General features: G+C 43.0%; 3 protein-coding genes and 1 long non-coding RNA gene across 6 annotated transcripts; 1 reads left to right on the forward strand and 3 right to left on the reverse strand.

Moving 5' to 3' along the window:
* Positions 1-1,281: 1,281 nt before the first annotated feature.
* Positions 1,282-5,152, forward strand: SFRP2 (secreted frizzled related protein 2). The gene is made up of 3 exons (XM_065837904.2): positions 1,282-1,954; positions 2,621-2,701; positions 4,093-5,152. Exons 1-3 carry the CDS (start codon positions 1,462-1,464, stop codon positions 4,395-4,397), a joined length of 879 nt encoding a protein of 292 aa, XP_065693976.1. The 5' UTR covers positions 1,282-1,461; the 3' UTR covers positions 4,398-5,152.
* Positions 5,153-38,814: 33,662 nt separating this feature from the next.
* On the reverse strand, positions 38,815-41,905 carry LOC139825425 (toll-like receptor 2 type-2). Its single transcript, XM_071807776.1, has one exon. It carries the CDS (start codon positions 41,902-41,904, stop codon positions 39,553-39,555), a length of 2,352 nt encoding a protein of 783 aa, XP_071663877.1. The 5' UTR covers position 41,905; the 3' UTR covers positions 38,815-39,552.
* Positions 41,906-43,924: 2,019 nt separating this feature from the next.
* Positions 43,925-46,139, reverse strand: LOC136101155 (uncharacterized). Its single transcript, XR_011738820.1, has 2 exons — positions 46,043-46,139; positions 43,925-43,992 (listed from the first exon to the last, which is right to left on the reverse strand). It is a non-coding gene; the product is annotated as an uncharacterized lncRNA (long non-coding RNA).
* Positions 46,140-47,834: 1,695 nt separating this feature from the next.
* LOC136101024 (toll-like receptor 2 type-1) lies at positions 47,835-60,552 on the reverse strand. Of its 3 annotated transcripts, XM_065836751.2 has the most exons (4): positions 60,440-60,552; positions 56,860-57,119; positions 52,377-52,453; positions 47,835-50,592 (listed from the first exon to the last, which is right to left on the reverse strand). In XM_065836751.2, exon 4 carries the CDS (start codon positions 50,586-50,588, stop codon positions 48,207-48,209), a length of 2,382 nt encoding a protein of 793 aa, XP_065692823.2. In that variant the 5' UTR covers positions 50,589-50,592; positions 52,377-52,453; positions 56,860-57,119; positions 60,440-60,552; the 3' UTR covers positions 47,835-48,206. The 3 variants fall into 3 exon arrangements, with proteins under 3 accessions (XP_065692823.2, XP_071663876.1, XP_065692825.2); XM_071807775.1 differs by lacking the exon at positions 60,440-60,552 and having other exon boundaries at positions 56,860-57,343; XM_065836753.2 differs by lacking the exons at positions 56,860-57,119; positions 60,440-60,552 and adding an exon at positions 52,605-52,776.
* Positions 60,553-71,218: the final 10,666 nt, after the last annotated feature.

Here is a 71,218-nt window from a genome sequence, read left to right on the forward strand (position 1 = left end):
AGGACATTTATTTTCCAGGTATGAAACAAAGTAACAGATAAACTGGCCTACAGGGAGATAACATCCATCAGCATGGCTGCTGGAAAGGATCTTGAAACCTCCTCTGAAGGAGCTGGCACTGGCTTCAGTGCATGACGGCAGCCCGCCTGGGGCACCACCACAGCCACTCCAGCACAGCAGTCCCCTGACTTCCCTGGGGAGATGCTGCAGGTCCCGTCTCTTTCCTATGCCACAAGCAGCGATCTGGACCTCTGGACATAACAGGGATCCTGTGATTTATAGAAGTCATCATGGCTAAGGCTAGCTTCTCATAAAAAAATCTCTATAAGGAGATACACTCAGTAGCTGATTAATGAATGTGGTTTACCACAAAATTACACTACACAGGCCTACTCTTTTCAATACTAATCCCATAAATAATATTACTAAAAATCCAAGAAATATCCAGCTTGCACTGAAGCTGCATTGTGATCCCAGTGCCTTGCCTGTTGTCTTCTCCTTTGTGGTAAATCAACACAAACATAATTCTTTAAGGGAGTTTCTAGGTGAAAACAGGAGTGAAGGGAAAGGGATGCGCCTGTGCTGCACCGAGCCAGACTCGCGCTTTTAGCCTCAGAATAAACGTGCCAGGGGAAGGTACTTCAAAAGCACTTGGATGCTTCCACCTGGGGAAAATCCCCTTTGGCAGTCGGGGATAATCCAGGGGCTGCAGCCCCGGGGTGCACTGTAGCCCCTCACTACTCCCGGGGCTGCAGCCCCCGACGCCTGGGTGCTGCCGAGCTGGAGGGGGGCAGGAGAACCGGCAGCCCCTAGCCGCTGCCTCCGGCTCCAGCGCCAGGCCGAGCTGTGCCAGCATCGCATGGAAGGGGCGGAGGTGCCAGACACCCCCCGGGGGTTGAGGGAGCAGACAGCCTCGCCCCCTGCTTGGAGAACGGGCCCTTTAAGCTGGCAGCGAAAGCACCAAACGTGGGCAGGGGGATCCGGGGGCAGAGAGGCGTCCCGCCGCCTGGCAGTAGCTGTGTTGGCGGCAAAGCTCACCTCCAGCTACCCCCGGCCCCAGAGCTGCCCCTCGAGCTTTCGTGGCTCTTTGTTCGCGGGGATCTTTTCCCCCTTTCCCATGCTCGCACGGTAACGTTTCTTGCAAGCATTTCCTGCCAAAAGACAATCCCCCTTAGCAAAAGCAGACCGAGAAAGTAGTGACCAATCCTTTCTGGATGGCTGTCACCAGGCTCCTCCCAGCCCCCGCTCCCCCTGCCATTTGCATACAAAAAAATCCAGAAAACTCCCGTTTGCCCCCGCATCTTGCTCAGACCTTCCGTCCCCGACTGGCAGGCAGGAGCCCGGGCTGGGGGACGCTGCCTGCGGCTGAGGGCAGCGGCGCGCCACCCGCTCCGCGCCCCGCCACCCCGGCCCCCCAAGCTTTTCGCCAACCCCCCACCACCACTTCCTCCGCGCCCCAAAATGCAGCGCTGCCTCTGCGCCCTGCTCCTGCTGGCGTCCCAGTGCATGGCCTCGGCCGCCGGGCTCTTCCCCTTCGGGGAGCCCGACTTCTCCTACAAGCGCTCCAACTGCAAGCCCATCCCCGCCCCGATGCTGCTGTGCCGGGGCATCGAGTACCAGAGCATGCGGCTGCCCAACCTGCTGGGGCATGAGACGGTGCAGGAGGTGCTGGAGCAGGCCTCCACCTGGATCCCGCTGGTGCAGAAGCAGTGCCACCCGGACACCAGGAAGTTTCTCTGCTCCCTCTTCGCCCCCGTCTGCATCGACGACCTGGACGAGATCATCCAGCCCTGCCACTCGCTCTGCGAGGAGGTGAAGGAGAGCTGCGCCCCGGTGATGTCCGCCTTCGGCTTCCCCTGGCCCGACATGCTGGACTGCAGCCGCTTCCCCAAGGACAACGACCTCTGCATCCCGCTGGCCAGTAGCGACCACATCCTCCCGGTCACCAGGGAAGGTAAGAGGGAGCTCGCCAGGCTGGCCCCGGGCCGGCAGCATCTACCCCCCGATGAATTGCCCCGACACAGGGGTCCCTCCCCAGCCTTCTCCAGGGGAGCGGAGGCCTCTCCCGCCCGTTAGAACACGCCTCGATGCTCCGAAAGGGGGATCGCAGATGAAACTCAAAGAGTCTTTCCCGAGGGGACCGGGGAAACCGCAGGCACCGTCGGGGAATTGGTACCGGCTCGCAGCCCCCGGCCTTTGCCCGTCCCCCAGGAAAAGGTCCGGAAGCCCGGACTCGAGCCGCGGGGCTCCGAGAGGGACATCCTCCCTCTGCAGAGATCATCGCTGAAGCGCGGGGTTGGGGTGTTTTGTGTCATGTCCCCTCACTTTACTCTTTCCATCGTAAAAAAAAAAAAAAAAAAACACACAAAAAAACCCCACCCAAACCAAACTTTTGGTTTAGGTGTGACTTCACATCACATCGTGCCCCCCTGCAGCGGGTCCGCAGCAAGGTAAGGCACGTCAAAGTGCTCGAATAGCGCCGGGGCTGGGAGGGGAAGCAAGGCGCAGGGGCAGCCCCTCCATCGAGGGTTGGGAAACCGGTGTCTTCCGAAGGGGTCCCAACGCCACCTGCTGTTCCTTTCTCCCCGAGCCTGACGGGGACTGTTCCTTGCATTTCCAGCACCCAAGGTCTGCGATGCCTGCAAAAACAAAAATGAAGACGATAATGACATCGTGGAAAACCTCTGCAAAAATGACTTTGGTAAGTGGAAGAAGAGCCCTCTTGGTTGCAACTTGAGGGCTTGGGGTCAGGTAAAACTCCCAGTGGAATGAGGCATGTGCCTAAATAAAGGCAGGGCTTTGTCTTGCCTGCAGATGGACTCATCTGAGCACTGGGTCATGAAAAACAGAATTCCACCCTGGAATAAAAAGTAGCCCTTTTTATAGTCCTTTTCTGTTTACTGTTTCAAAATAGTGCTTTTCTATGTGTATGTTGCTGGCAAGCCAAACAGAAATGAAGAAAAAAAAAATTCTTTCATCCAGACTATTGCCTGGGGAGAGGTAGAGCAAAGCTTCATTTAGACATATGAGAAAGCTGCATAACCAATCTCACAATAAGAAAAACTCTCTCTGCAGATTAAGAACGAAGCTCAATATATCATTTGACAGAGAAGGTAATACACAGACAATTGGGGATATAAACTTAATGGGAAGATCTGGGGTTAGAAAAGGACGAGAAAGCCCCTTTGACACAGACAACTGAACAGCACATTATCCACACATTTGCATTTCAAGAGAAGAAGGGAATAAGGAGGGGAATCCTTTTATAATAGGTCAATGTTTATACCTTGAAACATATTTGTAGTATAAATATCCACAGCAATTCAAAAGTCTTTCTTTAAAAAAGAATCTACCACCTAAAAACTGAAACCATGACTTTGGGACGTAATTGCTAAAACAACCAATAGCTTTGGCCTGGCAAATTGCACTCAGATAAATCCTCCTAAAGCTAAACATGCCCCACAGATTCTTACAGAGCCTTGTATCCCCCTCCTAGTTATTTTACCAAATCAAATGCAGCTGTTGGACCAATTTGCCCTCCACAGGATCTATTCTTTCAAAAAAACAATGCATGTGAAATATCATTTCCTTACAGGTTTGCCTAAAATCCTCTCCAACCTAATAAATTAAGTTTAGAAGTTTTCAGCCACAGCAGAGATCAGGTTTCAGATTAAGTCTAGGTACTCACCTCCCCACCTCCCCTTCAAACTCTAGTTTCAGGAAGACTGTCTTCTCCCAGACAAAAAACCCGAGGTGCTGTTTAATGCAACAAACCTGCCCTCTCTCTGTTTGCAAACAGGAGAAAAGGCAGAGAAAATATTAATTTAGAAAGGAAAGAAAAAGAGGGGGAGGGGAAAGAGGAGAAAAAAAACCAAAAAACCCCTCCACTCTAAGGTTGATTCAAACTGAAATGACTTGCATGCCCTTTGTGGCTTTAGAAATGGAGCCACCTGCTGCCTCTTCTGTCAGCCCTGACAGTTTAATTAGCAATAGGGCACCTCCCTCCCCAGGTCCTCTTTATGTGCACTAATGGGAAAAAAACCTCTCAATCTCTCTCCCTCTCTCCACTTCCCCCTCCCCTTGCTCTATTAGCCTTGAAGATAAAAGTGAAGGAGATTGCCTACATCAATGGGGATACCAAGATCACCCCTGAAACAAAGAGCAAAACCATCTACAAGCTGAATGGGCTGACAGAAAGGGATCTGAGGAAGATCGTGCTTTGGCTCAAAGGTGGCCTCCAGTGTACCTGTGATGAGATGAACGACATCAACGTCCCCTACTTGGTGATGGGGCAAAAGCAAGCTGGGGAACTGGTCATCACCTCGCTGAAGCGGTGGCAGAAGGGGCAGCGGGCTTTCAAGCGGTTCTCTCGCAGCATCCGCAAACTGCAGTGTTAGTGGCTTCGGCTCCAGCCACCTCCAGCAGCCGCCTCTGTCCCGAGCTCTCGGGGCTTCCCGCACCTTCTTACTTCGGCCCTTCTAAGCCTTGAGATGCACCGGGCATGAAACATGGTGACCGCTCTCCGAGAGGGGAGGGAGCCCTCCGTTCTTGTACATAGGTTAAAATGTAATAAAAAAATCATGACTATTTTTGGGAAGTATTAAAATATCTCGCTTAAAGCTTTTTTTTTATGGTTGCAAACATGATTTTGGTCTGAGGTTTTTCCCTCTTCATTTGGGTAATGCTGGTTCATTTATATTGCTGCTTCTCTGTATACATGCATGTTGTGCAAAAATAGGAGATGCAGAGAAAGACAACCACATATGCCACTGGCCTATCACAGGGGGTATGACTCTTTCACTGAGGTGAAATGGCTTGCCATCTATATTAATGCTATAAAGGTCATGTTATGACTCTTGCATGTGATACATAGGCATCAGTAAGAGTATATTAACCATTCTCACATTTTATTTTCCACAAGTCTGAGCCCTTCTCTCTCAGAAAAAAAAAAAAAAAAAATGAACAAGGTTTGGAGCTGGTTGATCTGAATGCAATTTTTTAAAAAATATTTTGCAAATGAAACCATCTGTAGCCTAACTGTAATATACCTAGTGGTTAACCTGAAAGAGTTGTAAAATATTGCTTTAATTAACCTTGTAAATACTCCAGATAAATGTTATATTCTTGTATATAAACTTTACATCATAGTTTACCCGTTGTCTCAGTCTGTGTTCACTGCTTTGGGAGAAATGGGAGAAAGCTGTCCAACTGAGCTTTGTCATGGCAAAGCAGAATTTGCCCTTCCCGCCCAAGTGGCCAGTAGAGAAGCATGAGGAAGAATCTAGTTCTGTAATCAGAAAAAGCATAGTGGACCTCATTTCCCCAAAGATGAACCCATGAGACACAGGACTGAGGTTCAGTCAACTCATTTTAACATGTGTCTGTTGAGCTCTTCAAGATGAAGAGTTTTCTGTGGCTCCTTCGTTCGACCGCTTGCATCACCACACAGAAGACTCTGCTCTTTGCTGATGGGGAATCACAGTGAGACCATTTGCTTAAAAATCAAATCCATTTATCCATTTCTTACACTTGAAAAAGACATATTAAGGAGTGCTAGAGTAGACTGAAGAATCTCATTTGCAGCTAGCAGTTCAGAATAATGGTGGAGCAAGGCATGTTCTCTGTGTATGTATGCTCACTATTCTTACTGAGAAAGAAAATAAAACCTACCTAATAGTGTAACTAGAGGAATGTTTTTCAGCATTTTTCTTACGAATGTCTTCTGATGAAGAACATTACCTGCTAGAATTTCATTGTACTCATCCTGAAAAATAGTATTGCTTCCCAGTGCTGTCACACATAAAAATTTTTTCTTAACTTCACTGAGAGAATGAGCAGTCCAGTATTCACAAGGACAGTGTTTTATGTTAACCATTCACAGAAAGAATACAAAGCCAACACTAGATTTTTCTTTGAAGTAAAAAAAATCATATTAATTTTATACATTTAGTGTTAATTTTTTCACCATCAGGACAAAAAGATAAAATCTAAAGATCCAACATGTTACATTTGTTCTAGAAAAATGCTTTTCCCCCCTCTCAAAGTCTTCATGCACTCACTACACTTGGTGCAAAACGTTAGGATTCTGACCAAGCGAGAGAAGAGCAGTCCTCACAAATGTCCTTAGAAGTGTAACAACAACAACAAAAACCAAAACCAAACAAACAAAAACACAAAACAAAACAAAACACCAACCAAGAGCAACAAACAAAAAGCCCAGTTCCAAACTGACTCTTTATTATTCTGCGAAACAGTATCTTTATTTAAAGGCCATCACTAAAATGTCATTCAACCTTGTCTTCTGAATGGATCTGGCTTCCCAGGAACCAGATTTGGGTCTTTGTGCTACAGTGTATTTATCCAGTACTTTGTCCATCATCTTAGAGAGCCATCAGCATCCAGATGTCGCATCGCTCTAGCCATCTCAGTGTATACTGTAATACCTGCCACTGAACAGCCTTAGTTTTAGAGGGAAGGAACTCGCAGATGCAGAAGAGCCAGCCAAAGACGAGCCTTCAGAGAACGGGCTTGTGCTGCCTGGTGTAGGAAAGTGCTTTGGAGAGGCCGTGATTGCAATGCAGTCTCTGGGGACTGACAGCGAACAGCCAGGACTGCTCCACTCAGCCTGCCTTACAGATACTAAGTTCTCTTACAGCAACCATAAAATTATCTTAATTGGGCTGTCCTAGAAAGCAGCAGTACTGACGCTGATGAGGACAGACAGGTCGCAAGTTACTCACTCTGGGGTCATGTTAAGGCCAAGACTACATAACAGATTTCTGCCAAATCCCTTGGATGTATGATGACACATTACCTATGACTAACATCGTTCTGTCTTAAGAGAGCCCCAAACATTCCCATTCCTCCACCACAAAATAAACACCATTACACCAGCAAAATCCTGTTCCTGTCAGGGCAAATTCAGGAGAAAAAGAATAAAATAGACTGGCAAACATTCAATTTTACAATCAGCACCCTAGACTAAGAAAATCCTGCCATACAGTGAGTGTATGCTTGTTGATAAAACCTTATGCCTGTGGCCCTGGGCTGAATCGTGGGGACTGTCCACCCTCAGGGTGAACTGGCAGAGGCAGGATTGCCTTTCAGGGTTTAAGCAGGATGTAGATAAATGTGAAGAGTAATAGGACTGGTGTTCTCCCAGTTCCATTCCACTACCTTGTTCTAACAGCACTGTGTTAAAAAATGAGTTATATTCACCTCCCCAAGGAGAGAGAGTGCTGATGTTGGTTATGCTGTTTCCAAAGGTGTATAAGCCAGACAGTGCAAACTATTCAACTGAAAATTAGGATTTTAAAGTCACAGCCTGAGGAAATTTCATCTTCCAGATGCTGGCAAAGAAGTAAACACATAATTTTTTTTTGCATTTTTAACCTAAATCTTCCTCGCTCAACAATAACTGAAAATCCTTGACTGTGCCAGGCAAATAGTGAACCAAACATGTAATAAAAAAAAAAAAATATCTCTGCCTGTTACTTCTGATCAGTGTGTCACACATACTTCAGAGGAACTTTATTACCTGGCATAGTATGGTTTAGTTCTGGAAGAGTTGTGTTGTTTTGCGTTTTTTTTTTTTTTTTGGTAATTGATGAAAAAAGGCAACCCACTGTTGCATTTTTCAGACACTTTTTGTCTTTTCCTAATTAAAATAACATTGTTAGGCAGCCAATTATTTAGCTCCCATTGTATTTGCTTTCATAAAAACTACAAAAGCAGTTGACTACAATGGATTAGTTTAAGAACAATAATAATGATACTTGACATTTATACAGAAGTTTCCAGTTAAGTTTCTCAGACTGCCTTCACAAAAATAGGCATTAATATCCCTATTTTGCAGATCAGGAAAATGAGGCACAGTGAAGCAAAATAACTCACTCAAAACCACCCAGCAAGTCCTTTGCAGTCATGAAAAGCAGCATATTTTTTGTCTTCAAGTTTTATGCTCTAATCACTAGACCACAGCAATCAGAATGGTGTATAATCAAGGCAGCACTTAGATTATAATTTGAAAGCATAACAGCAACCAAGGCTGCCTCCAACTTCTTCCCTGACTGTGTAAAAAAAAAAAGACGACTGCGCAAAGTCAAATTTAAAACCCATCAGCAATATTCTTTGCAGTCTTTTCCTCTCTTCCTCATTTACCATTCTCTCTACCCTTTAATTACTTCTTAATCCCTTCCTTTCTCTCTCCCTTCTCATTTATATCAGACACCCACAGAGAAGCCACTCAGCCCCTCTCTTGCCCCTCTCGTACAGACACTTTCACCCTCAGTGTGGTTTATTAAAGAACTCCTGCAGTATAACTACACACAAGCCACAAAAATCCTAATGACCAGCTTAAGACATAAAGAGACCCATGCAGGAAATTCAGCGACGGGCATTTAAATGTAATTAATGACTTTCTGTGAGGACAGGAGGGTGGCTAGTTGCCACAAGGAGCACCACAGACACATGCTGGTCGCCTTAGGCAAAGCCACTATTCCTGTTATGCAGCAGGAGAATGTAAGGATATGTAACCAATATAGGGAGCATGAAGAATGCACACATAAAGTACACCTTCCCCTGCACGGCCAGGTCTCCTGCACATCTCAGCCCTGTTGTTATAACCCTGTGTTCCCTGGCTGGGGCCACAGTGCACTGCTCTCAACCTTCTTCCAGATGCCTCACTTCCTCTCTTCAGCCATGGAAGGCATCAGCCAAGAGCAGAGGCACCGTGACTCAAGAACGGGTCACCTCATTGTCCCCCAGGTGCCTTCTGAGTAAACAAGGGACCTATGTGAAGCTGTCAAGGCAGCTCCTTTTTTGCTGCTTCTCCGGCATGCTACCATCCTGGCAAAACCCACCAGCCAGAGGAAGGGCAATGGATTGATTGCAACCAGAGCAGTAGGCGGCCTTCCTTAGGTCAGGCAGCACAGGCTTTTGTTATTGGAGCCAGAAGTTCTTATTTCTAGGCTTCAGAGACATGCCTGTATGATTTATCTAGAAGTTGCCTTCTTATCAGCAGATGTGGATTCAGTACAGCGTGACTGTCCAATGAAACAGCCACAGGAATGGATCTTGTTTGCCTCTGTACCAAAAGGAGAGTGCAAAATATTCACATCACAGGAATCCAAGACCCCAAGCTGTCTTACAAACATAAATTAGCTTACGCTATATCCCTTTGGGGTAAATTTAATAGGGCAACATTTTCCAAATGCATCGACCCCCTTAAGGGTGAGCTGTGGGCTCCTAAATCACCTAGATGCCTTGGAAAATATTAGCCGCTATCCCCCACCGGAGTTAAAACCAGTTGGCCGAGGTCAACCAGCAAGGCTGTCATGCAGCCAGGAAGAACACCTCAGCAATCAGCCAGCCAGCCCATCACTCTCATGACCCATCAAAATAACCAACCAACACAGAAAGCTGCACCGCGAAGCAGCTGATGGAGCAAACTTCAAAACCAATTACTGCACACACAAAGAAGCTGTCCTGCGAGAAAGACCAGCACAAGTTAGGAGGTATGTTCAGTGTCTTACAGAACAGACTCAAGAAAAAAATGTGGATGCCCTATGTCTTACAGAACAGACTCAAGAGCACATATACCTTCTAAGACTGACAATAAGGCAACACTGCCAATGCAAGTCTTTCAAAACCCAAACTCCTTTTGGAGGAATTTTGAATCTGCCTTTACGGATGCTAAAATCACAGAGAGTTTTCTGTTTGGACAGAAGGGTTGCCATTAGAGTCACAGTTAAACCTAGCAGAACTCGCAAATTTAGGAGTGATCTGAAAGGGCAGTAGAAATGCTAATTTAAGCACACTTTCAACTTTCCAGGTCTTTGTTTTCAGAGTTTAACCCTGGCAGTTTTCATTAGACACTAAGCCTCCCATATGGAGCCACTATGGAGGGACAATTTAGAGTTTTCCATTGATACCTGCTTTTATCGAGCAAGAGATAACTAATCCTTCCCTGGCAATTTCCCTGCATTGTTAGTTCCCTTCAAATCCCTTACATTGTCTAATTGTCTTTTTTGTTATGTGAATCTACAGCCATGCACAATAGTGAACCCTGGCTGGTTACACACTGAGACAGGTGCTTTAGTGGCTGCAGGGCTCACATCATTAGGCACACACAGAGCTATTAATCATTTCGGTTTACTCTAAGGCACAAAACTGAATTAAATCAGGCCACTTTTCTAAGCAAAACAATAGCTTAATTGTAATAGGTGAGGCAAAAGCGTTTTGAGAGGTAGAGTTTCAGAAACTAAAGCAGCCAAAAAACCAACCAACCAACCAACCAACCAAACCAAAAAAGTCAGACAAACCAAGAAAACACACTGTAATTTAAGAATTAGGGGGTTTAATACTTTGTTTTAAACCAGGGAAGAAAAAGATTTTGAAGATAGTCTTACAGCTTCACTCAGACTCTTCATTTCCTTTGGACGCTGGCGTCTTAAATATGGGAAAAATTTTCAGTACTCTCATTTACATTCTGTGAACTTTAACACTGTGATCATCACAGTGATATGAATGGTGTGGTGTTTCGTTTTTTTTTTTTCCACACAATGTGGATTTTATAATACAGCATGGATTTTCAAAAGAGTCTAAAAAACTAAAGCAGAAGCTCAATTTCCAAAGTATGCTTAGGTTTTGATTTAAGTAACTTACACAACAAAAGAAGGAAAAATTAATTTTGCTTGAAGCAACATAAGAAAGATTAAAATCCTATTAGATGCTTGCAGATGCTTATCTGATGCCTGAGATATCCATATATATTTAAAAATCTGGCTGCAAGACATAACCTTCGAGGTGTTAATGTACGGAACATCCAGGGATTTTGGAGATGGGATCTAGACCATTGAAAATATTAGGAAGTGGTAGTATCATAATCTGTCCCACACATGCAAAATGTTAACATTTTCTTAACCCTTTTGTTCCATTATTTGACTCAAATATACAGCTTACTGGGAGAGCTCTGGAATTTTAAAGCTAGCTCTACCTTCATGAGAAAACACTGCATGGAAATCAGTCCCTCAGTCCTGAACTGGGTTTTAGAAATCTTGTGGGAACTTGCCTGGCAACTGCTGCAACTCACTACCACATAGCAAGAAGGAGTAATACAAAAGTCAGCAATATAGTTACATATATTGTTAATAAAGAGTCTGTTATTTAATGAGATTTCTCAAAATGGAAGATGGAAGACACACTGCATTTTCTCCTATATGAAACTCAAAAGGGTCACTGGAGACATCTAGAACACGAATTACAATATAGCACATCTCCTGTGCTGGTAGAGAGCTCCAGCCTCAGATAGGGTGAAGTTCACCAAGCAATGTGTGCGTGTTGTATCTAAATGTCAGCTGCTCCATAGAGGCTCCATTTTGTTCATCACCCAGCTGCATGCTCCCACCATCTTCCTCAACGCAGAGGTATCAATCACACAAGGCAGAGAGTGTGTCAGCTCAGCTCTTTTACTCAACCCCAAGTCAGCCCTGGATAAGAACAGCAAAACGTAATGAGTGGTTTGCGGTGAGTTCAGCTGCTGAGCAGAAGACACTTGTAGTCCCATGGCCACACCATCTGATGCATGGGAAAGAGGTGATGCAGGTGGCAGGTAGTGCATCCTAAAACTGGGGCCTCAGCCCAGACATTTGCAAAGAAGCAAGAATGTTACAGCAGGCTCAGTCTCAATTTACTGCTATGGCTTGCCTAGCACCAAGGGAAGTTGCTGGGATGGTGAGAGTTGGCGGTAATAATTTTGTCTCTGTATAGCCTGTCCCTGCAGTGGGTTCCCTGGGGATCTGCCCTCATACCAGGCAAGGAGCAAGGGCTGGTGTGCTGCTCCAGCTCTGTGAGCTCCCACAGGGCAAGGAAAGCAGCATGCTGGGTCCCTTCAGAGGACACCCTGATGTTCGTCTGCAGGGCAAGGCTCAGAGTGCTTGTATCTCAGACTTGAAAAATATATCTTTTCAGCCTTATGGTAATTTTGATAAGGCTGAGCACCCAAGGCCCAGGCTTGCTGTATTTGCTATCTGGGCTCTCCTCCTGCTTGCCTGTCTCCCACACTCATTCTGTCTTTGATCCTCTCAAGGAGAAAAAGCATCTAGAAGAGCTTGTGGAAAACTACGCACAGCAGCACTCGAAAAAGAGATAAGAAGGCGGTGCTGGTGAATTTTGTAATGGCACAATCTACTTCAGTGGAAGATTCTCATCTGGCTGATGTATTCCATTTCTGACACACTACTGAAAGGCTGGTGCAGAAACAGGGCTTTAGAAAAAAAAATAAATAAAAGAAAAAGGACAGTATTTGCCAGGGAATTTGGTACCAACACGCAATTTAGGTAGACTTTATGAAGTGTGAAATGATGGCCTAAAGCTGGTCCTGCGGAAATCAGCGGTAAAATTCCATATACATTAATAGAAACAGAGTAAATCCAGTATTGACTACTTTTGAAGAGTCTGATTCTTTAAAATTATTGTCTAAATGTCATGCTGAACATAAATTTAAGACATCAACAATTCAGAAGAGGCACTCCTGCTTGAACTCCAATTAGAAGAGAAGCACTTTAAATACACTTAATGTAGCTCTACTGAAGCCACTGCTCTAAAATAGTATTAATGCAATGGCTGACTAATTCTGAACAAAGCATGCACTGGTATATAAATGCAATAGCGGAAGCTATCTGGAAGCTATCAGCCACCCTGATTGTCACTGGTTAGCATATAAAGAGGTGGACAAGTGACTGTGATCAGGATGAAGTCACTCTCACCATATAGCATCAGGCAACTGGCTGAGTGCAAAACTGCCTGAGGTTCAGCAAAGTCAGCCTGGTGACATGTGGAGCAGATGCTGAAAGTCTGACAGCTGGAAATGTTGGAAGCACTTGTCATCAGGAGGTGGCAGGAAGCTTATGTCAGCTGGAAAAAAAAGCCTGGATGCATGTTGCTAGGGCGGCAGAGAGGGGTTTGACAGATTACAGTGTTGGTGAGCGACTACTAGAGATAAGAGAGCAGATCCCTGGGAAGGCAGAGGTGGGCTGGTTCTTCAAGTTTATCTTTAAAGATAGGGATACAACAGGTCACAGCAAACCCCCGATTTTGGACAGGGGCTTGCGTAGTCCTCAAGCCATCTGCCACTAGCTTAACCCCAGAAGGGAACTGTTAGTTTGACATTTCAGTGCTCTTTCTCATTGTTATGGTATAAACACTACAGCTAGATGGGAGGTTGCAGATGAGGAGGAAAGCAAGTGGGAGAACAGAAAAGCGTTAGATTATCTAGACTTGACCTTGAGAACCTGAATGACCAAAGATTGCCTATACTTAGGTCTGCACCTGGAAAAGTGCATTCTCTTTGTATCTTACTTTCCTCTGGAGGTATTCAGAGTAAAGCAACAGAGACACAGCAGATATGTCAATCTTATTTGATCCTGGGAAAAACAATGGGGAGATAAAAAACAAAGGTTCTTAACTGAGATTGCTAAAATTTAAGTATATTAAAGAGCAGGAAGAAAACCCAAGGACTACAAAAATGCATAGTCTCCAGAAAGACTGAAAAAAAAAAAAAAAAGACCTAGTAGCTGGTTTTATTCCAGAGCCAGTAAAAGTACCAGAAAAATAATAAAAAATAGAAAGTCTTTTTCAAGTTTTGTGGTTTTTTAAACAGGTTTGTCCAAGTGTACAAGATTTTCCAGAGCAAAAGCATCTTCAAAAAGTATTATAAAAGTTACAGTTTTGATAGCAATTTCAGATAAATGGAAAATCCAAGGTCTTTGTCAATTTTCACACTATGAGAAGTTCCTTTAACCAAGTACAGTTGGCTGAACTTTTTTTCATTAAATGGTTTATTGGTTTGGATGGCTCAAATAAGCTGGGGAAACTCACCCAGTGCTGTTTCTTTTTCATTTCCAAGGTTAAGAGTGGACATTTCTGAAATTAAATATTTCAGTTTTGCTAGCAGACTGGCACAGTCACTGGTGTTATCTATACTCACTAATTCAAGCTCACATAGATCCATGGGACAAGATGCCAAACAGTTATCTAGGCTGTGGGAGATCCAGATTTAAATCTGTTTTCTCTTCCCTTCTGTGATCCTTGTCCTAGTTCGGATCAAGAGCTCAACCAGTAACCAGAGAATTTTGTAGCTACATGCTTGAATGGGGAGGATGCTGAGTGTTACACTCTCAACTTTTGCTACTGAAGCTTTTCCAGTTTATATAAAACTACAGAATAAATTGGATGGTAGAGAAAGAGCAAGCCTATGGCCTGATGACAAGGTTACTCACTTTGCACAGAAGTTGGAGAACATGAAGCAGAGAGGTCATAGCCCATCTCTGATCCTCAGCCTCTCTCTTGCCCCTGTAGACATGTGCTGTGGCCCCATGTCAGACTTGTAAACAGAGAAGATCCAGCACAAGAAACTTGACCCACAAGTTCTGATTTTGCTTGCTTGATCCATTGGGGTTATTTTTTAACCTAGGCATCCTAGGTAAGAAACAGAGCTCCCTCCCAGAATACTTCATTTCCAGTGTTAAGATTTTCATCTGAGCACTAGTAAAACCTTACTAAAAGCTTGAAGCAGTTTGGAAACTTGAATTTAAGTTGTTAACATCCCAGGTAAATCGCCCAACTCAACCAGTGGATAAAACGGCAGGGCTGGGGCTATTTCCCTCTCATGTTTATGATCCAGTCCTTGGCTTTTATTAAATGTACCTGAAAACCAAATGAAACAGTTTGCCAGGTGTTAAAAAATGTTTCTATGACCTCAAATCAATTCTCGTTGCTGTGCTGACAATTCTGAAGAAATGAAGTTTCCATTCAGTCCATAACTTTCAGTTCAGCTGCCAAAATACTTTAAATCCAGCAACTATTTGCACAGCCCTATAAATTAGGTTTACTGAAGGAAACAATTAGCAAGCCTGTAGCCTACAGGAATTTCAGTTGGTGCTGCTACAACGCATTGTTTAAGTAATTAGAAAATGATTCCAACTATTGTAGCTATTTGCAACACATAGATGTTGTCCTATTAATAACAGGAGCTATAAAAATATCGAAAAGCTAGTCTGCAGAGGAGGTTACATGTTTATTAGTCTAACCAATATATGCTTTTATTGTCACTGAACAGTAGTATTAAAATAAAATAGGACTGTACAGGGAAACGTACTCCTGCACTGCTAAATTTGTGAGAAATCAAAAGATACAAATGTGTCACTCCATTCCAGCTTAAACAGATGAAAATCTGAATAAAGAAACAAATATAGAAATCAGTTAAGTACCACCGGACTAGAATTTTATATGAAATACTGAGTAGAGCTAAAAAATCAGCAGCCAGATGTCATGAAATGAAAATGAGTTTCCAAATCAGTGTCTAGTTCCAAATGGAAATGATGTCAATCATAAATGTTGATTTTGTGAAAATTAATTTAATGGGACAACTCAGCAGAGATGCTCAAACCACAATTTAGTACACTCTACAATCCTCAAATACAGTTAATCTGCTTAAGATGGTAATACTTCCAAGTAATAAGTTCAATTGCAGCCTCAAAAAATTCTGCACCTCAGATTTAGCTATTAAGCTTTAGAGATGGGCTAGCAGCCAGATGTTTATAAACTCTTTTCAGATTCCAATTTAGTTACGGTTACGGAGTTAGACAATGTCCTCTCATTTAGCCCTTCAGCTGACTAGCGGAACCATTATTTGCCACCACACTAGGAGTATGCACCCTGCTGCCTGCTACTGCCCAATGCCAAGTCATCTATTTCCCCGCTACGGCCAGGCTGAGGCTGTTCCATTCATCCCCTCGACAGCCTCCTTTCAGGGGAGCATTACAGGCTCAACAGACCTCTTTGTTGGAGTTCTATTTACACCACCATTTTTTTGTTACTCAGATTGTGAAAGGAAACAACAGGAGATGGAGAGGAGACGGACTGCTAACACAGTGGACTAGAAGTCATCAACTTCGGTTCTTTGAAGTGATATGCACAGTAAATAACGGAAACTATAGCATCATGCGAAGTAATCTGGTGCTCTGAGTGCAGTTCGCAACAGAAGTGTGGATCTATATCTACGAAAAAGTCAGCATCATAATCAGCAATAACTGGCAACCTTCCCCATTATTTACAAAGAAGCACAGTGTAATTATTCACCCAGGTCCCATTGACTATAATGGGATTTGGCTGGATAAATCCCCATGTAACTCTTTGAAAATTTGGAAGTTTGGGACAGTCGCTGCTCAGAGGGGCAAAACCGAACACACATTCAGATGGAATGTGCTCCCTTCCAACTACAGCTAAAATGCAGCAGCAATACTGTGAACCTTTAACGTGCTGCCCTCTCAAAGCTGTTTTGAGACAGAAATGCACCTCCCTGCAGCAAGACAGCATAATGGCCTTGCATCTCCTGGACACAGGAATGCCGGAGCACATGACGGACTTTGAAGACACATTTAATTCCCTTTGACTTCAGCAAGACTAAAGCATGCACACGACTGCTTCGTGGCACAGATTTCAGCATGTGACCCAGCATGCGAGGCATGTGGCAGGGGTCTGAAGGCCTTGCAGGGGCATCAGGTATCAGTTTTGAGCCAGGGAAGCTGTGTTGCACACACACCGTGCTGCTCAGCAGCTGCCTCCCCCATAGCCACGGGCTGGCCTGCTCCTCGCGCACACCACAAAGGCTTTTGCAGCCACATCTCTTTGCCCCTGTGATTCACTCTGCTAACTTCAGTGGGAGCAACATTCCGCATTTCAGCGAGCATTAGCAAGACCAAGGCTTCAGATGCCGAGGTGAAAGGCACAGTATGTTGAACCACATGCTAAGCAGGTGTAAAGGGCTCAGGTTCAGCAACTTTTGGGACTGATTTCCTATGCTAGGGCACATGTGTATCGCTCATTTCTTTGCTGTACTCCTGCTGGAATGTACCAGTGATCCCCAAGTCACGTTATCTTCTCTGCTGAGTGCAGCCCCGCAACGCCCAGCTCCAGCCCTCAGCTGTCCCACTGCTCCACACTGAGCGCCATGCGACTCTGCTTGCCAGATTTACGTTTACAGGCAGGCAGCACCCTGTGCCCACCAGCCGTGCTGTCCATCGGCCTTCCCAGCGCTCTCCCACTCTCTGCTACTCTCTTTCGAAGCAGTGATGCCTTAGACAACATAAACACCACCGGAGGCAAAACCATTGTTGCTTCTCTGTGACAATAGTTTCCCATTTCTACAGCGGAACAGATGCCAGATAGTGCTGTTGTGTAAGACAGGCCTCCACATGATGCCTTTACCATGAGGTTTTCAAAACATTTTATCAGTGCCCAGAATCTAGGGTCCTGGGCTGATGGAGGTCACACTGTTTTCTTTTTATGAAATGCACATTTTTAGATTTCCCTTTTCAGGGAAGAAAAAAAAAAAGCAAACTCTAATAACTAAAATATTAGACATGACTAAGATTTGTAATGTTATTGAGGAAAATTTTCTATTCCTGAACCAGTCACATCACTGGGCGACCAAGGGAATTGGCTCTTGCATTTTCATTATTTGAAGTAAAGAGGTTTGCTTCCCTAACTTCTGCGAATATGAGGAGAAACAGATTTTCATGTCCCGCTTTACAGCAGATAACCTTATTATTTCTGCTTTGTCTGGTGTGCTTTGCTGCTTTTTAAGAGCACCTCCTTCACAAAATAAAAATGTTCCTCTTTTATCTGACAATATCCAGAGGCTGTACATAAAATAGACAATGCACAGAGTGTGCATGCATATTTCAGTGCACAGAAATTTGCACTTTTAATTTTAACCAGTGCGAATGACAATTAAAAGCAATAGCCTTTCAACTTTTGCAAGAAGAGGTCTCATTTGTGCATTTTACAGGGTAGTTAGAAAAACAATATTTCATTGCCTTTATAGGGGAAAATATTTCAGCGATTTCAACTTACAGTGAAACCAGCTGATGTCCATTTTGCTTTATCCATACTGCTCTATTCTTTGAATATAAATGTATCCAATTAAATTTTTTTATGTTATTTTCCTTTCTTGGTAAATTGTGTTCCCCATAAGATATAAAAAAATATACTAGTAACTATTATTTTCCTAATGGGTTTTCCTTTCCAGTACAGTATTGTATTGTAGTTATCACATTGAGAATTTGCCAAAATTATCTGACAGACTTGCTCCAAAGCTTCAGCAGTTCTGACAAAATATATATATTTGCTTCCCAGATGTCCAAGAATCCAGCTTAGTCAGCCAGAAAAACTTGTTCCCTTCTAAGGCCAAAGCAAGCCTTTTAAGCATATCAAGTTTGTGAAATCATAGACAAATCCAGTAAAGCAGACTTTAGGGGGTGAGCTCAAAGAATAAAATTTAAAGTGTTGTGTTCTGTTGTATGGTGGGGTAAAGCCAACAACTGACAGGGCTGCGTGGTCATCAAGAGATTGAGATGGAAAAACAAGGCCCCAGATGTTAATTGCACATGTCATTTAAATTGCTACAATCTGGCTTACACTATCTTACACAGCTCCTTGGCTTTGATTAAATTTTTGCCAAGTGCTCTGAGGCTCTTATTTGATAAGTGTTATAAAGCCACAGTGTGTGCATGCTGAACGTGGGCACTATTTATGCAGAAACATTTCTCTGTCATCTAGTTTCATTTCGGTTTCTTAGCTGTTTTTATTAAAACACTGAAGAAAGAAAGGGAAAAAATAGGATATCATATACAAATTTTCTCTTGAATATTTCTGCCTTGTCAGAGATTATTGCTCTGTAGCCTTCCGGCTTTCCAAAAGAGAGATCCTGCTGTTGCATTTTGAAGAGCACTTAAAAGTATAAAGCTACTACTTTTATAACAGAAAAATATTTAGTCATTCAAGCTTATTGTGAAGGTTTAGATGCATATTCTGGGTTAAATGGCCAGTATGGAAACTATATAACAAAACCGCAGAAACTGCATAAAATTATGACATGCACCCTACTGTATTAATATATACACGTTTTAAACATATATATGTGCTCATAGGGAAATATCTAGGAAATGTACCACTACCTTTCCTAGAGAAGGCACTTCCTTCCCACCAGTTGCTGATATTAATTAATTATATTACTGCAGCATTTGTTCGTGCACATACTAGGGGCTGCACACAGTCCTGCCACATAGGAAGAACTTTGTGGCAAAGACTGCAAAGGTCTTGCTGGCAGGGGACTCTAGCTGGGGAGTCAGCCAGCTAGCAGGGAGCAATTTGTGAAGCGACCATACCTGCACAGCACTCAGTTGCAAAAAAAAAAGCACCCAAACAAAAAAAAAAAACAAAAGTCCATGGGCCTTCCCCAACAACTTTGCCATCTACTTTAAAACAAGGCAATAAACACTTGAAAATTAGTACAACACTGTAATAAAGGTGAGATCAATGATAATGAGAAAAGTATTTAGATAAATTACCTTTTTTCCAAGATAAAAAAAAAAAGGAAACAAAAACAAGAAAACCAAACAAACAAACAAAAAACCCCAAGAAAACAACACCTCTCAGTCATCCAACTGAGGAAATTAGAGGGCACATCAGGGCATCTGGTCGTCTGCTCTGAAGCTTGTATTTCACCTCAGTGTAAATAAACTGGGATTTACCTTAACTTTGACAAGAAAATAGTGCTTCTACTCACATAAAAGCCATTCTGCCCATCTTTTTAAGCCAATATTATTTTCTTGTCCTTTTCTTTACAGTTTTTGGTGGACAACATTAATTTACACCCCATTAACAAGTACTTTTTGCCCAGCAGTCAGAAGAGAGACCCTGCCTGGACAAATGGCATCTAGTCTTTATCCCTATCTGCTGATGATGGACACTGTGTTTAGACAGGAGTTTTGCATTTATAGCAAATATGTTCTTGCCAGGTCACAGTTTGCCACTACTGAGGGGACAATGGCAAGGGAAAGGTCATGCCCATGGCCATATGTTCACTGGTCCTCCATTACACACTGGTGTTACAATCTTTAGCTGGATCTGAAACCTTTATTCGTTGTTTTCCTGGGCATCAAATAAAACTTTCCGATACCTTTGTCTGCACGTTAAAACAGGGCTTCATTGTCCTCTCCACATTCCCAGCACCCAAAAATACTCTGCTTTGCTCCCATGCCACACAGCAGCCCCCAATGCTCTCCCTTGAGTTGTGTGCCCAGCCTTCATGGCCAGGGTTGCTCAGGATTACTATATCCACTGTTGCACACACAACACTGTGCTACAGCATAGTATTTGCTTCTACACATCGTATTTCTCCATGGCCACCAACAACATACTCCATCGTGCTTCCATGCATATACTGCTTTTGTTCTTCTTTCTCGTGAACCCTGCGCCACGAACTGCAGCAGTTAGCAACATCTCATGGTGCTTTCCTTAACCTCTCCTGTGCAGTACTTTGCCCTACAGACAAAGCTCTTCCCAGCTGCCTTGTTGTGACAAGCCTTCACCTACTGCCCTGGTCTTTCCCTCATGGGACAGAGTCACCTCATACGGGACAGCCCTCATTGCCACACCATTGACACCACCATAGGGGAGCAGGAGAGCAATTGAAGTTGAAAAGGGAAGTCTGGAGATGCAAGGATTAATTTGGCTCTGCAGTGTCCAAAAGAACCTACAAACAGTGCATGGACTGTAATTTTGTTTCAATTTTTTCAACCACTGCCATATCAATGATGCAAATTCTGCCACAAATGGGCTGATACTTTTTTTTAAACTGTCAGTATCAGTACATGTTGGGGGGAAAAAATAAAAACAAAAAAATACATGAGTACTTTGTACAAGTTGTTCAATAAGTTGGAAGGAAGTACATAATAGAATATGATTAAATACTAGCAAATAGTGTGCTGTCTTTGAAGTAAAACTCATCTTATTCTCACGGCCCAATAACCTTCCTCTTAACCGGTCCTTTGCTTGCTACAGAGTCAAAATATTACTGTGTACTATATTCAGAAAAGTGGGATGTAAACTAACCTGAGCATATGTCCAGTTTTATTGCATAGCAACAACAGAAATCAGGTTTGATTAGCAAGATATGAATGCATTTTCAGAATCTGCAAGTTCTCAGTTATTTGCTAGCTGGTAAACAAATAAATAACCATACATGGACAATTCAACTGAAAAACAGCAAACATTCATAAAAATTGGAAACATTTATCCCCTTGGGTTTTAGAATTTTTATTAAAAAAATGAAAGACTTATTTACAGAAATGGAAGACTTTGAAGGAAAAACAAGAACTAAGCACCGTCTTTGATAATGACCTTTTCTGACAGAACCCACTTTGGAACCAGAAGTACTATCTCTAGACTTCACTGAATACTCTCAAATTCCCCTTTTCAGCCTTTTTTATGTGTGACCTATAACACTGGTTTTATTGTGTACCTGTACAGCTGCCTAGAGCAGCTGAAAGATCAGACCTACACCTTTTTAAATAAGTCTAGAAGATACCTCATTTAAATTTTGTTGCAGTGATTTTGGCTCCATGTTTTGAAGAATGAAAAGAGAATTCACTGCCACAGGAGGCCCAGAGGGGCAGTGAAATATCTATCTGTGGCGATATTAATAATTCAGCTGGACTCAGCTATGAGCAACCTGATGTCCTTTACTTTGTTTTGCTCTGGAGTCTGGCATAAGATAACTGACAAGGTACCCATTGTACATCACAGCCATTGAAATTGCATGACCACCATTCCTCAGCATAGCTGCAGGTTTCTGAGCAGCTTCCAGGAGAGAGAGGCAGAGGGAACTTATCAACCCATCCAGCAGCTCACAGGATGGGAGGGATGGTGAGGATTAAGAGAAGAAAACCCATCTGGCTGTTGTTCACTGTGAAGTTATAATATTTGTTTTGAGTGCGTTTCAGGAGGATGATTTATTATCAACAGTGGAAAAATGGAAGTAAGTTAATTTACATATTGCTTGCAAATGTCTTGTTAAATGAATTGTACATTTATAGCAATACCAGAAACCTTAAATATTTTGTTCTGAGAAGTATAGCTAGTGAAGAATTTTCTTTTCCTGAAAAGTTTTACTGCAACTGTTTATTCTGTCAGTTTAATCAGTTTCTCAGCAAAACAAAATAGGGAAAAGCTTTACAGCAATCACTACGGAGATTACCGTTGTAGTACAATGTTTTTCTTCAGGCATAATAGATATAACGCTTCCTGTCCTTGCAAGTCTAGTATAAAGAAGTGGTCCTTTAACCATCATTTTAATGCCTGCTTGTGGGGGTGGTGGACAGGAAAAGTTTGTTATCTCCCTGTTGCTGCCCTCCCTTTGTTAGGATGCACATTAATTACACAATTTCCAGCTATAGGCTTGGCCCGCGGTACACACAGTGCCAGTGCGCTGCCCATGAAGGGGCACCCCTGGTTGCAGCCTGAGGGACACTGAGCGCATCAGAGCGATGAGCTGCTTCCAGATACTTAAGGCAAGCAATCTATCAGCAAACAAGATGTGGTACTCTGTAAAGTTTTACTTGTGTAAAGCTATCAGTACCCACTTTGGTGCCAAGGCATCTGGGCACAGCATCTATCACATAGCCATTTCTTTTTAAATGGAAAAAAAAAAAAAAAAAGCATGGTTACTGCTGTGCTTTTGCTTCTGAAGAAGGGATGGGAAAGCTTTAGCCACATATTTCAAACCTACATCCAGATTTCTGCAATGTCAAAATTTTAGCTGGATTAAAAGTTTGGTTAACATGGAATAGCAAGTAAGAGTAGCAAAGAATGGCTTCAACTTCCACATGATTCCATGCTCAAATTTGGATCCCAGCTGGTTTAACACTGGCTGTGCCTGAACAGTGTAGCTGCTGCCCATCAGCCACCCACCGTGACACAAGGTCTTTATCCACAAATCATCCAGGGCAGGTATCAACCGGAACATGCTGCGGTTTCCTTCCATCTCATATGCACAGCGTTTCTCCCCACAGGGACCAGCGCACGGAAAGGGAAGGGAGATGGTGCACGTCTGTCTTTAGCTTCATTTCAGGGTGCAGTTGGGGTGCACTCTAGTGCGTACACAGATCTAGAAGCCAGGAGGTACTGTTGAGTCCTGAAATGTAAGCCCAGGAAGCTCCAGGTCAGAGGAAAACTATTAACATCCAGGTTAATTTGAGTCAAGCTCAGATGAAGATCAAGATTCTTACTACAGGGCCACAAGGCTCCAATCTAATGCAGAAGATCACTCAGCTTTAGTTAGGAAGGAGTATGATTTATAGCTCCAAACATTCCTCTCCTTTCTTAGGGGCTCAAGGAAACTCTCATTAAATCTAGCAGAAAGGTAAATACCAGCTACAATTCTCATTTTACAGGGAAGGAAGCTGAAACAGGAATTTAAGCCATTTTCTGAGTGTGCATTTACCTTTGGCTAAAAGATTATGCAGGGCCCAGCTCTGTGATTATAAAATGTCTCCTTAAAATTCATAGGCACTATGTATTCGTGGCTGTATTTATGTTCAGGACTGAGTTCCTAGAAAAAGAAAAGTTAAAAAGACAACTAACTCTCTGCCCGTTACTTCACTCTACACTTCCTTTTTTCAGGATAATAGTTCCAGTTACAGAGACCAAATATTCTTATCTAGTTTGCTACCTTGCACCTTCATGCATCAAAACACTAACCTATGTCTTCATAGAGTATCTCTCATACATAGGCTTACTGTCACCTCTAGGTATAACAAATCAAAATAGATTATTTTTTTTTTCCCCAACGTTTTCTTTTCAGGTTGTGACATCTGAAGATGCATGCAAAGCACCATAGCTGTGAATCAATGCAATGAAGATGGTTCTTGTTTTCATTATAGCCTAGGTTGCTGACCAGATTTTGCTTGTTCAGTGGAAGCAAAGACACTATCAGCCATACAATGTGAAAAGCTTGTCAGAAAGACAGTAATTTTGGTGCTGTAGTGGGTAAGACATCATATTTCCCAGGTAACAGTGGGAGTCATAACATACTTTTAAGGGTTTGCATCTAGCAAGAGAGCTGAGCCTCTGTGGAAAGCAGCAATCTATGGCTTTTGGTCAGGTGAAGAATAGTTTTTATGTAGGAAATAAAACCATCTTGTTCTTAGTATTCTCTGTATGTATACTGATGCTGTGGTCAGTCTTGAGTAAGTCAAAGCTCCTGAGGAAAAGGCTTTGAGTTTTCAAACAACCATCTAAAAATGGACTAGGTAGGTGAACAAAGTCACTCCCATTATCTAGCTGAAGTAATGCTACAGGAGGTTTACTGAGAGAATCCAAGGCCCCCATTTGTCAATTTATGCAGGCACATGCCTAATTAGAGAGAAATCTTGTCTTGTAGTTAAGGTGTTAAAACGGGGGCTTATGGTGCTTCAGCTCGCTGCCTTTCCCCTACCACACACTTCTGCAAACCTGAAAAAAATAGAGCGACATGATTTCCACCCCTGACCTCCTTATTCAATAGTTTTTTTAAAGTTAGGCATCTCAGAAAGTGCTCATCCTTAAAAGCAATGTGAATTTTAAGTAAATGTTAAAAAATAATGGGGATTACACAGAAATTTCAGACAGGCAGAATTTTAAGCACACAAGCAGTTTCTCAGCTTTTCCCTCTTCATCAGCTGATGAGTGCCCTAAGCCATCTGTAGACTGAAATACATTTTTGTAACTAACCATCTTAACAGCAGTGACATCAATAACTGTCATATCCCTTGGCAATTGCTTCTCAGAGTCTGAAGCATCATACCCCTGATTGACAGATCTGGTAAACACTAAAGAATGAAATCTTGATACAAGTTACAGAAAGTTTTTTAATGAAGTATATAAACCCAGCCTGATTTATGACAGCTTTACTGTCAGTGGAGTTTCATAGTGGCATAAAATTGCAATACAGAGTTTGTGAAACAGGATCTTCAGCTACACTTTACAGAGTTAGCAATAGTGATGAAGTGTTTCTAATGGCAACATACATACAGGTGAAGTGTCTAATGAAGTCACAGGTAGTGCAGCTCACTAACTCTCTACCTTTATAAACACACACTCCCAACCTGAGCACACACAGTAGCTGAGCAAATACAGTATAATCATATAAAACATTACTTTACCATTATGTTCTCTTTAACTTCTAGGATGGTTCTGATGTATGATTCAATAATTGTACTTTCATGTTAGCATCTCAGTTCAGAGGTTTTCAAGTATTTCCTTTCTATCAATTTTTGACTTACTGATTTCAACAGACATTTAGAATACAGAACACAACACGGAAGTGACTGAAGTCACTCAGACTGTCCATATTTTTGTTTTCCCTTGAAAACACTTTGCATGAGACAGGTGCCGAATCAGTGCTGAAACACATTTGAACTCTAAGTACGCATACAATGATGAGCAGCTGAGGAAGGTCCCTTTTCTGCCTGGGAAAGCCTGTGGGAGTCTAATCAGCTTGTACTTCACATTACTTTGGCATTATCCGCCTTAGCAGTACTTAATGTTAGTTAATGTGTTCTACATTGATTTAACTTCTATCAGAAATGCCAGTAGCCTACACTTGTTACAGTCCAATTACTTGTGTATCTTAGTCTTCAGCAACTGAAGCTTCATTTCCAACTATTAGTTTACAGGAGCCAGTCACACCTACAAAGTGACACAGCCAATGTGGAAAAAACATACCTTTAAATGCATTTAGTCTAATTTAGGGAGGATCCAGTATAACTACAACCATCTGAACACTTTAATAATGCATTTTGACAGTTTTTGTGGTTTTGCAGTGCATTTTAAAGTAAAACATCTGCACCAGAAACACATTGGGGCTTCAATTTTCAGTGCAGAGCTGCGTGGCAGCAGCGAGACCTCTTTCTCCAGTAAAAGAGGAACTGAAGCAGAGTCTCTTTCAGCAAAAATAGCAGCACCAGAAGCTGAAGTTCTGCTTCATGCTCTGTTTAGTTGGGAGAGTAATATATTCTCACACCTATCGTTTATCTGTGTATGAAGTTACTTTATAATAGTGTACACTACTGTGGCAGGATGCAAACCCCCCCTCTCTCCCCCTCCCTCCTTCAGTAAGGAAGGAGTAGGCACATCTCCCTCTCTCTCTGCTACTTGAGGCTAACAGCTTCTTTTGTTTGGCCCCAGAGCACCCTGGCCAGGGCCATCAGGAGAAGGGAGTGCTGAGGTGCCAGTGAGCCGCTGGGCACCTGCAGCCAGTGTGGGGGATGTTTGGAGGCTTCAGGGGCACCCCACAGCCAGTGTGGGGGTGTAGAGAAGTTTCTAGAATGCCTACAGTCAGATCTGATCAGCCTATGAAAAACAGGACTCTCGTCGAGACTCCGCCCATTGTCGCCGGTCTCTCGGAGCACGAGGAAGATGCTGCCGCCGAGAGCACCCCCTCCCCGGGATGGAGACTCCGCTTGCCTTGCTGCCATGGGTGTGAGTAAAACTTCTCGCAGGATTGCGAGTGTATTTATCCTTTCTGTGCACATATGCACATGTAACTTTCCATGCCAAATATGAGCACGTGTAAAATTGATCCTCGCATAATTGTGGGTGTACTTTCCTCCTGTGCTTCCACATAAGCACGTGTAACTTTCTGTGCACATTTGCATGCATACTTTCCGTGCTTAGTACAAGCATGTGTAACTTTCCGTGCACATTTGCACGCGTACTTTCCGTGCTTAATACAAGCACGTGTACCTTCTGTGCACATTTGCACGTGTGACTTTCCATGCTCAATAAGAGCACGTGTATAAATTATTTCCTCGCACAGTCACGAGTGTATTTTCCTCCCATGCTTCCACATAAGCACGTGTAATATTCCGTGCACATTTGCATGTGTAAGTAAATTAACCCTCGCAGGACTGCAAGTGTATTATAAATCTACCCTCACAGAATCGCGAGTGTACTAACTTTCCGTACTCACTACGAGTATGTGTATCTCTTTAAAATAATCCCACACCGTGTTCAGGCAAGTGCATATTCCTCCTGGACCCAGAGATGGCTCTGGCATTGTTTTGGGTGAAGCCATGTGCATGCACTCTGTGGACCGCCTGTTGTATTAGTTGTTGCCCCTTAATAATTTTCCTCAACTGATATCCGAACCTGTATTTAAGTCAGCTTTGGAGTGCTAAAACCTGTTTCTCACTGATTTAATAAAAGTTGGTTTGGACCTTGTTGTCCCTCAAACTAACCTCGGGGTGCCTCCGTGACAACTACTCACAGTGGGTCTCTGCCAGTTGTTGGCCTATTGCATTTATTCCATGTTAGGTAACTCAGAGTGTCACCAAAACAATTTACAAATTTGTGTATTAAGTTATAATTGCTGTCATGTACTTTTGCCTAGTTTTTGAACGTGTTTGATTATATTGCATTAGCTTGCTTTCTTTAAAAGCATGTCATGCATCAAGGTTGAAGTTACAAACATCTACCAGTGCAGTAACTGCCAAAATCTGATCCACTGTACTTTTAAGACTAACAAACGGGACAAACTTTAAGATCCAAAGGTGAACAGTTAATGAGATCCTTACACGAGATAGATGCAAAATAACTAGTATACATTGTTATATCAGATAAAGAATTCTGACTTAGGAGAAGAAAATGTAAAGAAGGTCACATTTAGGATTCAAACAACTTAGTTAATGCATACAGGAAATTGACAAAAAAATAAACAAACAGACAAACAAACAACAAAATCTACTGCTCCCCTAAGTAGAGGTAGGTCTAGACTTCTGCATTACAGTTCTTCCAGGTGGCAGTTTTTATGCTTGAGTTCATATGCCTATCATTTTTGTTTGATTTGGTAGGAAACATTTAAATAAGTCAAAATTTGAAAAACAACCACATGCTCAGTAAAGAGAAAACAGCCTTCTAGTTTTGCTTGCTTATGCATTTCTCGTACTTGCCATCCAGCTTTTGACTGCTCAGTTTATGCCTGTACAGTTCACATATAGGTTATGCACAGCGGTGTCTTAATACTGAAGAGAAGAACCCAAACACTTTCCCCTGCTTGGAACAACACTCTTGCACCTTTAGGAGCGAAGAGGATGAAAATCAGACAAAGAGGTAAACATTTTCAATGAGGGGGTAAACCTAAGGCTCCTTTTCTCAGATCAACCACTGCTTTATTTTCTATTTTCCATCCCAAGACATCAATGAAACAGCCCTCTGTTGCATGTTATGGCTTGGAAGGCAGCATCAGGTGACAAACCTTTCTGTCTGATTCTTCAAGGTCTGGATGGGTGCTCACATGTATATATCCCTGCTCTGGATACTCACACTATTCTCATAGTATGAGCACAGAAAGAATTGCACAGTCCTGTTAGTAGAAGTAAAGCAAAGGATTGCAGTGATTGACTCCCTCCCTCCTCTTCAAAGTGCTTTGCAAACACATAAAAAAAGAAGAGTTTGGTTTCTTTTCGAAAGAAAAAGGAAATGAAGGTCAAAGGGAGCATAAAATCAGCCCTAAATGGAAAGGGCATTCATTAACTTGCTCAAAAAGAACAAAAAATAAAAAGCAGTGACTACTTACTAGATGCAAGAGAAACAGCAATGGCCTGTAGCTTCCAAAAGAGCCGTATTCAGGCTTATCGAGAATGTAAAATGACTCCTGGGGGGAAAGAAAGAAAAAAAAAGTATGCTGGGGAAGGCTCCTATTTCAAAGAGGCAAGAGCAAAAAAGCTGAAGCAAAGCAACCAAGGCTCAGCTGTGGATAATTTTGGCAAGAAGGAAGAGGTTGCCCTTCACCAGATGGCTACATATGAAGTAATATGTGTGTGATACCAGCACAGAGGAGGAGGAAGAAAAAAAAAATAAAGATGAGGCTTTCATAGTGAGTCTTGGTCTGAAATAAAATGTAGGCCGCTCTGACAATTGTTGTTTTTCTTCTAGATGGTAGCTGGCAGTTTGGGGTTAACTTCCATATGATGAGGAAGGAGAATAAATAAAATTGTTTCGCATTTATTTTTGAGAATTTTGATGTTGTTATTTGAGATTTTTGAAAAATAAATATGGAGCCTGTGTTCTGATAATTCACACTGTAAAACTCTGATTTTCCATAGGTTGCATCTGTGTTCAGATAACACTCTCATTTCTCCTCTACACTCACAAATTTTGTACTCCTCTGATTTAGAGAGGTGGAGGCAATTATGTGCTTGCAACTGTGTTAAGTGCTCTGGGACCGAAGGGAGCAATGAAGAATGTTAGTCAGAGATTTACCATCCTTGAAAAACATTCCTATCCTGTTCTAGCCTCTCCTATCAGTTTTTCTCAGCATAAAGGCCAGAGTCTAGCATATGAAATGGGGGAAGAAGGAAAAAGCTTATTAGTGTTCATAGAATCATAGAATGGTTCTGGTTGGAAAAGACCTCTGACATCGAGTCCAACCATTAACATAGCACTGCGAAGTCCACCTCCAAATCATGTTCCTAAGAACCTTATCTACGTGTCTTTCAAACACCTCTGGGGATGGTGACTCAATTCCACTAATATCAGCAGTAGGTTAAACCACAATAGTAAACAAAGAATTGAAAGTATGTCTGGCTATGTTTCACTGTCCATCAGATGAGTTCTTTCATTATTACCAGGAGGATTTTGCAGGCTGGAACTAGAACTTCTCCTTGTTGCCTCAGTGATACAGAATATTCCAGTTGCAAGACCAGTCAACAATGCCCATCCTCCTTGGATGGCTGAGGCCCATTCAAAATCCTGCTTTTCATTTAGAAATCCTCCCAGAGCAGGACCTGCAAATGCCTCAAGGGACCACATGGCATCGAAGAGCCCAGACGCAGTTCCCAGCCAACTCAGACCTTCTTCAAATCCTTTCTCATACACACAGTGGTGTATCTCTGGAAACACTGGGATAGCACTCATGCCAATGGAAAACCCAAGCAAAACCAGCATTAGCACAAACATCCACAGCTGACTTTCAATGTGCAGTACAGGAGCAAGTCCTTACACAAGAAAGGACCATCATCATCTCGTCTCCCAGTCTGTATGTACAGCAGGGACAAAGTACCTCTCTGAACTGGGGTGAGAGGTCCAGGCTAGAGGGATTAGTCCATGATGATTAGGGCAGATTTGATGGGGTGTCCAGTGCAGATGGACACAGCCCAGATCCTGCTCTGCTGGTCCTGCAGGTCTCTGGCAGGAGACCTGGCTGTGAGACGACACTGCTGTGTGCCAGCCCTGCATACACACACTATTTAGCTGTGCCCTTGTGTTTGCATCTGTGACCACTTTTGTGGGCATGTTCTTGAGAGAATCTTTGTAAGAAGACCTAAACCTTCAGGTCCTGCCGTGAGGAGATCACCTTTCTTCATGGAAAGGCTGTTCTGAGGCCAGCTCTGTCACACAAAAAGCACAGCGCTGTCATTAAGCCTCCAATTACTGCCTGAAGTATGACAGTTCTGACTCTGTTTTCCAAAGGAAATTCTGACTATCCAGTACTCAGCTGATTATTATAATGCCCTTTTTTTTTTCTTTTTTTTTCCATTGGGAGCTGTTCATTGATGGAATTTAAATAAATATTATATATGTGGACAAAATTGTTCTCCCCTGGCATAATAGAAATTTTATAATATTTGAGATAGAAAGGCAGATCTGTCATGGTCTCAGAACAATCTCAAACACAAAAGCCTTACTTCTGGGCCCATAAGTGGCTGTGCATTTTACTGTTTATATGTCTTGTATCGTGTGGCAGCCACGTAATGAGAACTTACCCTGGAATCCAGTTGAAAAATGAAGCAGCGTACTTATGACAGCATTGATTTCTATACATAAGTAATAAGGCAAATCTTGAAAATAAGGTTGTTTGATTTACTTAATACAGAAATCCCTGCCAATTTCCAATGTTCTATCAAGTATAAGCATACTAGTTTGAACTTTAAAAAACACCTCACACAGCTGATTTATTATTTCTTTCATGCATATATTTTTTAGTATTTGAATATGTCTGCATCAAAAGAAACCAGATTTTTAGAGATCCAGTTGGCTTGCGTTGCCAAGTTAACAAGTTCTGGTAAGGTCAGCCTGTCACAATAAATCTAATTATTACACAGTTACTTTCTTTATGTATGCAGTTTTCACCATATTCTATAAGATGGATAAGATAGGCGATCTCACTCGCTCGGAGCGGGGTGAATGTTGTGAGGGAAGCAGAGGACAGATGGACATTTTTTAGTTGATGCTTCTTTGACCTATTTAATCTGCATAATTAGGAAATGGGAAAGTTGTCTATGACGCTGATGCTGACTTCACTTCTAGGTCTTTTTGAGCTCATTTAAAGTATGGTAATGAGAAAAACATTTTACCTTTGGGCAGCAATCTGATTTGTCAGGAAATTCCTCTTGCTATGATGGGTGGATGAGGAAAATTTGGAATAATATGATCCAGATGTTAAAGCTCCTATTTAGCAGCAATGCAGATGTATTATTTTATGGAATTATCCAGATGATGACCTTCCAGTATTAATAATAAATCAGTACTGGGGTTTTCATCTGTGTGACTCAATTCCTAACTTCATCCTCATTTACATTACAAAATACTCATGTATTTCATGCAGAGACTAACAGCATTAAAATTAACAATCTGGAAGATGTAAAAATCCGTAAGGAAATTTGAAACAATTACTGCAAATAATATATACCAATTGATCTGAAAACAGCATCACCTGAGAGAAGGTTGTGATACAATTTTTAGTTTAGTTAATTATAATTTCATTTTGCAGCTAACATGAAAACGAAGTTCTGTTATAGATTTGTATTAGAAAGTGGCTACTTACTGGAGACGTGTGCCCATTCAGTTTTGGCTTTGTCACTTAAATTCAGACTTTCAGTCTACTGAGAAAAAAGCAACCCACATTGGATGGAGATCACATAGGATGGTACCAAGGCAAGCAGGCAACAGGGCCTTTAGTGGCCTCTAGTGAAGTCCAAGAGACCTCACGCTCCATGATCAGGCATGGAAGGAGCTCTGTCACTTTTATGGTCACCAGCAGCAGCCTGTGGTCCTGCAAAGCCATCTTTTACAGGTGTTTCTATCTGTTAATTCATTTAAACTTATATTATGAAATATCAGTTTGCTCAATAGTTGCATGCTTTCTGGGGTTTTGGTTTTGTTTGTTTGTTTTTAAGAGTATCTCCTTTATTTTATGAGAATAAGAAGAATCTAGTCCTGATTCAGCTGAAATCTGTGGCAAAACTCTGTTAGGTTTCACAGGGGGTGTCACAAATTCCTTTAGAATTTTACTTCTTGGATTAAGGAAAAAGATTCACATTCCATGGAAACGGTTTTTTACTCTAGGTGAATTGTCCTTTTTGTTTGCTTTCAAGGAATCCCACTGCCCAAAATCCAACAAAAATTTGGAAACCATCTCCGTTCCTTTTTTTTTTTTTTTTTTAATTTATTTTTAGTAGCCTTTCTGTAAAGATACATGAGCTAACTCTACAAACACATATTAGAGTCTGTCTTGCTTTGTCTGTCTTGTCATCAGGCTTCCACAATCCCAAATCCATGGTTTATGAACATGATCATGGAGAGAACTGACATTACAGGGCTTTTGACACTTAGTGGGTTTCAAATATTTGCATATTGGAAAAGACATAAAATCTTTCATCGCTGTGGGCAATTTAAGCAAATATACATATTAAGCTTGGTATAATTTCATTTAGAAAAAAGGCTTCGAGCTTTAAACCACACTATTTTGTTGTGCTGTAGAAAGAGTTTTTAAGAAAAACCTTTGGTATTGTGGTCATGTAACTGAGCAGCATCCCAAGTCAATGCAGCCAAATGTGCCTTTTTGAAGGTTTATAAGAGCAGCTCTAAGGCTTAAAGGCCAACCCCCTCCACTGATTTCAAAAAAACTTGCTCTCAAAGCAAGTGCCCTGCGGACACCATATATAACTTAAGTTAGAAAACCAACTGTAATTTTCTTTCAGTAACATTAATTCTATCAGTAGATAGTTTAGTTTTTTGAGGATAGGATGTGGGGTCTGATGAGTTGTATCTTAGTATTATAGCCATTTACTACACTGGGATTACTAATTATTTACAGGTTGCAAGGCAGGCTAACATTGTTATTTCAGGGCAAAGGCTCTCCGGTGTCAGATGCTGTACAAGTCACATTTTTTCAGGAGTTTTACAAATTGGCAATCTGTTAATCAAACCTTACCACGCAAAAAGGAAACGTAGGATGTCATTACTTCAAAATGACTGTCATAGTTTTGCCAACAGTTGGTCAGGCTGCTGCAGATGTATCAATCACCATTTCACCATTAGACTTCACTGGTAGAGATCCATGTCCATATGGGGTTATTACCTGTTACATCACTTTCACCTACAAGCCTCTCTCAGGAAGAACACCACCATATGTCCTTTTTTGTCGGTTTTGCCTTGGTTTGGTGGTTTGTTTGTGTAGAGGATTTTGGTTTGGTTTGGGTTGGGTTTTTTTGTGGGGTTTTTTTGTTGGTGGTGGTTTTGTTTGGTTGGTTGGTTTTTGGTATTGCTTCTTGAAGGAAACCTGTAGAAGGAGAAGAACAAATAAGAATTTCCCAGAACAAATCTTCACAGATTACAAAAAGGGCCATTCGCAGTTGAATTTGAAGGAATCTTCCAACTGCATTAGGAACAAGTTTCTGCAAAGCAGTGTTTATCAAACATGATATGCAAACGAAAAACAATTAAACAAAAGTTAAATTAATTCCATCAGCTCCATCTTAGTTTTTCACTCTGCAGACTCTTACCATCAGCAAACATCCTGGATGTTATTGAACCTGAATTATTAATGGTTCTGAGATTTCTTCTGCTAACTTTTAAGTATTTTGGATAAATTTAATTGTGGTATAACTGATTTGACTGTACTATCTCACCTCAGTTGTTTTTTACCTGTTTCTTCCTGTTCTGGCATATGTCTCCTCCCTTCACAATTCCCAGCTCTTAGTTTTAATTATGTTAGCAGTCTAATCACAATTACCATTTCTTGTGAAGACTCAAGCAAAACAAAAAGTTTTCTGAGGTTTTTTCTGATTGGTTGGTTGGGGGCTTTTTGCTTTGTTTTGGTTTATTGGTTTGATTTGTTTGGTTGTGTTTTTTTTCCCCAGTACTTTTTCCTGTATTATACATTTTTATTCACCTTTAAGTAAGGAGAAATATAGACCTGTAAAACTTCTATTGGATTTATATTAATTTTTCAGTAGAAGCTACGTATGTGGCATTTTGTACCACTCTGCAAAATATGCAGTCTTGACCAGGCTTTCTTTTCTCTTATCCTTAGGGTGGTGTACAAATGGTTCCTCCTGATCTATAAAGTTAATTATGTAATTGGAATTGTGGGTTATCTAGCCATAATTTTTACCATGTTTGGATTCAATTTGTTCTTTACAGAGGTATCTTCAGGTAAAATTGGGATTGGCAACTCTTATGATTTCCTATTTGATAGATTTTATTTTGTTTGCAACTAAATTGCTCCAGGCTCATGTCTTCATCACCCACCTCAACATAGGTTGTGTACATGTAGGTTCTCTTACTTCTTGATTTTTATTATTGCATAGTTGGTCTGAAGTTTGACATTCAATCATTTTACAACTTGTGTTTCTGGTGTGAAGAGAGGAGGGGAAAAACCTTAAACTTCATACAATCAGTGTTCACTCACTTAATCCCCTAATTTAACTGTTGAGTTAATCCTCAGTCCTTCATTTATGTAGCTGAAAGAGATGAGACATAAAACAGCTTGATGTAAAGGATAAAAACAGATAAACAGATTCATATCAAAACCCACATTATAATCGTTTCTGATAATTACGATTTCACGCTCTACCAGGCTAGGGGCTTCTCCTCTTCTTATTTTGGCTATTGCCAAAGACAATACTGTATGTTCAGATGATTGTCAAACTAACCTCTTAATCCAGCCAGAATTTCTGTCTGGGTAGAATCTGAATTTTCTTCATGTTTGTCCAGGATTTCTGTCTGACTAGAAGCCTAGTCAGAGCTACTGTGTTGGACTCTGTTTGAGACATCGTCTGACCACAAATTCCAGGGATTCCTCAAGAGCATGTAGATCAACTACATAATGCATCTGCTCTAAGTCCAACACTTCTTGGAGGCATTGGAGGTATCACACATACATAAATCAGCTGTTCCTGTAAGTGTCAGATTTTTTGCCCGTACATTGTATAGTTGATTAACCCGAAAGTACGTAGCTCTGACGGAAAGTTCTTGGCATAAACTTAACAATCTTGTGTTACCAATAATGCTAAGCTTTATTCTGTTGAGGTATTTTATTTAACCAGCTAAATTCCCCCCACCAGTGTATTTTAAAGATATAACTACAAAATTTGTTAGCTCTATTTTAAAGGTTCTTACCTTGTGCCCTGTTGCAGCAGAAATGAGAAGTCCTTTTTAATGTTGAGAAGGTCCAGTTTTCTGAGTATTTGGTAGCCATGTTTCAGTCTCGCAGGACCTGTAACACATACAATCTCAGAGAGATGAGAAGAGATGTTAATATTTTTGCAGACTCAAGTAGTCTGGTATTTGGGGGGGAGGGGTAGGGGGTTAGATACCACTTGCTGCAATTTAGCCAATATTTTATTCTGAGGAATTTGTATTCAGGAGGACAGTGGGCTCTTTCAGCTATAGAAACTTAACATTTCTTTGACTGGCATGTTACACAGTATTGAGATTTGGCTGGTCTTGCTGCTTCTGCAAAACAATCATAGAATCATGGAATCATTTTGGTTGGAAAAGACCTTTAAGATCATCGAGTCCAACTGTTAACAACCCTGTCAAGTCCACCTCTAAACCACATCCTAAGAACCTCGTTGTTCTGTATAATAAGACTCTAAGCAAAGCCTCTTTCTATAAGAAAATGTGTCAGCTTGGCCTTCCTATAACAGAGCTGAGTAGCTGTGGCAGGACATTGGATTCAGCTTTAAAATAATCCTAAATATTTCTAAATATTTCAAGTCCTTTGAAACTGATCAGTTATAAATCAAGGGGCTATCCACAATCAGTCATTAAAATTATCTGTTGATGGTCCGACTAGGTTTTCAGATGTATGAACTGGACCTTGTTTATATTTGAAAGATGCCCTAACAACACACCTGATACGAGGTTTCATGAATTCTGCATCTATGGTTAGTGCATTGTTAGCAAGACACAGCCTTGCTCATACTACCTTGAGTAAGTTGATTTGAAGAGGATGTTAAGCCCCTATCCTTACACCCATACCCTTTCCCTAACAAGTGTGCTTTTAATTTGAATTTTCTAAACCATAGCCTGATTGCTCACTAATTCTTGTTTTGATCTGCAATAGAGGGATAAGATGGACACATTAAAGAAATTGGAGGTCAATTATTATTAAGAAACAATTATATTTAGGGATGATTATAGTTCTGTTTGGCTTTATCTTATCTAAGACCTCAAGCAAGCTAGGAAAAGAGTGCATGTATTTTCTGTCTTGATTTTAAGACATCCGGAAATCATTTTTGTAATGAGAGGAACATTTTAAAGAATGTAAATTGCAGTTTTAGAAAGACCTTGCAGTGGATTTTGCTCTTTAATGAAATAACAAAATTGATATAATCCACTTTCAGAACAAGTCCTGTTCTTTTTCCCTTCTCTTAGTAGTTAGTAAACAACATTTTTCCTTTAGCAAATGAAATAATAGTTGAAGATCTACTGCATGTGTAGAAACGTGCTTGAGTGGCATAAATGTTCGGTTTACTTTTTGAAGCCTATTTTAACCATGTGTGAGGAGGATATTTGAATTTAACTTACCACAGCAAAAAAGGAAGTAAAATAGAAGAGCTGAAAATGAAGTATTTCAAAATTTTAACCCAATAATTTTTCTTTGATTCTGGCTGAAAAAAACACCCAGATTTACCTCTTCTTGTATTTTCTCTCCAGTTTCCGTAACAACAGATTAGGTGGTAACACACACATATTGTACAGACAACTTTTGGACTGACTCTGCTATCTGGTGTTTTGACAACTGGTTACTATAGGCATCGTCCAAAGCATTAATTACTCACTGGGTCTAGAACAGGACTCAGATTATTAGTGAGAATGTGAAATGTTGGCTATTTACATGTCTACAATGATGTGCATATTCTGCACCCGGTTTTAAAAGACTAGAGAAAATAGCATTTGGTTGAACTGTGGTGTACTATATACCCTTTTGCAAGATAGTGCCGCTTTTTGTATTACAGTAGGACTGTACAGCATGCTATTGAAGCATTTTTTTATTTTCTCACAGTAAGAATTGAAAGAAATTGCTGTCTTTAATGGGAAGATTGAAGATTGTGCTAGAAAAAAGAGGACATATTTTCTTATTCTGAACATCCTTAAAAAAAAAAAAAAAGGAAAAGAAAGTGCCAATATTTAAATTTAATTATTATATACATTAGTAGTGGCTTCTAGCTGCAATTCTGACTAGAGAAAGTTGTACAGCAGATAAGGAGAATTCTAAGTCAGATAATGGCTTCGTATACAGCAAATTCTGAAAAAAATAGTACCCACATAGTTTGTTTATAAAATAACAAAATAATACTAATATACCACTACTACTACTGCTAATGGAAAACATAAAATAAAAGATACTCAAGGCAATTCTTCAAAAACTCCATCTGCACCAAGTAGTCAGTCCCAGGAAGAGAGCACTCTGGTCCTGAACAGGCACATTTAAAAATAAAACAAAAACAAACAAACCCCCACACAAACAAAAAATGGATCAAAATGAATGCAGAAGTCTTGCTGCTTAGTGGTCAAATGTCTGACATCTATAGTACCCTGACCACATTGTGAGGAATCGAAATGCAGAGTGTTTATGCATGAATGGGCCGTTCTACTTAGGAGGCAGAAAAGCTGGTTGAAAAAGGTAATTAGCCTAGCTGAAGTAGCTTTTGAAAGCAGATGAAATACAGTCAGTATTTTAAGAATATTTACCTTGTTATTGGAAAACAGAAACACAGATTAGCTTAATTTGTACTTTATGGGAATATACGGGTGTGAAGCCACCTACAGATTAAAGTGAGGTTTAAATGCTAAGAATAGGAAATGATGCAATTAAAAAAAGTTTAAGTAAATGAAAAAGTACATGGAAAGAAGGTGGCTTTGTTTGCTTAGATGAAGTAGAAAAGTTAATAATTCTTATAATGTGTTATGCCTCTATTCATTCAATAATGCATGTAAGTAAGACTTTCCCTTGCATTACGCTGTCAGAGTTGCCTAATTGTTGGTGTAACGGAAGAATGTTTGTCCTCAGCCTCCTCGATGGCTAGCAAAGGACAGGGAGGCTTCCGCTCTGACTGATACATTGGCTGTGCAGAAAACTTCCTAAAGCAGTAATGTGACAGGTAGCTAGCTGTGAGATGCAAATTCCAATACACAAACTCAATTACAAATATTGAGGTGTTTGAACAGATTTTGTACATGTTAGATGCCCAAGACCAAAACACAACAATAAAAACACTAACTTGGGCATGATCTCATCACAGATGCAGCAAAATGCCGTAGGTGTTTCCATGTGAAGTCTTTTAAGGTCTGCTTCTGTCCATGTCTGGAGATGTCCCACACTGTGCCTAAACCCTGAACTGATCCAGTAGTTAGTTGCCCATTTGTCCTACCAGATTCAACCTGCTAGGAATCAGTCTTTTGGTCCACTGACCAGGCGAGCTAGGACAAAAATCCCTGCAGCATAAACTGAGTTTTATTGCATTTTATTAGAAGTGATTTATACAAAGAATAAGGAAAAACCTGTGGCTAGGCAGGGTCTCTCCTATCTTTTGCAAAGATAAAGAAAGATAAACTATATAGTTGTATATCTAAACAACTTTTCACCATTATATATTTAAAGGAAACAGCTTCTGCTAACACTGCTGATTATCCTGTACAGACAATTGTTGTGGTTTAACCCCAGAAGGCAGCTCAGCACTACACAACCACTCACTCCCTGCACAGTGGGATGGGGAAGAGGTTCAGAAGGGTGAAAGTGAGAAAACTTGTGGCTTGACCTAAAGACAGTTTAATATGTGAAGCAAAAGCTGGACGCGCAAGCAAAGCAAAATGAGGAATTAATTCTCTACTTTCTGTCAGAAGGCTGATGCTCAGCGATCTCCAGGAAAGCAGGGCTGTGTTATTCGTAACAGTTACTAGGGAAGACAAACACCATCACTCCAAACATTCTCCCATCCTCCTTCTTTTGCACAATTTTTACTACCAAGCATGCTGTTATATGGTATAGGACATCCTTTTGGTCACCTGAGATCAGCTGTCCTAGCTGCGTCTCACCCCAGCCTACTCACTGGCAGGACAGCAAGAGAAACAGAAGAGGCCTTGCTTCTGTGCAAGCACTGCTCAGCAATAACTAAGACATCCCTGTGTTATCAACACTGTTCTGCTCACAAATCCAAACCACAGCACCATATAAGCAATAATGAAGAAAATTAACTTTGTTCCTACCCAAACCAGTACAACAATTCCTGACCACTGCTACAAAAAGAAAAACATTTCACAGTAAGTAATAGAATTTACAGTAGCTGTTCTCGAGATACAGATAGATGATGAGAAGAACATGCAAGGCAAACAAATCCAATGTACATTTCCTGCATATTCAGTCTTTACTGTCCTTGCCTAGGATTTTAGAGCTATTTTCAAATTAAACCAAAACATTTCCTGCTGCTTTTCTTCAAGAGGCCACTCCAGGTAGGTCTTTGTGTTCATGATCTTCCGCAGCTTGCAGAACCTCTTGGGAATCGCTTCACTCTGGATGGGCTCCAGGAGGACGAGAATCGCTGCATCATTGTTCTCGTCGAAGAGGCGGAAGTGTGAGAAGTCCAGCTCGTATTTGCACCACTCGCTCTGCACAAAGTGCTCGGACAGCACAAAGAGTGTTTTGTGGCTCTTCTCTATGGAGTCAATGATGTTGTCCACGATCCACTTCCCGGGCACAAAGTCCCGCTTGTGGAGGCAGAGCCGAAAGGGGGGGCAGGCCTGCTCCAGCTCCCGCACCATTATGTTTTCCACCCAGTCGGAGTCATTCTCACTGTAGGAGACAAAAGCGTCGTAGCAGATGTCCTTTGGGGGAGCTCGCTTGGGCTTCCGCTTAGCTTGCAGCCATGCCCAGGTCATCCTCAGGTACCAGACCGCGTGGAACTTGTAGCCGACAGCCACAAGGATGAGGACGACCAGGAACATCAGCACACAGATCAGTGACACCATGAGGGACCTGTGGCACTCCATCAGGGAGCGGTGCACGTCTCCAACCTGCACCCCTCTCACTGCCAGGGGAGAGTCACAGACATACTGGTCTGGCCATCCCACCAGCACCTGGGCTATCCTGGCCTCGTAGTGGATGAAGGAGAGGAATTCACAGGAGCAAATGAAGTTGTTGCCACTGGCATCCAGCAGCTCCATTTTCTTGAACGACTCAAACTCTTCCCTGGAGAAACTGTTGAGTTTGTTCCTTCTGACTGACAAGGCCACTAAGTTAGGAACGGGTGCAGCACCAGGCAAAGTCTTCAGCTGGTTTTTTGTGAGGTACAGCTCTTTGAGGAATGGCAGTTGCAGTCCAAACCCCTCCAGGTTGTTAGCACTAACATCCAAAACCTCCAGTGTTGGGGGAACGCAAGTAGTTAATTTAGGAATTTGAGTGCTGGAAAGATTCAAATATCTCAGGCTTTTTGGCCATTCACACACATTCGGAATCTCACCAAAATTATTTTGGCTAATGTCTAAAAGAATTAGTTTTCTTAGATGAGTCAAGCTTTTACTTGTCATTTCTAAGTCACTCAGTGAATTCTGACTTAAATTTAGAGTTTGTAGTGAGGGCCAACCACCCGGGCAGGCTGAATGCTCCAAACTCTGGTCTCCAAGCAAATTTGCACTGAGGTCAAGATACTCTAATGACTGAAGATGTTTCGAAAGGCTGCATGGTACCAAAAAGACCTTGGTGTTTTGAACTGTGATTTTGGTAAGAAGAGATAGTAGACTTTCTACATCCCGAAGATCTGTAAACAAATAAAATTCTTCTATAGATAATTTCTCTATTGTCAGAACCCTGAGAGTCTGTGATTGGTTTGCTTGAATTTGCATTTCCCATCTTCCAGTTCCTAAGAACCTACAGTCTGTCAGCTCCACCTCCACTAATTTTGGCATGTCTTCTAAAATGCTGGCAATCTCAGGCATAGTAGCATCTGTTAATAAGGCCTGTTTAAAAGAAATTTTATTTGCAAAAGAAGATGACATGACTCTCAATAGTTGCATTTCAGCAGGAACACTGAATGCTATTTTTCTCACTTCTAACCAAGTGACAGAGTACAGAAGGTCCCTCACAATAGCTGAGAATACATTAATACTTCTTATGTTTATGATCATGTGATTTATCTTCTTAATCGATTTTAAACTTCCTGGCTCATACTGACTGAGATTACCACTATCAACCCACAACTCGTCAAGAAGCTCAATGCCCTCAAAGTTCCCTTGCTTTATCGTGGAGAACCATGGGTTGCCCAGGTGGAGAGAGCTCAGGTTCCTCAGGCTAGAAAAGGGAGGGATTTCCCCCAGGTCTCTGTAGGAACTGCCTTGAAGGTGGAGGTGCTGGAGTGAAAAAAGGTGCCCAAACCACGCAGGGGACAAGTGAACCAAGCTGTTATTCGATAAGTCCAAGAGCTCCAGCTTCCCAAGGGAGTGAAATGAGTCCTCATCTATAGAGCTGATTTTGTTGGACTGCAGCAGCAGGGTTCTCAGGTTCACAGCCTGCTGCAAATCCTGGGATCGGATGTGCTTTATCTTGTTGTAGGCCAGGTTTAACATTGTGATTTTGCCTGTGAGCCCTGGGGGGATGAAGTCCAAGCCCATGGAAGAGCAGTTGCAAAGCTGAGTGGCATCACATGAAGGACAAGCCTGCTTCAGCACTTGCTCTTCGGAGAGGTTTCCAGCTAAGACCATGTAGATGGCCCATACTTGCCAGGTGCATGTAGTCATTTTTTTGTCTAAAATACCAAATACAATCAGATTAAATATAAGATGAATAGTTTTGAAGAAGCTACACTTTAGATATAGCTGAAACGTAACCCTTACTGTTCTGCCCTGTTGAAGGCACTCCACCTATGTTTTTAACACTCTTAAGAGATGAAAAAAATCAGTCAAAACAAGGTGCATTAAACATAAATATTCCAGAATAATTTTCTAAATGCTAAGTACACTGTATTTACTCTTATTTTTCCTGTGGTTTCTAATTTTGTAATGAGAACTATCAAATCAATTAACAGCTGCAAAAATCTTTTGCAGGTTCAGCAAAACATCTGATTAATCACAACATTATTATTAATCTGATCCTTGTTTAGAAAATAGTCCCCATACATCCCCTTTAGCCCCACCCTACGTCTTTTTCTCCTGGATCTGTGACTATTATTTTGTTTATTCATATTTCACTATAAGGAGCCTCCTGTATGTGTTTCAAATCATGGTTACATCAACAAAAGTCAGCACCCTGTGGGAGACAGTGATGTTTACATTTAGTACTCATTTCAAGTATATGTCTAATCTCAGTTCTGACCATAGAGAGAAGAGAGTTGAGTAAATTTCAGCCCCTTTCCTCATTTTGTCTACCTTTGGCTATTCTGATTCCAAATGTGCTAGTGGCAGGGAAATACATACTGGCCTGAGTGTCTGTGTAGGCCATTGCTATCACATTGCTACCAGTGTGATACTAGCTAATGGAACTCAAGCTGGCAAAACCAACCATTGTAACCTACCCGCTCTTAGCTCTTCCTTTTTACAGCCACATCCTTCTCCTCTGCCAGTGGCTTTTTCTGCTTTGCGCCTCTGCAGCAGAGGGAAGTTCAGGCCCAGCCACGAGGAAGAGCCAGGTGATTTTGGAGCCTCCTGCTGATCAGCTGGCTGGACTAGATCAGCTTTTTCCAGCCCCACTGCCTGTTCCTCATCTTCTGGACTGAAATGATTCAAGACAAGCCACACAGCTGTGTCACTTCTCTTTCTTCTCACAGCCGCGTCTTTCACAGTACTGATTTGACATGGCTTTTTGTGTTACAGAGCTTGCTGCAATACCCAGCCTGTTCTTACTCCCAACAAAGTGACTTCAGCTCTTCTGCACCTCTGAGAAGTTGGAGAAACAATTCTTGAAGCCTGAGAGGGCTGTGTTCCCTTCAAAACCCTTGTTACATATTGAATCATAACTCCTTTTTTATTGATGCATTCTTGACAAGGATGAAAGAGCACTTAAAGTGTAACTTTCCCCAGTGTGTCACAAATGCTCCTACTTCAGTAGGTATCTTACTGAGGGTGAAAAGTGTGAACCAGCCCCAAAGAGGCTAATGAACAGGTTTCCAAAGATCATCGTGGTCTCTGTATAAGGTTAAATGGGTTAGATTGCCTCACTGAGGAGTACTTTCTCCTTCAGTTATCCCACTGAAGCTCTGTGCAGAAAATCTCCAGTAGTTAGAATTAATACTCTTATTTGTTTTAAAATAGCTGACCCACACAGACAAGTTCATTCAGACAAGTCCTGTTCTCCTAGTTGTATTTATTTTAGCCAGAGCTGCTTGAAATTATTCAAAAGGGACAGAAATAGCTGAAATTGTTTGAGCATATGGGGAGAGGAATAAAAGTTGTAGATTATTTTTTTAATAATTCCATCTCTTCCTACCTGAAGGATTATAAACATTTTGACCTTTTGTGTTATTTTGCTGTAATCTCTATCTCTCTCTGATGTAGAGCTTTGGGTCTTGAACGACACAGTTCTCTCCTTTCTTTAGAGGCCCACAGCTGAGCTGGTCACCCACCATGTCTTCCAACATCAATGGAGAAAAATAATAACTCTTACAGACAGTTTACATCATGTCCCTTAGACACTCAAATTAAGATACGATGATTCCAAGAGAAGCGATCCCATCAACTTAAAATGGAGCACCATAGTTTAGGTACCTAGAGATTTATGTATGTGAATCCCACCCAAAGAACTGTGATTTGTAGTCACACTCACCTGCTGTCCAGCTGAGGTTCTTCTATGGGGCTTTTTTGGTCTTGCAAGTCTGGCTGGAAAACATAGTGCTGTAGCCCATAGGAACAAGCGACACATGTAAGTGGGATTTTTAAAGTTGCCATCAAAATGCTTACTGTTAGAAAAAGAAGCAAGCAGATAACCTGGCCAATCAAAATCTATCTATAGGTAGGTTATTCACAAATGGGAAATTAGCAGCACATAAGGGAACTGGACAGGTACTCCACTGGAAATATTGGATGAACCTAATGACTCTCCACCTTTCCAGCCTGAAACCAACCAGGGACTGCAGGACTGAACCCCATTTGGTGGTACAGGCTGATTTTCTTTATTGTCACTTCCTTGAGCATCTTTTCTAGATTTTTTCTCATCTTTAATGTGAACAGACACTCAGGGAAATCCCGTTCCCACCCTCATTCATTTTCAGCCATTCTCTTCCCCCTCCCATTCTTGTATAATAATTCAACTTAAGACCCTGACTTACAGGGTGATTTCAGGCCTCTCTGCACCCACTCATTAATACAGCCCCACTCCACATCATCACCACTCTGCCAAGGAATCACGTTTCCCTGTTGTGCTGGGAATTAAAAAAAAAGCCACGCAGAATTTGAAATGCAGCTAATAATATGGAATATTGCACAGATGCCATTATGCCATAGACCACTTTGGTAAACTGGACATTCAAAGTGTTTCTGAGTTACGGACGAAGGGTCCGAGCCATCAGCACTCTCAGGATTATCTTCCCTGGTCCAGGCCAGTAGAACTATTTGAAGAAATACAGAATCCTTGAATCGTTTTGCTTGGCAAAGACCTTTAAGATCATTGAGTCAATCATCAGCCTAGCACTGCTAAGTCCACTTCCAAACCATGTCCTGAAGAATCTCATCTACATGTCTTTTAAACACCTCCAGGGACAGTGACTGAACCACTTCCCTGGTCAGCCTGTTCCTGTGAAGGAATCTTTCCTAATATCCAATCTAAACCTCCCCTGGTGCAACTTGAGATGATTTACTCTGGTCCTACCACTTGTTACTTGGCAGAAGAGATGAACACTCTCCACTCTACAACCTCCTTTCATGTAGTTGTAGAAAGCGATAAGGTTTCATCTCAGCCTTCTGTTCTCCAGGCTATGCGCATATTTTTAGACAAAACCATGAGTGCCAACAGAATGAGGTTCTATAAATGCTAACATATGCTAAAGGCTAATATAACTGCTAAAATAAAGTGTGCAAATTGATTCTAGCTTGGGGAATGCTATCAAGCTAAATGAAGGTTGGTAAGTTTGAGCAGTGCCATGGAGTCTGCAGCGAGAGGGTCAGTGGTTGGTGAAGCGATCAATCCACAAGCGGGCTGGGGAAAGCTGCTGCTTTCCACTTGCTTGTGTGTGGGTTACACATCCCTGGATATTATCCACCAGTTTTGCCTTACTAGTATATATGTGTGTACACACACACACACATGTGCAGGCATGCCCCTTTCTAGTTTCCAACACAGAAGATGTGCGACTGGGCAGAGTTAGGTGAGGAGACAGCTGATCCCACTGCCCCAAGACCATTGCTGAATGAGTTCTTTTCCTGGTTGAATTCCTAAACCAAACACAGCCCACCTTCACGTCCAACCTTTCCTGGGCAGCCAGTATCAACACACAGGTGGGAAAACATATGAACAGGACAAAGCACATACAAGGCTCCCACCCACATGGAAACTGAGCAGAAATGGCAGTCTGACCCAACTTGTCTCCTTCTCATTTGCTGTTTTCCTCTTTCCTGACAGCCACTGCTCTCATCAATGTGTCCCAGCTCTCTCAGGGAGCCTTCCTCCTGCTGCTTGCCCACCATACAGCCCTGCCCACTGCCTGCAATTCCACCTGCCTGCTACACTTCTGCTGGCAGCCAGAAATCCCTCCCTGCCCCACATTTCTGCAGGAGCTGGCCCCTGCCAGCAACCCCAAGCACCCTGAACCCCCTATGCAGAGGAAGAGGACTCGGTGACAGAGACTACATAGCCTCTTCCCAGTGCTCCCTCCTTGCTTCTTCCTCTGGTGTTTCAGATCCACCCTTTTTCCCTGCATCTCCCGCCTCCAGCTGCCTGCAAACTCACCTCTGTGCAGAAGAGATTCCTGGGGATGCCAGCTTCTGCTCCGGTGCCTGCATACCAGTTAACCTATGTCGTATTTCACCTCTCTCTTACTGATCACTCTTCACCCAGGTTCCTCTCACGCTGCTGTTTCCTTCTCACGTCACCTCTCAGCCTCACAATGTGAGTAGGGGAATTCCCACCTAGATCTCATGGGCATAAGAGCAGTAACACTATCAGTCCTTTTAAATGTGCCAGTCCATAAAAGTCTGGGTTTATGGTAAAAGTGTACTGTGTGAAAGCCGGGGCTTCTCATAATTCTCTCTCTGACCTTCACTTTGAAATGACCAGCCAGACATATTTTCCTTCTTATCTCTAGGCATGCAGTTTCCTAATCTGTTTCATCAGTGCTCAGTGTTTGCTATCAGATGATTCACTCATCACTTACCTGGAGTTCAGCCCTGACTCGCCCCTGAGCTATTCTTGTCCAAGAGAGTGAATAGAAAAATCTTCTTGCAGCAGACTTTGGACTAACCCTAGAAAGAGCATTGTAACAGGAAAGTAGAACTAAAAGTAGCGTTTGCAGGCTACACCCACAGAAACTATCATCTTGTGTCTGTGTATATACATGTACACACTGGAGTGTGAATATATACATATGCATAGGCACATACACAGATATACATCTATATGACCATGTACACATATGCCATCATAGAGACATGTGTATAAGCAAATTTCTCCGTTTTTCAAATACTCAGTTCATATATCAATGCTTTTGTACTTCACCACAAAATAATTGCATGTATAAAGTTTAATCAAGATACATTTAGACTCTGCTGTACTTAAGCCTCAACAACACAAGCAAAGCGGAGCATGGAAGTGCCAAGTTAGAGAAACCCACATCTAACTTTATCCCCTCAGAGACAATTTCAGGTTTCAACAAGAATATCTGAAGCACAAGAAACCCCAAACTGTGACTCAAGGCACTCAGGGTGGGACCAGCTATCTTAATATAAACTTCTGGATCTATCTGCTTATCGGGATTCCAATTGTAATGGGGGAAGAGGAATAGAGCAATTCTAGGAGATACCTCATACTGAAGTAGAAAGATGAGCTGAGTCTTATTTGTGTGATTTTCTGCACTGGTTATAGAGGAAGCTAAGTAGAGCTGTAAGGGCGTGTGGCCCAATGATTACTTAAATGTGTTATGCAAAGTAGAAGAGCAGAAACAAGAAGTGAGCCAGTCTGCACCACCACCTAGCCCACTCATTAGAAACACAGCCTCATGCCCCACAAATAGAAGGCTTCAGCTGTTTCTGTGGGTAGACAAAAATGAACATGGTGGTTAACAATGGAGGGATAAACAAGAATTCACAGGGAGGAAAAAAAAAACACCACACACAAACAAAAACCAACCAAACAACAACAAACAGATCACCAAACACCACACACACTTAAACCAAATAATTCAATGTCTCTGGATTTCACCACAGTCACTGTATAAGGTGCAGGCATGCTTCCTTCATATTTAATGAGTAAACTCCAATAATTAATAATTAATAATAACTAGTGGGTAAACTCCAAACTGTGCATGATGGTATGAATTTGGGTGTAACTAGCCAAAATAACAGACTTGTGAACGGAGGTACATATTCAATACTGTCTTCTTTTGTGTTGCACAGGAATGGCAGGGCTTTGGAGGGCATATTTTAATATAAGTCCCCATCTTTTTTTCCATAATTTAATTTTAATTCCCCTGCTATGCATGATGGCAATGGAAATAAACCAAAGCAGAGCAACAGACACAGCAGAGTACTGAAGCACTTGGCTTTTATTTTCATTTGTAAATTACAATGACATTGTTAGGAACTATTTGTGGATGTGGTAACAGGAATAAAGAGTACAGAAATACCCTACATTCAGTTAAATGTACATAGGAAAGAATATGAAGTCCAAAATAGCTTCCAAACATCATAGCTATTGGCAGGGATTCTGAAAGATCAGAGTATCAAATCACTGGAAAGCCTAAAGTAGGTCTTTCTCATTTAGTAAGATCATAATTATTTCTACACAAAACAGAGACACTTCTCCTTAGGCAGAAAAATAATAAAAAATTCTTAGTAGGAAAAAACAATGACACATATCCTTTGTGAAAATATGCTGAAATGGGGGCTGCTGATTTGTTCTATGACTTCAAGGCTCCTTTCAAGTTTTCCCAAAAGATGTTCTGCTGTTCTTCACCAGGAGGCCACTCCAGGTAGGTCTTTGTGTTCATGATCTTCCGCAGCTTGCAGAACCTCTTGGGAATCGCTTCACTCTGGATGGGTTCCAGGAGGACGAGAATCGCTGCATCATTGTTCTCGTCGAAGAGGCGGAAGTGTGAGAAGTCCAGCTCGTATTTGCACCACTCGCTCTGCACAAAGTGCTCGGACAGCACAAAGAGTGTTTTGTGGCTCTTCTCTATGGAGTCAATGATGTTGTCCACGATCCACTTCCCGGGCACAAAGTCCCGCTTGTGGAGGCAGAGCCGAAAGGGGGGGCAGGCCTGCTCCAGCTCCCGCACCATTATGTTTTCCACCCAGTCGGAGTCATTCTCACTGTAGGAGACAAAAGCGTCGTAGCAGATGTCCTTTGGGGGAGCTCGCTTGGGCTTCCGCTTAGCTTGCAGCCATGCCCAGGTCATCCTCAGGTACCAGACCGCGTGGAACTTGTAGCCGACAGCCACGAGGATGAGGATGACCAGGAACACCAGCACACAGATCAGTGACACCACGAGGGACCTGTGGCACTCCATCAGGGAGAGGTGCACGTCTCCAACCTGCACCCCTCTCACTGCCAGGGGAGAGTCACAGACATACTGGTCTGGCCATCCCACCAGCACCTGGGCTATCCTGGCCTCGTGGTGGATGAAGGAGAGGAATTCACAGGAGCAAATGAAGTTGTTGCCACTGGCATCCAGCAGCTCCATTTTCTTGAACGACTCAAACTCTTCCCTGGAGAAACTGTTGAGTTTGTTCCTTCTGACTGACAAGGCCACTAAGTTAGGAACGGGTGCAGCACCAGGCAAAGTCTTCAGCTGGTTTTTTGTGAGGTACAGCTCTTTGAGGAATGGCAGTTGCAGTCCAAACTCCTCCAGGTTGTTAGCACTAACATCCAAAACCTCCAGTGTTGGGGGAATGCAAGTAGTTAATTTAGGAATTTGAGTGCTGGAGAGATTCAAATATCTCAGGTTTTTTGGCCATTCACACACATCTGGAATCTCACCAAAATTATTTTGGCTAATGTCAAGATTAATTAGTGTGGGTAGATGACTTACAGAATTCGTTGTCTGTTTCAGAGATTTTAGAGAGTTCTGACTTAAATTTAAAGTTTGCAATGAAGGCCAAGCATCTTCACAGATTGTCTCATCTAAGCGATTATTTACAAGTAAGTTATCATGAAAGTCCACATACACAAGTGATGAAAAATGTTTTGCAATATTGCATGGTACCATGAAAACTCTAGAGCTTACAATGGTGAGTCTTTTCAGGTTTTTTAATTGTGACTCCAAACCTTTCAGGTCAAAAAACAAGTGAAAATTTGGAATAATTATATTCACTATTGATATTCTTTCAACAAAACTTTGCCCACTGCTTGCAATTTCTTCAGTATTCCATGCTCCTTTTCCTTGAAGTACACAATCAATTGCCTCTAACTCTTGCAAAGATGTGATTTCTTTCAGTAATACTAGTATTCGGCTTATATATTTATCTGTGAACCAAGCATCTTTAAATGTAAGTTTTCGTATCCTAAAAGGAAGTGTAGAATTCTGCACTAAGCTTTTTTCTTCAGTCTCTAATTTTATTTCTCTCACTTCTAACCAAGTGACAGAGTGCAGAAGATCCCTCACAATAGCTGAGAATACATTTGTATTTCTTATGTTTATGATCATGTGATTTATCTTCTTAATCGATTTTAAACTTCCTGGCTCATACTGACTGAGATTACCACTATCAACCCACAACTCGTCAAGAAGCTCAATGCCCTCAAAGTTCCCTTGCTTTATCGTGGAGAACCATGGGTTGCCCAGGTGGAGAGAGCTCAGGTTCCTCAGGCTAGAAAAGGGAGGGATTTCCCCCAGGTCTCTGTAGGAACTGCCTTGAAGGTGGAGGTGCTGGAGTGAAAAAAGGTGCCCAAACCACGCAGGGGACAAGTGAACCAAGCTGTTATTCGATAAGTCCAAGAGCTCCAGCTTCCCAAGGGAGTGAAATGAGTCCTCATCTATAGAGCTGATTTTGTTGGACTGCAGCAGCAGGGTTCTCAGGTTCACAGCCTGCTGCAAATCCTGGGATCGGATGTGCTTTATCTTGTTGTAGGCCAGGTTTAACATTGTGATTTTGCCTGTGAGCCCTGGGGGGATGAAGTCCAAGCCCATGGAAGAGCAGTTGCAAAGCTGAGTGGCATCACATGAAGGACAAGCCTGCTTCAGCACTTGCTCTTCGGAGAGGTTTCCAGCTAAGACCATGTAGATGGCCCATACTTGCCAGGTGCATGTAGTTCTGGATTTCTGTTTTGTTTGGTTGAACATTTTGCTGTATAAAACAGAGAGGAGAGATGGCAGTGTTGACTTTTAGTTTTGAACAGCAACTGAAAACAATTGAAAACCTGTGCAGCTCTATTAGGAAGTTCAGATTAAACTTTTTTCTTGTAAGAGTCATCCTGTGACATCTATATACCTTTCCTAATTGGCCTGTAAATCATCTCTCGGAGTACAGCCACATCATATCTGAACAATCATAAAGGAGCATTCTCAATGTCCTTACCTTCTCATATGCTTGTTGGCTATGGCTCTCACCTCTCACATATCTCACATTACAGCTCTCCCAGCAACAAAACTACAGCTGGATGTTTCAGATATAAACAGGGGAAGACCATTAGATCATGAGTGATCTGGATAATTGAACTGAGTGTACCCTCAATGAGTCTGCAGACAACACCAAGATGGGCAGGAGAGTTGATCTGCTCAAGGCTCTACAAGGGGATCTGAACAGGCTGGGTTGATGGGCTGAGGCCAATTGTATGGTGTTCAACAAGGCCAAGTGCTGGGTCCTGCACTTGGGTCACAACAACCCCAGGCAGTGCTACAGGCTCGGGGAAGAGTGGCTGGAAAGCTGCCTGGCAGAGAGGGATCTCAGGATGTTGTTTGATAGGCGGCTGAACATGAGCCAGCAGTGTGCCCAGGTGGCCAAAAAGGCCAACAGCATCCTGGCTTGTATCAGGAATAGTATGGCCAGCAGGACTAGGGCAGTGGTTGTTCCCCTGTACTCCACAGTGTTGAGGTCTCACTTCGAATCCTGTGTTCAGTTCTGGGCCCCTCACTACAGAGGTGCTGGAGAGAGTTTGGAGAAGGGCAACAAAGCTGGTGAAGGGTCTGGAGCACAAGTCTGATGAGGAGCAGCTGAGGGAACCGGGGCCGTTTAGCCTGGAGAAAAGGAGGCTGAGGGGAGACCTTATCGCTGTCTACAACTACCTGACAGGAGGCTGTAGCATGGAGGGTGTTGGTCTCCTCTCCCAAGTAAGAATAATAGGATGATGGGAAATGGCCTCAGGTTAACGCCGGGGGAGGCTTAGATTGGATACTAGGAAAAATTTATTCACCAAAAGGGTTATCAAGTATTGAAACAGGCTGCCCAGGCAAGTGGCATGTAGATGTGGCACTTAGAGACATGGTTTAGTGATGGACCTGTCAGTGTTAGGTTAACAATAAGACTCAATGAATTTAAAGGTCTTTTCAAACCTAAATGACTCTATGACTCTAAGTGCTCACAGCCTTCACAGCCTTAGACTGCCCATTTAGTATGGCTTCCCGTGAGGCAGAAGCACAAACAGAGCGTGTCCTCCCTCTTGCCCCTTCAGGTGGGTTGTAGCTTCTGACACTGCAAACTTTCCCAAAAGAGATTTTGGGGTCCCCTGCATGGAGTCTCACCAGCCTCAAGGCTTCTAAAAAGCAGAACTGTAAGTCTCCTGGCACAGCCTTTTATACAGTGCGTAAACAATTTACATTCTTTACTGGAAAGGCAGAACAAGTTGATATGCAACCAAACAAGTCTATCATCCTTTTCTGTAAATCAGCAATGACAATACATGGGAATTAAATATTACCATCACCCTATAAACCATGGATGTAATTAGAACAATACTGATTTTAATACACAGAAGGGCTATGTTTCCTGCCACGGGTGCCAAGGAACATTTCACTGTTGGCTACACCAGGAAGTAAGTCACTTATCAAGGCTCACAAATTGCTGTCAACAGCTCCAGTACTGCAGACAAACAGCATTCCCAAATCCTGAATACGTGGAGATTAAATACGTACCTTGTGCACTATATGCTGTATTTCAGTCTCCTCAGGTGCTGATGGTGTACTCTGGGATCCACGTGGTCACCTCATACCTGAAAGAACAACACAAGCTGGAAATCCCCTGGCAGGTCTGATGCAACAACACTCCTGGAGTGAGAAAATATTTCAGCTTGTGCTACCCAAATACAACTTTATGTTTACAGTTTCCCAGCATCTTCTAACTACTCATTCAGTGAAGCATACCAGTTTGCATGGCTTTTCTTTAGTGTCTGCTCCACTAGAGAAATGATGGCTTCTGAAGAGTTCAGCATTGTCCAGCACACATGACACTGCTCTTCAAACTGACATTTCAGCCACATGTATTGCTGCTGCTGACCAGGGACACAAAAATGAGCATAGACTGAGTTTGCACTTGCTTCTTTGCAAGTTGAAAGCAGATCTCTTTTCTCTTGTCAGTCATCGCCCATCACTGGAAAGGGTGATGCAACTATTTTGCGCAAGTCATTCTTTCACAATGACTTCCTCCAGCATTAGGTGCAGAAATAGTTTCTAAGCAGAACTGTATTCACCTCCCTGCGTCTCTGCTTTCAATACTTATTATTTGGTATGCTTTGGGAGGGTGTTAACTGCACAAGCAACAAAACATCCCAGCACAGTCAAGTTATTTTGTTGTGTAGGTTCTGTAAAATGCTATCAATGTATAGACTGAGATATATATTATATTGATATAAATGCTGGAGTCAAATTGTTTAGTCAAAGAGAGTACTAGAGAAACACTCCATGTAATTTCCTAGGACATTACAGTCATATATTATCAACAAACAGAAAATGCATAAGAATAGGGACAATATTCTACCTGAAATAGAAGACATAGTTTGAAAGAAAGTATTCCTCTGTAAGCATCCAAGGCAATCTTGAGAAGGGAGGTTTGATGACAGTTATTTTAGCCTGACTGAATGGAAACACACAACTGGTCAAATGGCCAAGTATGCTACATGCATAAAGGGTTTGGGGCTCTTCCTACCGGCTCTGAAAGGGAAAACCATTAATTTCAAACACCAAACCTTCCTGCTCCAGTTCCTGGTTTTTTTTCTGTGCACAAAAATTGTCATGGTCTGATGCCTACTTGCACCAAGACGTACCTGCCTGGGAGCAGACAGACAGACTGATTCCTGCCAGCTGCTTGGCCACCTGTCAAAGGGCCCATGGTGGCACAGTGCTCAAGGGTGGCAAAGCCCAGGCAGATGCCTGACTGCATCTCATAACAACCTTCAGTCCTGCTACCTTAAAATTAGCATTGCACATTTGGTTGAAAACTTGATGCTTTCCAAAACAGGGAATTGAAAGACTGAGATACCCTTGTATTTTATGGCTGTTACAGAGGATAGATGATAAGCCTAACAACATTTTAAATGCAGTTTTACTGAGAGGGTGTGGGGAAAAGAGGTGGAGCAGGCTGTGAGTCACAGCAGGGAACGGAAATGGAGTGAAGGGATGTCATCAACTTCCCAAAAGCTGCCTCTTCCTCCTGGTACCTCTCAGCTGGAACAGTTCTAGTTCTTCAAAAAGAGAAGACCTTCAGATTTCAAAATGTTTTTGTCATCAAAATTGCAATTCCTTGATAAAACTAAATATGGTTAAATTTGTGAAGAGCTTTGAAGAAGATCACATATGAGGCCATGTACTTCACAGAATCACAGAATCACAGAATGTTAGGGATTGGAAGGGACCTCAAAAGGTCATCTAGTCCAATCCCACTGCCGGAGCAGGAACACCTAGATGAGGTTACACAGGAAGGTGTCCAGGCGGGTTTTGAATGTCTCCAGAGTAGGAGACTCCACAACCCCCTTGGGCAGCCTGTTCCAGTGCTCTGTCACCCTTACTGAGAAGAAGTTTCTTCTCAAAATTAAGTGGAACCTCCTCTGTTCCAGTCTGTACCAACTGCCCCTTGTCTTATCATTGGTTGTCACCGAGAAGAGCCTGGTTCCATCCTTGTGACACTCACCCTTCATATATTTATAAACATTAATGAGGTCACCCCTCAGTCTCCTCCAAGCTCAAGAGACCCAGGTCCCTCAGCCTTTCCTCATAAGGAAGATGCTCCACTCCCTTAACCATCTTTGTTGCCCTGCGCTGGACTCTCTCCAGCAGTTCCCTGTCCTTCTGGAACTGAAGAGCCCAGAACTGGACACAATATTCCAGGTGTGGTCTCATCAGGGCAGAATAGAGGGGGAGGAGAACCTTTCTCAACCTACTAACCAACCCCCTCTAATACACCTCAGGATGCCATCGGCCTTGGCCACAAGGGCCCAGTGCTGGCTCATGGTCATCCTGCTGTCCACCAGGACCCCCAGGTCGCTTTCCCCTATGCTGCTCTCTAATAGGTCATTCCTCAACTTATACTGGAACCTGGGGTTGTTCCTGCCCAGATGCAAGACTCTACACTTGCCCTTGTTCTATTTCATTAAATTTTTCCCCGCCCAACTCTCCAGCCTGTCCAGGTCTCGCTGGATGGCAGCACAGCCTTCTGGCCTGTCAGCCACTCCTCCCAGCTTGGTGTCATCAGCAAACTTGTTGACTCTATTCCCTCATCCAAGTCATTGATGAATATATTGAATAGTACTGGACCCAGTACCAACCCTGGAGGCACTCTACTAGATACAGGCCTCCAACTAGACTCTGCCCCATTGACCACGACTCTTTGGCTTCTTTCCTTCAGGCAGTTCCCAGTCTACCTCACTACCCGATCATCCAGTCCACACTTCCTCAGTTTAGCAGCAAGGATGCTGTGGGAGACTGTACCAAATGCTTTACTGAAATCAAGATAGACTACATACACTGCTTTTCCATCATCTAGCCACCTTCACTGAATGTGTAGCGGGCACACTGTTTCGTGTGTTACACCTTCATCACCATGCATTGGTGGAGACTCAGTGTAGGTGCTATTTTTTTCAGAAGTACTGACTTTCTCCTAATACCCAGGCTCAGCCCACTCTCATCACACTTCTAAACTGGGCTGGGTTTCTGATTTCTCTCAGAAAGAGAAGACCAGAGTGACCCTGCCCACCTTCCCATGCTGCAATTCACAAACCAAGGAGGTCAGTTCAGCGAGCTGCTGAAAAAAAAACAAGAAATCAGGGTGGGACTTCTGCTTGATTCCATCAGCAGGGAAAAAAAGTCTACAAGCAGCACAACTTCTCCCTTTCTCATCCCAGGTCAATATGTCAGGATTCATCAGGTTATCCAGAGTCAGGAAGGCCTGAGGATGCTCAAGGTGGCCAGAAATGCTCTCCACAGGCTGCCCCGCACACAAAGGTGAGGTACCAGCCAGCTGCCTCCCACCACATCAGCTTCCAAACTGAGCTGCAGCCTGGACTCAAAACAACTTCTGAAATCACAGAGTCTAGTGTAGGAGAAAACTGCTGTCTTTTAAGGTGAGAATACCTTTAATTTGCTTTTTCTCCAAAGTAACTGCATGCTTAGCACTGAACAAAGTTGCACCTTGTGAGCGCTTTCTCTCCTCCAAGTTTAAGCTATGCTTATCCTTCCTCTTTTATAGTGTTTAAAAAAAGGCATGTACCTCCACCTGTGCTGGTTGGTACATAACTTTTTTTCCCAGCAGAAGGGCACAGGTCCACAACAAGCTTGTGCTTTTGTAACTACAGATGTTCCAATCAGAGGCACCATACAAGCAGATAGATAGGGCTGAAACAGAGCTGTGGTCACCCTTTCTGATGCTCTCTTGCTTTAAATGGTACTGTTTATCTGACAGCAGCACAAGCAGCACATATTTTCCTCAGTCAGCTCTTCCTTGACCCCCAGCCACAGCCTGCTCAGCATCCTTGCCTCCCACAGCTCAGTGCCAGATGCAATAGGAGCCTATATTAGATGGGTGTTGACCAAAATAGATGTAGATACAGAAATATATTTATGTGGGACAGAACCCCACAGGAAGGGACATGCTGATCAAAAACGATGAACCAAGTGGCAACACTAGTCTTCAGTCAGTCTGCCATCAGGGTTACAAGGGTTATTGCACAGTTATACCCCTGATGCCTCCTCTTTCTGTACCTGGGGGACATGGCTTTAGGCTCAGATTCCAGTTGCTAAAGCCTGGCAGCCTTCTGCTCTCTGCCAGCCAGAGGTACCGACTCCTCCATCTCCTGCAGCATCTGGGCACATCAGGCTCTTTAAAGCACTTTGCCTTCCCAGTCTCACATGAGAGTATCCTGCAGCCCATCCCCTTCCTTCCTCTCTTTCCTGTATGTCAGCATCCATGCTCAGAGCTGCTTTTTGCTTTTCCACTGAGAAAGGACAAGTGAGCAGTGCAGGAGGGGCCCAGGCCAGGTGACACTCTGTCCCAAACCTCCGCCTTGAAGAAAAGCTAGAAGCAGTAGAAAAGGGAGGAAGGTCATAAATCTGTCAGCTGGCCTGTGATGTGAGCAGAAAAACTTTCTGAATCTTTGCAAGCCATGCAAAACTGCTTCCTGAGACTTACCCCCAGTAACCAGGATGTGTCAGCACATCAGCTGGGTCGAGCCTGGTGGTCTCTTCTCCTACTGCCACCCTGGAAAAGGCTGGCAAGGAAAAGTGGTCAGATCTGTGCTTGCAGTCTTTGCAGTAGGAGGTACAATACTCATGTAGCTGAAAGCAGAATGGCTTGGTATTCCTTCATGGTCCTGGAAGCAGAACCTTGGCATACACTGCTGGTGCCTGTACTTTCATCGACTTGCAGGGCTTCAGGTATTCGTCTTCAAACTACAACAAAAAGGAACATTATAATGGAAAATAAACAAATTTAACTTGTCCTCTTCTGTATCAAGCCTACCATGCCAGCAGCTCAATCCCCTGGGTAGATCTTCAGACTGAAAGTTTAAATGCAGAAAAGCAAATTCCCCTTATTTTTCTTCTGAACTGTCCTCACCCTGCGATTGTGGCAGAGTGTGATAATGCTGTGTAAATGGTTACGCACTCAAAAGCCAGCCTTTGGGACTGCCTCTGTCAAGGAAGTATAATAAAATAAATAATACATTCTTTAAATGGGATAAATACCAACAGGTATTTTTGCATCATATCCTTTCTGGAAGCATTCAATCAGAATAAAAGAACGCTGATTTGCTGCCTCAACACAGGAACAGCTAGCAGGGAAGTTTGCATGCTAAAATGCCAAAGCTTATTCTAATAATATCGAAAGTTTTTTTTTCTAGAATGGTTGCATGAGCATGACTCAACAGGAGAAAACCCCTAATTTCTCCCAAAATAATCCTGAAGAGTTCTTGAGTCACAAGAAAACTGCATCAACAGAAAGCAGCCTGCGTGCGAGGCAAAGCTGGACAACACAGTCCCTTTCTTACTTCACACTGGTTTAGGTGGGGTGAAAACCGTGTTTTTCTGAGAGGAATGTTAGGATTTTCTATTAATACACAGTTATAAACCAGCAAATACTATAGCAACTCTTGGCACCCTTTTCTGAAGGCCAGTATAGCAAAGACGCAAAACCCCATTAACAGCATCATATAAATTTGTTACTCCAAAATGAGAACTTGGAGACAACTCATGCAGAACAGGTTCCCCCCCAGTCATCCCTGCTTGCTCCCTGGACCTGTGTGGGGCTGGACACCAGTCAAGCATGCTGATGGGTAGTTCAGCCACACATGAATGCTGGACACGCAGCAGGATCAAAGACTGTGTATGAGCGCGTCTGCCACTGGACTTCTTGGCATGGCGCAGGGAGTAAGGCAAAACATAAAACAAATACCAACAACTAAGGAACATCCCTCGGCAGACGTCAGGGAGAGGTCCGTCTAGAAATACATGTACCCTACAAGGCACAAGCTGCACTATGGGGGGGTCTGGAAGAGAGGAATGGGATCCCTTATGCTCGCTGTTGGACAGCTTCTGCTTCATTTCAGCTCGCCAGAAGAGAAAATACCCTGTCACAGCCCACCGGGTGCAAGCTGTCACCAGCAGGTTATTGTGAGGAAGCTGGGGTTTAACACCCCAGCACTGGAATTTCCCATGAGGAGGAAAAATGGCTTTGCTCAGCTCCAAGGAAAAGCTCCTTCAAGAGAGGTCAGGCAAAGGGACATGCGTGTCGGTGCACTTCAGTTCAGGAAAGGTCCAATAAACCTTGTCTTTCTTCACTGAGAGTAGTGCATGGACACATCTTGTACCTCGGTCTGTCTAGTGCTAATACACTGAAAAAGTGCTTTCATTTTCTTCCTCTCCATTTTTTTAATGGAAGAGAAACATTCCTGGGAATGGGACCAAGTAATTGCAGAACCAGCTAGAGTTTGTTTCCTGTACAGAGATAGAAAACACTGTGCCGGGATGCAGAGACACATATTTAACTGCTTGTTATACAAAAAAAAAAAAAAAAAAAAAAAATCATGCTTCAGAGCTGGGCAAGAATCTGAGCAGGAAATGAATCAGATCATTATCATATGCCAGAAAAATATCAAGATTTTTGTGTTTATTCCAAAAAAGACAATGCCAAGATATATTTTGCACAGGTAGTTCAGGCTTTGCATTCAACTGCTGCCTTCCTCTGTATCTGATGTCCTGAAATATTTCAGATGTGACAGTGCATTTCAGAAAGAGAAAAGCAGCCCATTCCAAATCTTTGTTTGCAGTTATTCAAGACTTCAGAAGCTCTTTCTTTAGTGCAGGTACTCTTATTGATTTATCATCTCCTATCAAAGCTTCATATTTAAAAAAAAACAGAATAAAATCTTATGAGACTTTTGCAAGTTTCTCTGCACTGGAAAAATGATGTGTTTTGTGAGTTTCTTGCAGAGATTATTTCTGCTGTATTCTTTTGCATTTGTATATTTTTAAACCAAATTTTTAGAAGCTTAAATACAGCAGAGTTGTAAACATCCATGAAAATTTTTTTTTTGCTAAACGTGAAAATCTTGATCATAAAATGTCAGTAAGTATTTGAAAAATGTGTGTTGACTCTGACAGAGCCACCAAAGCATCTTCAGATAATTAGGTATTTCCAATATCTGACCATTCTCTGATTTTCCAGAGTTGAAGATGATTGAAAACAGATAGCACAAGCTGATTTTCAAGTACGAACTCAGCCATTTTAATCATTCCTCCTAAATTATCCTCAGATTGCATTTCTTGCTCTTCTGGAAGTTTTCCTGAGTGCAGCAGTACCAGCTTAGTAATGATAGATTCAGAACGGACCGTGTAAATCCTTTGCCTGTGCTGCAATATGACTTTTTGTCTTTATTGCAGTATCTACAGAAAGAAACACCCCATACTAGGGCATCAGCCCCCAAAACAAGGTGCCTTCTACTGCTGTGAAATACCCATGTTTACAAACAAACAGTCAAATTCTGCTGAAACACCTCAATGCAGTTACCTGAACATGGTACATCAGGCATGGCTGTGCCTTGGCAATGCAGGTATGGCCAGAGTGGCCAGGAGACACCTGCGACAAGCCCCACCACAGCCAACCATATTGTCCCAGAGCATTGCGATTAGCCAACAGCTTGGATGGGAAATGCTTTTCTTCCTTCAGGATTTGTTTCCACCCAGCGGTTTCTGCCAGGTCACGGCGCCCATTTGAAGAAAGACAGCACATGCTGGGCAGCAATGGCACAGACTTGAGAAGGAGTAGTCCTTTCTCAGCAATGTCCCATTACTCCAATAATGATCATCTAGAAACATTGCTGAACCTGTAGGTGTTTTAGTAGGACTCAGAAATTCCAGCAGAGACCAATACCCTTGACTTGGAAGCATGTAAGTAACATACAAAGAATGCAACAAGGGGTTGTAGTAATGCTAAGAGGACTTCCGTGGCTCTCTAATAAGTGTAGGATGAATGGTAACTCATGCTTTCAAATAATTTGCTCTGTAATTTGCAGCTTTTGGACAGAAGAAATATCAAAGAAAGAGGAATGAAAGGAAATACCATAATCAAAAAAGAGGTGCAAACAACCAACTTTCATCTCAACAGCTGGAACTACAGGACAATCGTAAGCTGGCTCAGAGGTAACCATGGAGTAATAAAATTTGGCTACCTTACCTTACATCTGCTCTACTGCAGGAAAGATGCACTTCCTTACCTTGTATCAATTCAGGTGAAATTCCTCCACCACTGAACTCACCATGAGGTTTGCACCTGCAGGCACAAGAAGATCTTTGTTTCTTTGGACCTTAACATCCAATGTTTAAGAACACTTACCCAATAGACTGGCCACCTGGCTTGTTTTCAGCTTATAACTTACACAAGCGTTGGTATAAAGATTATTTCCCATTTATAGAAATTATGTTACATTTGCACCTCTTTCATGTGCTATTTTTATGACATCATTTTAAATATATTTCCCGTATGTTCCATGATTAATAGGTTCAACAAATTTCCTTTAAAGTCAGTCCTTCAGAGTACTTTGTCTGGGGTTGGTTCCTCGAACTTTTTGTTCACAGTTCACTTCTGGGAACAAAAGGCTAAGCAAAGCATACTGAGATGCACAACCCTCTGTCAAGAGGACTCCGTCTTGGTCATGTCTCTGGTGTCTCCATGTTTCCCACCTTATATTTGCAAAGCTTTCCAGTTGAATACTACCTTTCAAGAATCACTAACAAAAATACAGTCAGTAAGAGAAGAGATGGATAAGGTAAAGGCTGCCTGGACTCCTCTACTGTTCAGAGGTCTACATTTTTTTTTTTGTAAAATAAGTGTTCCCTACACTTGTCATGATGAAACACAGCCTACGAATGAGTTTGACTTGTTCTCTGTTTCTGCAGGCGGAGAAATCATTTCTTCAGGCTAGGCAGCCCCTTCACTTAAACAGGGAACTCAGCAAGGAGCTGGCAAGCTGGTTTGCTGGACAAAAAAAGCCTGTGAGCTCATAACTTCTCACCGAGTAACAGGACAACATTGATACCACTGACTCACTCTGGGTAAACCAGGTCTGTAGCTGGATGAAGGGAGAAGGGAATGTTTCCATCCATTTTGACTCCTCCTGCTGAAACAGGCTCCTGGCCATGAAGGAACCTCTTTGTGCTCTGCTCTGCCTTTTACTCCTGCTAGGAAGTCCCCAAAAGAAACCTCCTAATCCTCCAGGAACACCACTGATCACAAAATAATCCCACCCCTTTTGCTTTCCTTAATTCTGCTGGGACAACAGCTACACCAACCGCCAAAGTTAACAAGCAGGCACATTAATCCCCCGTCCTGCTCGAGTCTTTCCAGACTCGCCTCAGCTTTCTGCCAGTGCAGGCACACAGGGGCAGGTTTCTATCAGGGCGATTCCTTACAAACCTATCTGCAAGAGAACCACCAGGCAGCACCTCATCTGAAATTACAAAAGCACTTGAGGGCAAGGAACCAGCTTTGCCGTGCAGCTCGCTGTTTCATTTGCAATTTTTCATTCGGGTGGTTTACTTTGGCTGGTTGTCTCTGGTAAACATCTCACAACACTGAAACCAGGAAATACCCGAAAATAAATAAAGAAATGGGGATTACTAATAGATCTTTTGTCTTCCCAAGGATCAGCATTACTCAGGCGAGATCCTGCCATCCCAGAGGGTGCAAAATTTCCCCAGGGACCTGTTGAGGGTGAAGGACATCCCCAGCATGGGAGGCAGCCGGGATGGAGGAGTTTGCTGGGGGAGCTGCCCAACTTGGCACTGCCAGCCTTGCACAACCACCGCCACGCCCGGCTGCACAAGCATTTGGAAATCGCAGGCTGAGCAAGGGCCTCTCCCCAGCTGCCCTGGAGGCACAGGGAGACGAGAGGCTCTCCACCAAGTCTGGTGGCTTCTCTGTCCTGTTTTGTCCTTAAAGTTTCGTGCTTCCCTCTCCAGAGTTCAGCCAGGGGTTTTTCTGCCCCTCCAACCCTTGCTTTTCTCTATAACTTGCGGCATGAGAGAGAATAACTTTGTAGCTAAAGCTGTGCCTTTAATGGTGTATTTACTCTCTAATTATAAGGACCCCTACTGCGTTTTACAGAAGAAAAACAGATAGTGAAGGCGCTGAGGTGCTGCAGGGCTGTCTGTTTGGAGGGGGCTTGCATCCACCCCTCCTTGCTCCAGTCCCCCTCTTCCAGAGCAGAAAGTCAGAAGACGGGACAGACGGGAGACAGCGAGATCCCCTATCCCTGTCGGTGTGGAAGCAACTGAGAGTTGGGTCGCTGCAAGCACATACATTTAATCCAGCCTGCATATTTGCTGGGCAGCAGGACAAGACTGCTCCTGCAGGCAGATACACTGGCTTTGCCTGGCTCTGGAAAGCCATAACCTTCTGTCCAAGAGGCTGCAGCAAGGGGAAACCACTGAGATAAGCTGTCACAATTGCTCTTTTTCCTATGATAAGCAGGATGCATACAGAAATTCAATGTAGACACCCCATGCCTGCTCCAGTCCTGCGGTAGAGGGGAATTTTTTGGAACCCAGGGGCTCCCTGGAGATCTGTAAATGCTTCTACAACTGAGATACAGAAGAAAAGGAGGTGCTACTCTACGCATCTTCTTCTGGATGCGTTTACTGAAGGAGCCAGGTGATTAAGAAGTGGATTAAGCCTTGCAGAATAGGTGGGCAGAGGAGTTAAGAGAGCTTAACCACAGGACAGCGGCAGGGATGGTTGGCACCAGCTTCACTGAGACATCCTGAGCATCCTTAGAAGCACAGACAGAGACACAACAGGAACTGTGGTATCTAAACCCCAGGGCCTCCAAACGTCAGGTGCCGTCTGAATATGGGACACCCCAGAACTAAATGCTAAATTCTTTCATGTCTAAAGGGTCCGAGGGATCCCAAATTCTGCCCAAGTCTCTCCCTCTATTGTCAATGAGGTTAGATTTTGATGTCTAATTCTTAATCCACATTAGAAACATTACTAAATACAACCTGATGATGATCTACTTACGAAAATAAATCTGACTTCCATCTCTCTCTTTTGTAGGAGATACATTAAGGTCTACTGGATACAACTGAATTTGACAAAACATCCCTGCCACAGACTTTTTGCACAGATTTTGGAGCTGACATTGACATCCAGCTTTTTGCATAGGCCTTCCGGAAACTTGACCGCAGGCTGTGCTGGTGGAGAAGGCAGAGGAAGGGTACCATTACCAGATCCAGGGATTTCTTAACTGTGCTCTGTATTTCTGTCTCCACTGCAAAAAATATGCTTTTCAATCAAGCTACATAAAGGGCTAGATGCCTTAAAAACTAACAAGCATGGACATAACAAACAAACCAGAAGCCTGTGTCCTGGGAAGCCAAGTTTCAGTGAGGTAAAGGAGCTCAGCATCACAGCGCAGGCAGCAGCATTCCCCTCTGATAGCAAAGACTCTGGCTTGCAGAGCAGAGCAGCAGGGCACAGGACAGACTGCAGACCTTAAACCAGTCTTCAGTGTTTGTGGAAGCAGAAGCAACTGTTTTGCATAAAAACTAATAAAATTCATCATCTCACATAAGACCAGGCTTTAGCTCAACTGTAACTCTAAAAAAGTCTGGACACCAAAAGGTTTATTCTAGCTTGGCAGAAATGGCCTCTTCTGCCCTGAGAGTAAATTGGACAATGGGAAAACCATCTTAAGAATAAATTATACAACTGGAAGACAGTTTTCTGGGTTTGTAGCAGCTGGCACACAACATTACTGCTTGCTTCTAGGCAGTGTTGCAGTTCCCATGGGTTCGATTACCTTGGATATTGTACGTACAACCTGTCTGAGTGACCACACTGCAGCGCAGAGCCAGCTTGTGCCAATCTGAGCCAGGCATGCTATGGTCTTACTTGTCCCTCTTTCTGGAAGTTAAAACAGCCATGAATAAGCAGATTGACCTGCTGATATACTCAGCCCCTTGGGGAAACCTGGGCACCTTCAGAGGCTTCCTACTTCTTCTTCACATGAAATGCTTCCTTACCAGGCTCCCTCAGACCCCAGACTTGCAGACTTCTTTTAATATCTGCAGTATGTTATTCACTGCAGGAATACATGGGGGAATTTGAAATAGGCAAGTGAGTCCCATTACTGTAAGGATATATTTGGTCTGTCATCTATTAAAATGCATGACTGCGTGTACCTGGCAAGTGCTTCAAAGTTGTTCTTTTGATCTTTGCAAAGATAAGACTGTAATATTTTTGTAGGTATATGAAAACATTAGTTACTGAACTAGTTAAAAACCACTTAACTTTTGAAACTGGTGCCATCTGTTCCCTATTTTTATTTATAGAACTCAGTACTCAGTCTCTTGAGGACTTCTCTAACAAACTCTCTCTATATTAAATATCAGTGATGCTTTAGCCAAGAGAGCTGAACTCCTGTTTGACAGGTCTGCAGATGAAGCTGGTCAGCTAACAAAGGACTACTCAGATAAGAGGAAGCAAGGAGAAGGACAGGAGGAAGGCCATCTAGGAGCCTTTCGCTCATCCCTTAAGTCAGCTCTTCAGAAAGAAAAACAGTGTCTTGGTTAGGCTCCAGGTTGCTCTGTTACAGCAAATAGCATAAGAGGTTCTTGCAACCAACACCAAACCTGCAGCTTGTTGAGCCTCAGTCATGTAAGTCATTCTGGAGGGTGCTCACAGGCTTACATTTCACTAAAGAAACTAATAAAAAAGAGCTAACATACTTCATATCTCACATAAGGATTTTGAAGCATTTCTGCAAGTCGTTATTTGGTCCTCAACAAATTGTGTGACAAATTTTAGTCCTTAAATTGATAAATTATTAAAAACCTTTCAAATAAACAGAAAGGTTCCTTTCCTAGGAAAAAAACAAACAAAGAACTGAAAACACCCTTCACCAACCAGTGATTGTGCAGGCCATCTATAAAAGGCACAAAGATATCTCTCCTTAATGACATTGTGAGTTGAGGACTTCCAAATGTTGCCTGTTGCTGTAGGGTATTTATACTTACAGACAGGAAAAGCTTGTCTCACCATGAGCTCAGGCCCCACAGGCTGTCCACCCCTGGCATCTCCATCAGGTCTTTAATTTGTCTCCCAGGTTTCTGCTTGCAATCAGGAGCATCCCACCCCATAAGCCACAGATGGCTCAGGCCAGGCCACGCAGAGATGAGATGTTCAAGGCTGCAACTGAAAGCAGAAGCAAACGCTGCAGGCCAGGAGAGAGGGAGGTCACCCGTGCTCACCTTGATGTAGAAGTGCTGAAAATGACAGCAAAATTCCAGGAGAAAATTGCTCAGCAGCACCTGTGTTCACCAGACAGGTGGCATGGGAAAATTGTACAACTGAACCTTGATTAAGCAGAAATACCTGTGGTCTGATTTCTTGCAGCCTTCGCAAGAGCATTACATACCAAGGACACACAGATGGGAAAAAATGAAACTCAGTACTCAAAGTCAATTGTTGAGTGCATGATCTTGAGTGCAGGACCAGCAGCGGGAGCCTGAATTCACATGCAGTATGTGCCTGATGTCCTTAGCCAACGGGAAGGGGTGGTTGGTGCCTGATTAAAAGCTAATAACTGAAGGAGGAACACAAGCTGTGATTTAGCAGAGGATTTCATCAACTGAAGTAGGTCTGGCATCTCCTCCGGTTAACAACTGCTAGCTGTCTGCAGAAAGACTGATAGACCTGCAGGCAGCTATGGGAAGCGCAGATCAATACGGAACCGCTGCTGAGCTCCAGAAACCATTTACACCACAAACGGTGGGTCATGCAGCTGAAAAGCACAAGGCGAGCTGAGGGGGAATGAGGGCTCACCACAGCGCTCTGAAAACAGGGCAGCAATGAGGTCATTTTCCATTCCCTCACAAGCGCCACGCACCCTTCCAGGAGGTGCACGTGCCTTCAGGAGCCGGGCGGGAAGAAGAGTGAACCAGCCTGCGTGCAAGCAGCTTGAGGAACGCCGCCTTTCTCGTGCGAGCATGGCCGAGAAGAAAGCACTAAGCTCCCACAGCCATGCCACCGCCTCACAGGTCTGAGGAGAGCGGTGGGAAGATTACAGTGTTTTCTGACATTTCTGCGAGGTTGCCTTATCAGCCTCAGCATCTGGTTTGCACTCTTTGGCATTTCCTACAAAACTGCGAAACACCTTTCATCTAACATGGCCGTGTGAAGCAAATCAAGTGAAACAGTTCTCTCCCTAAATCAGAACCAGCAATCACAGCAGGTTCTCGTAGGGCGCTAATGACCAAGTGCTTTGCAGCAGCACCTGAACGTTGTGTGAAGAGGAGGTTATTCCTAGTTTGGAGACAGCCCTGTACCACAGCACTCTCTGACGCCCAGCCCGGTGAAGGTGACCAGCCTTCCACGTCACCGTCTCTGGGAGCCGAAGTGGATCCAGCACACAGGCTTCCTCCACATCTGTGCTAACGACGACGTGCGAGAGCATTAGTTTCCCTCCGCAAAATGTACATTCAGTCAAAATTAAAACCAAACAAATGGCTCCCAGCAAACCAAGCATTTTGCCAGTGAGGTTGGAGAAATGAGGTCTAGCAGAGCCTGTCATTCCATGGGTACAGCAACCAGAGCATGGTGGGGATGGTCAAGGTATGGACCATCACCATCTCAAAATCATTTCGCAGGAGTTGGGTTTACTGAAGAGGAAGGGGACTTTTTGGTCACTCACAAAGGCTACGTGCTCCTTCCAAGAGATGTATACATACACACTCAGTTGCAAGCCAAGCCAAGCTGCTGGTAGTTTAGCTGACAATGATGAAATAACTGGTTTATGCTAGATAAGAAGCTGATCCACACCAGCTAAAGCAGCTCATCTGGCATGGGTTTGTACACTGGGGAGGCCCCTTGTTTGAGGTCAGTGTGGTCCCTGCTCGCTCAGGTTGCTGGCAGCCTCCAAGCAACAAAAGCTCCAGAGAGGTGCGTGGGGCCACGCAGAAACAACAAACCACCACTGCCTCTGAACAAGACTGCTAAACCCCTGAAACAGCTCAGGGAGCAGCTCACACGCACACCCAGGGGAGTGACTATCAGCAGCTGTCCTCCAGATCAGCCCAGGGGGTTGGAGAAGGTTTGTGGGGTTGTCCTACTGCTGTTGCTGCTGGAGCAAGCAGCAAGAAATGAAATACAGCAGAGGTCACGGAGAAAGCGAGCCACATGGCGTGTAACCCACAGTGACAAAGGAGACATTTTTGTCTGGCAGTCAAGGACAGACGGCTTTTGCAGGGAAACCCACTCCCCAGAGATGGAGGGAGGAGCAGCAATATTCAGCTTTCAACAGCAGGGGAGCGCCTGTGTCCACGCACTAGTGGTGAGCTGCAGAGGCAGACGTGAGCTTCCACGACCTCAGTTGCAATGCTGCTTGCAGGGCTGGGACAATAAATCCCCTCCCTGCTCTGCTCTTATCACTCGATCATGATGGGCAGAGCACAGCTCACCCACTGCCTCCCACTCCCGCACATCCCCCAGCTCACGGAGACAGGGAACATCACTGGGTCACGCTCACCAGAGCCTCCTCTGGTGCAGGACCAGGCAACTGCCCCAACCAATGCCAGGGACCTCCTTCTCCAGCTAGGACACCAACCTCTGCCAGCCTCCTGCCCCTCAGAAAGGCAGGGTGTGTCACATCACTGCTATGACAGATGATGGACAAGGGTGCTGCAGAAAAGGACGTGATAAACCATGCCCCGAGCCATTTCTCCCATAGAATTGGACAGACAGACTGAAAAAATGGGATGAGGCAAGTAAAGGTACATGTAAAATGTGCCCATGGTGATGGGGAGGTGCTGCTGCACACCCTTTCCACAAATAGCTTAAAGCAAAACAAGTATGTGGAAAGGCCAAAGTAAGATGGAGGTGCCTCTATGACTAAGAAAAATAAACAACATGTGTTCCCTGAGGCTGGAAGGGAGGAAAGCAAATGCTGGAAAGCAACACCCAACCCACCACCGTAAAGCCTGGCCAAGAGCTCACCTGGTAGGATGGCGGTGCCAGCTCTGCAGTGCTGCCGCAGCTGTGGCCTGCCAGTCAGTACTGGGGCTTCTCCTGACGCAGAGGAAAGTTGGGTGCTGATGCTGGAGGCACTGCCAGCCCCATGGTGGGTGGTGAGTACCTCCCTCACCTGCTTCCTCCCCTTCCACCCTCTTCAGCAGATTAAGATAGTTAATCGCTCTCTTTAATAAGCTAATTTGCCCTATGGCAATCAGAGATCTCAGCCACATTTTCAGGCTCCCTTTGCAAGCCCAATGGAAAGCTGTTCGCTGGTTGTTGCTCCTTTGACTGGCAGGAACAGTCCTGCATGCCCAGGTCCAGCTGCAGGACAGACCCACCAACTGCCACCACACTCACGACAAAGTCACAAGAGCAAGTAACACCTGTGCTCCCCAGCTGAGCCTGCCTTTAGGGACTTGTGCTGTCCCCCATGTGCTTTGAACCGCACATGAGATTTGCAGCACAGTCTGGCCACTCTGTTGCTCCCAACTAGTCCAAACTCAGCTCCCAGGCCAGACTGGTGGCAGTCCAAATCCTCCCCTGCAGAAGCAAGCTCAACATCGTACCAGCCCCACTTACCAACAGGGTCCCAGCAGAGCCCTGCCCTCTCGTACTGGGAAGCTGCATTGGATGTTCCTCTTCCTTTGCTCTCCAGCTGTGAGGGGCTTGCTGCAGCCTGGCAAGGTGAAGGCAGCTGAACACCCCCACAGCAGATGCTGGCTTTGTCCAAATGCTGGCTCTCACAGCACCTATAAACCTCCACAAAATGTGCCAGCAGTATTCTCTGGCTCCAGGATGGAAATACTGGAACAACCAGGCAGGCTTGGCCAAGACATCCTGTGCAAATCAAGGACAGTGATAACTTGCTACCCCCAGTTCCCAAAGCACATATAAGAAGCCACGAACTTGCTGGGAGCATGGAGAAGTGGTGGCTGTCACTTCTCCCTGGTCTCTTCTTGGGAAAACACTGAATGTCCTGAGTTTCTGTAGCATTCGCACTGGGACAAGAAATCAACACTGTATGCTTGGAACTGCTCATGATTTCCCCCTTTTCCACCACTGGCCCTACTAGTGACCTGTGCAAGCTATTCATCTTTTAGACTGGTATTTTTGTTTTTCCCTTTGCAATCTTAAGCATTTCTTGGGTTAACTGGGAATTTCTTTTGCTGAAGTTTTAAAAAAAATTGATACCAGTTTCAGAGAGATCAATGAAGATCCCAATGCTGCTATAGGGAATTCCTGGAAGAAGGCAAGAAACCAGGTATTATTTTGCTCATGACAATGGCATGTCTTTAGAGCAACCTCTCCAGTTTCACTCTAGCAGAATTACAATAATTTTGATAGAAAGTAACTTGTAATGGAATTATTTATTTCATCTTTACTGTAGGAGGAATGATTGTTAACTGAGTCCACATCCACTTGCATTCAATGGATTGCTAATTAAGCTACAGATGTCTCCTGATGGCAGCAATTATTCCTGGTAACCTTTATGAGCTTGTTACATTCTTTAGTTATTGTTATGAAAAGTTACATGAAATACTTTGCCTAATACTACACAGCTCCCAGGGGAATTACTTCTTGATACGTTCTTGTTTGATTAAGGAGAATGATGGTTTTCTTTCTTAGCAATATTTCTCAAGTAGTTGGCAGCTCATTTCCCTTGTCTTTTGCTGACACTTCAACAACTGACAACTTTTACACAGAGGTCTTCTTTTCCAAACAGTTCGAACTTTTTTTTTTGCTCTCCCTGAGTTCTCCAGTGTCTTTGCTTGGCTTATTGCATCGTTTTTTCCTCTATTTTCCAATGCTTTATTCTATCTGGAACGTACACGTTACTTACAACACGAACACAGGGCCAATGAGAACTCAGTGCGGTTTTGTTGTCGTTACAGTTTGTTGCAAATGTAAGAAAAGCATGTCCTTACACTGGTACTTGAAGCAAAGCTTCACTTCAGTGCACGGAAAATACAGATCTCCTTAAAACAGTTAACAGAATCAACAGTATGAGCTGAGTAAACTAACCAAGAACAGCATTGCACGTCCTCTTTCCTGTGCCTTTGTACGTCCAAAATTCAATGAATATGCAACACAAGTAACATTATCCAGGGAATAATGAACTTCATTGCATTTCAAACCAAATGATTGCTTTTTTTTAAAATCCGTATTTATTGTGTTTGCACGCCAACTCTATTCCTCCAGAAGTCTCCAGCCACAGGCAAGAGGTGCACAGAAAGCATGTCAGTGGTTATGACTACTTCTCACGGCTTTGTACTGATTTCAAGAGCATCAAAGTTCATATGAATATGTGAATTTCCCTTCAAAATCACAAGAAATTACAATTAAACTCCAGAGTCAAACAGATTCCCTTCCAGCACAATGCATTGTGGAAAGAAGCCAAAGACTCCAAGCACTAGTTCCTGATCAAGCCATTGAAACACCGCAGTTCTGAAAACACTCCGTGACAGTCCCATTTTTCTGACACTGAAACCAAAGGAAGGCTTAGCAGCACCTTCTGCATGAGCAGCTTTTAAGTATCCCACTCAGTCGCTACCTCCTGCTGAGCTAACTCAAACACATGTGGAAGCAGAGCTGGCAAGGCACCTTTCAACAAAGCTTTCGTTGCAGGAACTGGTGATTTACTGAAACAAACTTTCTGCAGAAACATGCCAGTTTTGGTCAAACATTTCAAGACCTGAGATGGCATTTCTGGTGGAAACCAGCAGGTCAGAGGAGCTGGTCTGATAGCTTAGCAATGTAGTGATACTGGCAGGGCCAGAATCAGGTCTGGGAGCTCAAATTGCTAAATAGCCTTGCACACAGGCAGTCAGCTGTTTTGCAGTGCCCCTTCTGCTCTGCCTTCAAATAAAAACAAATGTGAATGCCTCAACACTTTGTGTCAAACAGAGTTCTTGTCTTCCAGTCCATCTGAGTTTAAAGGGCAAAAGGAAAACAATGAAAGTAGCAAAAAGTAAGGAACTTGCTC

The sequence above is a fragment of the Patagioenas fasciata genome, chromosome 4, assembly GCF_037038585.1.
Source record: "Patagioenas fasciata isolate bPatFas1 chromosome 4, bPatFas1.hap1, whole genome shotgun sequence".
NCBI classification, from domain to species: domain Eukaryota; kingdom Metazoa; phylum Chordata; class Aves; order Columbiformes; family Columbidae; genus Patagioenas; species Patagioenas fasciata.

Bases quoted from the DNA above. Each gene is read 5' to 3' on its own strand.
- SFRP2 (XM_065837904.2), top strand. From the start codon at position 1,462: ATGCAGCGCTGCCTCTGCGCCCTGCTCCTGCTGGCGTCCCAGTGCATG. The intron at 1,955-2,620 runs GTAAGAGGGAGC...TTGCATTTCCAG, and splicing joins CCTCCCGGTCACCAGGGAAG to CACCCAAGGTCTGCGATGCC. The intron at 2,702-4,092 runs GTAAGTGGAAGA...TTGCTCTATTAG, and splicing joins CCTCTGCAAAAATGACTTTG to CCTTGAAGATAAAAGTGAAG.
- LOC136101024 (XM_065836751.2), bottom strand. From the start codon at position 50,588: ATGTTCAACCAAACAAAACAGAAATCCAGAACTACATGCACCTGGCAA.
- LOC139825425 (XM_071807776.1), bottom strand. From the start codon at position 41,904: ATGACTACATGCACCTGGCAAGTATGGGCCATCTACATGGTCTTAGCT.